Source organism: Uloborus diversus, chromosome 4 (genome assembly GCF_026930045.1).
Source record: "Uloborus diversus isolate 005 chromosome 4, Udiv.v.3.1, whole genome shotgun sequence".
NCBI lineage: Eukaryota > Metazoa > Arthropoda > Arachnida > Araneae > Uloboridae > Uloborus > Uloborus diversus.
Window position 1 is genome coordinate 19,670,801 of NC_072734.1, and position 53,485 is coordinate 19,724,285.

At 34.1% G+C, this 53,485-nt stretch overlaps 1 protein-coding gene across 1 annotated transcript; it reads left to right on the forward strand.

The window, feature by feature from the left end:
• Positions 1-25,277: 25,277 nt before the first annotated feature.
• On the forward strand, positions 25,278-52,348 carry LOC129219921 (uncharacterized). The gene is made up of 5 exons (XM_054854238.1): positions 25,278-25,703; positions 38,471-38,551; positions 45,322-45,393; positions 51,648-52,225; positions 52,339-52,348. Exons 1-5 carry the CDS (start codon positions 25,305-25,307, stop codon positions 52,346-52,348), a joined length of 1,140 nt encoding a protein of 379 aa, XP_054710213.1. The 5' UTR covers positions 25,278-25,304.
• The last annotated feature ends 1,137 nt before the right edge of the window (positions 52,349-53,485 follow it).

Genomic DNA, 53,485 nt, shown 5'->3' on the forward strand with positions numbered 1-53,485 from the left:
CTTGATTCATTACCATAAGCTAGGCTTGCCAGATTTCTGAAATGTTCAACCGGGACACCGGATTGACCCCCCCCCCTCCCCAGCGTCGCTAATATTCAAACGAGTACATACTCCAGGCTGATTTTTGGAACGTTTTATAGAGCAGTTTATTCTCAATGCTATGAATAAATGGTTATTGATTATAAACCTAAAACAGGGGTAATAAAAAATGACATGAAATCAAATGAGATAAAATTTGAACTTTTCACTTCCGAGATGAAAATATTTATAATTTATTTCAGTTAGAAAAAACACTTTGGGTGAGGAATACGAAATTATTTCCAATATATTTACGACGATATATTTCCGCTCGATTTATTTTAACGATAATTTTAGATATACTTTTCATTTTATAGGACTTTTTTTAGTCCTTTTTGGTTTTAATCTTATTGTAAAAGTCCTCGCAAGCAAATCCGGTATTCATTTTACAAGTCAATGAAACAAATGATAAAGTAATTATCCTAAATTATGCTACACAGTTAACTATTTTTAGACCTTTTTGGTCATTTGTAATCAAATTTATCTTTTCCGGGACATAAAGTAAACCGGCCGGGACTCCCTGGATTTCGCTTAAAAACCGGGACGTCTGGTAAGCCTACCATAAGCAAGTCCTAAAATTCGATCAATTAGAATGTTAAGATTATAAAAATGAATGGCTATCAGATGGTGAACTGCATAGGTTGTGCACATGAAAGAAATTATTTTTGTAGATTTTAGAATCAAAGATAATTAAGAAAAAAAAGAAATGATTTGAATTTTGACGTCTTGAATTCAAACTATGTTTTTCGCAATCCCGAATTGCGATAGGACCCTACTCGTTGGGTTTCTTGTTTCTACAAATGGAAGGGAATGGAAATGGCCAAGAAATTGCACCGTCATATTATGACTGGTGATCTTGTAGAATAGGTAATACGAAGCATATCCATAAAAAAGAAATGATGATTAGGATGCAGTAAATAAAGATAAATATCTTATGGCCGATATCCACCACTTATCATAACGACTATTTATAGCGTGTAACATTATGCATTTTTATTTCTTATCAATCTTAAATGATGGGAATTAGTAATCTGGAAATTTTGTATTTAGATGAAGTTTTGCTGATTAAATTCATCTATGTTGATGTTTTTTCTGGAACAACGTAATTTTACATCCTCTCCCTCTTTTTTAACTCTAAAAATGAACGCTACCGATTTGTAACCCTTTCAACGAAAATTTGTCCTCCAAATGAATACTAAAACAACGAGTTAGCTTATTCTCGTCGTCATGGCAATTTGAATAGTCAGAGCAACATCAACTTCGGTCGAGTTTGGTGAATATGCAATTCGTAATTTCTCAATTAAAACATAGTTCACTGACGATGTACCCGAAGCTAGAACCCGATAGTACAAAAATAAGTTAATACAATCATAGCAAAACTATTAGGGCTACTTCTGGGAAAGCATTTACCGAAAAACGTGTATGTTTTTCAGAATGTTTTTAATTTCAGCAATTAATGAATTAATTACTAAGCTCCAAAAAGTGTATTTTGCCGAAAAAAGGGTTAGTTTACTTTCTTGGAAATTCAAATACGTACTACGATATTAATGAATTTAGTTCACGAACATAGAGATGATAAGTAATGAAGGTAATTGATTGTGTTTCTAGTAAATAACGAATACTCTTACGCGAACTGATTTTTTTTTCTTTTCTTTTTTTTTTTTTTCGATTTTATGATGATTGCTTTTTTTTTCTTTTTTTTTTTTTTTTTTTTGAACAATTACATTGCTTATTGCTTTCATTTGACTGTTTTGATGTTCCTATGATTCTATTCCCCCCCCCCCCCGCCTCCCGCTGCAGCACCACCGTCGACCGGCCTCACGATGCTGCTCCTCTAGCGAAAACAGTCTCCAGGTTGCGCCCATATCCTACACACACGCGCATACATACACACACCTACACACACACACACTCCTACATACACACATACACACACACGCATACCTACACACACATATACACACACGCATACCTACACACACATACAAACTCCTACATACACACATACACGCATACCTACACACACATATACACTAGGGTGGAACGAAAAAAACAAAGTTTTTATTTTCAAATTGTAATAGTGCAGAAAAGTTGCAAATGGTGAAGACTTACAAAACAAAACAAAAATTTTTAAAATCGGATAATATCTTCCGATCCCGCAACGAGCCTAAAAATTTGAAAAAATGGAAAATTTCATGTGTTTTTAGCGATTTTTTAAAAACTTTGCTCCAACGTTTCTTTTTAATACTCTAAGACGGAAAAGTTACGATTGCTGAAGCCTTCAGAAATTTAAAAAAACATATTGAAATCAAATAATACCTTCTGATCCAGGAACAAGCATGAAAAGTAAAAAAAAAAGGAGAATTTCATCTTTTCTTATAGTGATTAAAAATTAAATTGTTCTTCTTGTTTGTTCCCCCGGTGTTACATGGAAAAGCCTTTTAAAAAACCCTATATTACACATAAACATTAATTTATCTCATGACTTTTAAGGTATCTTCTAAACATGCAAAACTACCATTCTTTACAACAATGAAACATTTTCAAATAATAGAAAGTCATAAAATATTTACCAAATTTACAATCCAGTATACAAGTCTTATTGTTTCAAGTGTTACTTGTTAAAGTTAATTTATAATTAGATTTTTTGGAAAATTCGGGCATAATTGACCTAGATTTCAATGTTGCTCTTATGTAACCATCTCTTGATTTAAATCCACACACTTGGAGTGAAACCTCCGTCACTAGCTTCACACATCTTTCGCCAGCTTGCGTATGGCAGGGGAATAGTTTTATATCCCAGTCGGGTATAGTGCTTGCTGCAATAAGATTTTCAATGTCTTTGTTAGGAACTTTTCGAAGAAAAGGTCTAGAAGATAACTTTGTCGTGTTCCAATTAATAATCTCTGTGTAATCTTCTGCTTCGAAATTTAGAGATGGAATGACAAAGTTTCTAATGCTTTTGCCTTTAGAAACAGACTCCCTGGCTTTTAAGACGTTTTTAAACGCTAGTTCTCTTATGTGCCTCCTTTCATCAAACACCATTGCCATTAATAAGTTTTCGGGATGCGAAAAGAAAGAGTTTCTTTCAATGACAGGGTGAACAACTTGTATGAGATTGTCAGGAAAGTATCGACAGGTTTGAATTGTTCTGTAAACATGAATGGCACCGTCTGTGAAATTTTTGCGGTTCTTTATTTCAAACCAGACCGGCATGTAACATCTCAAAATAAAAGTCACTTTGTATTTTAAGTCACCTGATGGGATCGATACACTTACGTACAGTCTAAGGACTCTATTTGCACAAGTGAGACGTCTGGAATGTGAGAGTGGGCCGGGGGTCACGATTTGACAAATCATTTGGGCAATTGCCACCCTTTATTGCCTGAGATACATATAAAAGATATCTTTGATCCTTGCTCAAGCACTTTCTGTTTACATCTGGAATTGTACAGTCAATTGCTTGAAAATCTATTACTGGCAGTTTTTCGCAACCTCTGAGTTGTTCTCCTATTGGTCCAGAAAACGAATTTGAGCCAATTGTTCCACCATCCAAATACCGAAAAAGATGGCGGAAAGGCAATTCAATGAAATGTAATAAACAAATAGCCCATTGCAATGGTCGTCCAATATAAATTTCAAATTGACGAATCGCGCCACTTTCCCACCCAGTATTGGTTTTAGTACCATCGCAACCTACGATGGCTAAATTATTCCGTGAAATTCTTTGTTCATTTAGATATGAAACAATGCTATTCACTATGTCTTTGGCTGATCCAGAGTTTGGAGACACATGGCCAATATAAACGGAATCAGATTCTTTGATAATAGAATAATGCTCTTCTTTCACTGTTCGCCGAAATTGCTTTGATTCAGTCTTATCTATATATAAATTATCATCTTTTCTTCCGTCAAAATAAATACCACAAACGGAGTCTTGTTTAATGCCACTTTGCAGATCTTTTCAATTTTGGCTCTTTTCTCTCCTATTTTTTTGTAATTAATCGTTAAACTAAAATTAAAAAAAAAAGCTGAAAAAGGGCTTAAAGTTTACATTTTTTCAAACATGTAGGTTCGTTGCGCGATCGGAAGATATGGTTTTATTTCAAAAAGATATTTTTTTTTGTTTTGAAGTCTTCACTAAACGTAACTTCTCCGTTCTGTAGCCTGAAAAAGTACATTTAACCAAAAATGTTAAAAATTCGGAAAAAAATCTGAAATTCTCAACTTTTTCGATTTTTTAGGCTTGTTTCTGGATCAGAAGGTATTATTCGATTTCAATTTTTTTTTTTTTTTTTTTTTTCTGAAGGCTTTACCAATCGTTACTTTTCCGTCTTAGAGCCTTAAAAAGAAACATTAAAACAAAATTTTTGAAAAATCATTAAGAAAACACGAAATTTTCCATTTTTTCAAATATTCAGGCTCGTTGCGGGATCGGAATATATTATCCGATTTTTAAAATTTTTGTTTTGTTTTGTAAGTCTTCACCAATCGCAACTTTTCCGCACTATTACGATTCGAAAATAAAAACTTTGTTTTTTTCGTTCCACCCTAATATACACTCCTACATACACACACCTACGCACACTCATGCCTGCACACAAACACACACATAATCGTGACTGCGAAAAACATAATTTGAATTCCAGATGTCAAAATTCAAATTAATTTTTTTCTTTCTTTCTTTCTTTTTTTTTTTTTTTTGTTATTGTTTTATGGTTGTCTTTTTGCTTGATATGTTTTTTCTGAAGTTTTTTCTTTTAAATAAATTTCGTATGACTTTTTAAAAACGAAATATTTTAATTATAGTTCGATCGGTAATATGCAGTTAGCAATTTTTATTTTATATCGCGTCAAATGTATATTAATTTTTTATGTACTGCAGAAATTTACAGATGCACGATCATAAAACTCAAAATGAAAGAGTGGTAACAATAAGAACTGCATGATATGCAAACACACTCAAGCAACATAGAATATGAACTTACTCAGAGTTAAAAGAGATAAATCCATAGATTGAAACCGTCAAAATGAAATGGGGTCGTTTCCAAAATTGTAAAAGTATTTTTTTTTTCTAAAAGAACATGCTTAAAAACACAGAATCTGACTATTTTTTAAATAATTTATTTAAGTTTCATATTTTTAAAAAATTACTTTAATTGGTGCGCTTTCATTGTTTACAAATCTTGCCAATGACATCACAAATGATGAAATGCCATTTCGTGTTGCCATTCACAGAGCAAAATATTTAATTCGCATCTTTACTCAAGTGTATTGGCAACGATATGGTTGATAGCAAGCGTATAGCGCAATATTTGATTCTCTTGTTGATTATCATAACGTGGAACGTGATAGAAAGATGCGCCAAAATGCATATCATTTGTGACGTCATCAAGACCACGCCTTGTTTGAAAAATCGGACATTTTAAAAAAATAATTTAAAAATAACTGTTGTGAAAATGAAAATATTTTCTGGGTCTATGTTATTTTTTTGTTCATTCTATCAATTTCAGTGACCAAAAGTAGTACTTTTGACTGAAGGAAACAACCCTATTGAAACCTTTAAATTGTTTTCCCTTTTTTTTAAGCAATAACGAACTGCTTATTATTCTCACTTAACCTAAGTTGATGTTGTTCTGATTTTTGATTATTACCACGACCGTTGTTTTTAATATTTATTTAGAGAGCAAAATTTTCGTTGTCCTAGTTATAAATCGTCTGCAGTTTGACTCAATTCCTATTCGCAACTCCAACGAACTATAGGGGGCACTGCAGTCACTGTCTAATGGCCGACTTAAACACTAAAACAAACGCACATGGTAACGAAGAAAATGCTAAAAGTGTTGTGATTTTTGTTCGTATGTATGATTTTTTCGCTTTATTCATTTGAAAAGATTTTTCAAAGTCTTTTGGTTATTCTGACCCATATAGAAAGAGATTAGAAACCAAAAAGTATTACGAAAATAAACAATTAATGCAGAACACACAGTAAATTGTTCTGAAGCAGCCACTTTCACGATGTTGAATTCGGAATTCATAAATTTTTGGTTCGCTTCGAACGGCATTTTCATTTTGTACCGTTTTTTCTATACATTAGTACATATTAAATTCAGTTTCGTGACATTTCCGGTATTTGTTGACATTTTTGTCACATAGTGCACATACGTGGCAGACTGTCAAGAGTAACGTTTAACACTAGATAATTTATTTCTATGACTATATGATTGGATATCCAAAGAAATCATGCATTTAATTCATTCGTCATGGAAATGATTTACCTGATATGCGAAATCTTGTCAAGATACATTATTCTTTCACACAATTTTAAAACCATGACCCTATAAACAGATTTTTGGCGAACTTTTATTTTTTATTGTTCAAATTCTTAACATTCTTTCTGGATTTTTCAATCTGTTCTGCGATAAATATTTTCAAGAAAATTTATTTGCATACTGTCTATTTCAGTAGGATACTGTAGTAACAAAGGTTATTTAAATCATTTAAGTGGAATTAGGTTAAGGAAAAGTGTCCAGTCAATGTTGTTAAGTTCGTTTTTTTTTTCTATCGAATTGAAAAACTGATATTTATTCAAATTCACTCAGAACAAAATAAATAAAATGTGTACTCACAGTTTATATATGGTGGTAGTTTTCTTTTCAGTTGATTGACCATTATTTCTTTTTACTTATCGAATTCTGTAATCTTACTACCATTTTATTCCACTCATGATAAAAATTAAAAATGGTTTAACTATAAAAACGCGAAATCTCGCCAAGGCTACTTTGCTCGCACAATACTAACACTATAACCCTAAACAAATTTGGCGAAACCTTTCAGCTGAGAATAGAAGGAATAAAGTAAATTCTTTCTCGGTTAAACATTTTTCATTTTGTTCTACGATAATAAATTCAAGAAAATATTTTCCATACTGTCCATTCCAACTAAATGCTGCTGTAAAATATGAGTAGTTAAATTAATTTAAGATTAAAAAAAACTCATATTCTTACAAATTCATACAAAACAGTTAAAAATTTTACCTGGTATAACGTTATCCAATTTTGTTAATCCAGAGTTTTCTTGTTTATGCTTCCACTATTTAATACTTTTTTTAAAGAAATAAGGAAAACTAACATTATTTTGAGAAGCTCGAGAATACTACTAAGGGACGAATTAATTTCTGTAGCTGAATGCAAACTAAGACACATCGATTGCGTTAATAAATACTCAGAACAAACTGCCTGTGTTTACGTCAACAGACACCGTGGAGCGCAACGTGGCAATGTTTTAGTTGCATTCGCAGTTTTATAAATCACCGCAAGGTAGCGTATTCGAGCGCTGGAGTTCCGAATTTTTTCGGTGCTTAACTTAGACTTTAGATTAAAGGGGGAAAAAAAGGTTTTTTTGTGTAAAAAAACCGTTTTTTCAGAGGAAAAAAAAACCTCCCATATATAGTAGATGAACTTAAATGGCAAAACTTTATCCAAATACAAAATTTCCAGATTACTAATTTCCATCATTTAAGATTGATAAAAAATAAAAATGCTATAACGGTACACAATGCTCGTGGATATCGGCCGAAAAATATTTATCTTTATTACCACATCCTAATGACCATTTCTTTTTTTATGGATATACCTAGCATTACATATTCTAGGAAATCACGCGTCATTTTCTTACGCTTTTGACGGGTGCAAATTTCTTGGCCATTTCCAATCTATTCCATTTGTAGAAATAAGAAACCCAACGAGTAGGGTCCTACCGCAATTCGTGATTGCGAAAAACATAATTTGAATTCAAGACATCAAAATTCAAACTATTTATTTATTTTTACATTTTCTCCCATTCTCTATTTGGGAGGGAAAACGATGTATTTCGCTTTTGTGAAGGGAAGTTGAAAAAAAGCGACAGCGCACGAAATACGGTAATCCTTCAAATTCACTTGAACCAAAATGGCGGGCCTTTCGGCCTGATTGCTGACGCTCTAGCCAAGAAGAACGGAGAGATCGAACGCCGCAGGAGCACGGCAGATCAAATGAATTTGGAAAGAGTTAAAAAAGAACACGCCAAAATAAAGAACGCCGGTGTGCCGTGGAGCGTTCATAATGAATCTCCTCCCAATTAGAATTACTCCACCGCGCGTAAATTGGGGATCTTGGGACGCTATTGTGTGTGGAAGCCAGAATGGGCAAACCGGAATGGAATAATGAATATGATAAAAATAGTGTGATACAATGAATGGAACGATGAAAGCGATCCTGTCTGGCCCTCGGGCGTGAAAGGAATGAATTGTATACACCATATCGGCAATGGTTGATTGATTGCTTTGTATACATAATAATAGCTTATCGATATTGAATATCTAAACTTTTTTTTTTCTTTTAGGCGAATAGCATTTATGAAGTTTGATACACCAGACTTCATTACAACAGATAGCCATTCTACAGTTGTAACGCAGTATTTAACCAACTATCAACCGAGACAAGCATCTGGTGTAGTGCTATTGTTCTGGGGTAACGATTTATTCTATCATTCCAACATTACGTTAAATAGTTTCTTGTATGGAAGTGGATCTATATGGATAGTTAAGAAGCCCATTTAAACCGTGAACAGAATCACTATTTACATTTGAAAGGTATTGTTGAAATGTAGTTACTGCCTTCGGTTTGTTTATTATTACCATTTGTAAGTTGAAGTAATAGTCAATTTATTCCGTGTAGGTTAACTTAGCACCATTTTATCTGAATTTAGTACATACGTAGTCTGTCCAATAAATACGCGAATTGAGGACATAAAAAATTTATTTTGCAAAGTTTAGTACTCATCGATTTTGTCCCCTTCAAATTACTCTCCATTCGCTGCTATGCACTTAGCACATCTTTTTTCCACTCTTTAAAGCACCTTTGGAAGTCCTCAGCAGTTAGGCTGTTTAGTTGCTTCGTCGTTTCTCGCTTTATTGAGTCCAAATCTACCCAGTGCTGTCTCTTCATCACGTTTTTTGCATTTTGGGAAAAGGAAAAAGTCGCAGGGTGCGAGATCTGGCGAATAAGGAGGATGAAAAAGGATGGAGATTATTTTTTCCCAGAAACTGGAGAACAATCAATTCTGAATGTGCTGGTGCATTGTCATGGTAAAGGATCCATCCATCGCCTTGAGTCAAATTTGGTCACACATGACACACACAATCTCCCAAACGTTTGAGAACTGTGATTTCATCGATTTCCATTTTCGATGAACAGCAAAAACAAGGACAACAGAAAATAACATTACTTGCACCATACGCGCAGCTTGGAGATCCGCCCAGTACTGAAAGCTCATTGGGTGTCAAGCAACTATCACCGACAGTTGGACGCTAGATTTCATTAGTTCGCTTACTAATTAGCAGTAGCGTAAGTATGAGGTCTAGCGCTCCTGGCGAACTAAAGAAATTGCGCCTCCCCCCAGGGTCGCCACATAGGAAGTAACCGGAGGTCATTATGACCTCCAAAAAGAATTTTTTTTTTGGAACATTTTGATTGATTGATATTCGTCAAATAAAAGGCAGCAATGCATTTTTTTTTCTTATTTTCTTCTTTAGAATTTTTTTCAATGATGCTCAATGTCCCTTATCAGTAGATATTATGTATATGTATATATATATACCCCCTCTAGCTCTTTTTTCTTGCGAGGTTTTTTTTTTTCTTTTTTTAAGAATTTTACAAATTTTATGATTTATGAAAAAAAAAAAAAAAAAAAAAAACAGAACAAAACTCTTTATTTATTTATTTTTTTTAATCAGTCGAATTGCCGCCTCCGTGGCTGCTGTGCCCCTGGCGAGAGCCACTCCTGCCAACCCCTAGTTATACGCTACTGTTAATTGGACAGACTATGTATTTGATTTCAAGAGAAACTGCAGAATGTCTAAAGCTGCACTCTGCTGACAAGGCTATAACACCAGTTTTAAACCTTTTATTCCACAAAAAAAAGTTGGCAACACTGTACACAGCTCATTATGCAATCCAATCGTCGTTCTGCAGTTACAGTTTGGATCTTCGTGGCTCCTTGGTAGAAGCTTCGGCTTGTAAGTCGGAGGTCGTGGGTTTGATTCCAGCCGATGTCATGTGTGTTATTTCCTTCTCTTGTATTCTAAATCTTTCCTATGTGTCTGTCCGGGTGCAACGCGCTTTGTACTCACTCCTCTATGCATGTGAAACTGTTTAACTTCTGTATAAATAAAGTTACATTTTGGAAGCTACTCTTGAATGCTATGATTTGAAGTTGTCGAAATATGTCGTCATCCATAATAATAATCTATGCGGTAGTCGCTGCTATGAGATAAAAATGGACAATTTTTCTATAAGTACAATAATTTACTTTTTGGTTTAAGGTTGCACTGCTTTCATTAAGATTATTTATTTTACTTTAAATTTCTTAGTTCAAAGTTAGTCAGGGGCACGACAAGTTTGAACCCCTTAATAATTCATTTTAAACGGTTTATGTAATGATTAGGTCTTAATTTTTGCTAACTATACAACACTTTAGTGGGGGTTTTCTGTCTTTTCTTTCTTTTTTTTGTCAAATTTATGCCGGTAGATCCAATAACACTATTGATATGTGAGAGTAGTAGTTAAAAATTGAAAAATCGAGGATCAAAGTTACCCCACAATTCAAAAATAATCTGCAAAGCCTCCTCAAGAACCTGAGACGGGCGAAGGATATCGCAGAGTCGAGCTGTTAGTGCTACTAGGGAAATTATTTGAATATTCAAATAAAAATTGGTTAAAAGATCGGTAGTTTTACATTTTAACTCTTAATTTGTAACATACAAGGTGCCGTTTTACAGCTTAGACCTTCGGAATAATGAGTCAATCCCTAAAATATTTTCGAAAAATTTATTTCTGCGCAAATTTCAGTGTTAATCAGTACTCCATTTTGTTCATACATAACATTTATTGATTTTTAACAAATAAATTAATTTTGAAGGAATAACATACATACTTTTAAATGTGTGCTCTTACGTTGTTAAGGGCCAGTGATAAAAGAAAAAAAAGTCAAGAGCTATTCTGCAAACTTTTTATGCTTCCATGCCTGCTGCCATTATCTTTACTAATAATAAAGCTGAAAGTCTCTCTGTCTGTCACGATCTCTCTCTGTCTGAATCTGTCTGTCAGGATCTTTGTGACGCGCATAGCGCTTAGACCGTTCGGTCGATTTTCATGAAATTTGGCACAAAGTTAGTTTGTAGCATGGGGGTGTACACCTCGAAGCGATTTTTTTGAAAATTCGATGTGATTCTTTTTCTATTCCAATTTTAAGAACAAAATTATCATAAGATGGACGAGTAAATTACGAAATTACCATAACGCTGAACCGTAACATGGGTACAAGCCAATTGGCGAGAAAATTCACCATACATTATTTGTAAATATACAGGCGAACCAAAAGACCTTTTAATTTTTCTATTACAGGCAAAGCCGTGCGGGTACCACTAGTTATCGTTATGAATCTTTTGTTATAGTTATTATTATTATGTTGATTATATTTATTATTATTACATTAATTATTGTTGCTGTTATATACATAACCCTTCTTTACTTTAGTATGACAGGGATTTCTTGTGATAAAAATGTCTTAATTTATAATCTTTTTACTCAAAAACGTTTTCGTTTCATATTTTCAGCAGGCGAAACACGAGAAAGGAAAACATAAACAGTAAATACACAATTTTTAATGCCGAAAAACGTGTCTCTCACTGTTAAGTTGAAAAGTAATGCAATTTATTGTTGAGTCACTACAAATCTTTGTGTGTTTCCGAAAAGAGGCAGGGGAAAAAAAAAAAACTTCTGTGTTACAGCACAACCACATCAGAACGGGAAGTTTAAAGTCCTGAAGAGTTGGCTTGTAATTATTTCCAAAATTTCTTCATTCTTAATCTTGTAATCCGTTTTCAGATAATTTACCAGCTTACGATCATTTATACATCAGAAACAAGAACACGCCAAAAGCCATCATTGCTTCTAGTATTTAGGACATTACTAAAAAAAATCTTTATTTATCGTCAGAATTCGTTTCTGACAGTTGTTCCATTTTTTGCGTTTTCTACAATAATAATTCGCGACTAAATATAATCTTCAAAAATCCTTAATTTATTTTAGGTTTTCTAACGTTTCTGCAGACTTTTTTTTAACAGCAAAATATCTGTAAATTGTCTTCAATTTGTATTTACATTTACTTTGTATAAAAATTACATAATACGTTCAACATTTATGCAGTTCATCTGAAGGTTTTTGAAGTTGACTAAATATCTGCATTTGGGCCCTTCAACCGTCACGTACGGAACAATTCATCATTTCATTAACATTTTGTTAGATCTACTAATATTTTAATGAAACACCAGTAAGCAAATTTTTAAATCTTTACATTTGATACGGAGATACTCCTGACACAGATATATTTTATTAAACAACTAGAAAGCCGCCCGTCATGGTATGACGGGTGAAAATTATTTCTACATTTGAACGAAGCAATTGCCTGTTTGGGGATATTTTGATAGTTAAAATTTTAATCCTAACACCAGTGGATTAACCCTAAACTCCAGTAGATAGGACAGGAAATTTTATCATACTGGAAGCCTGAAATTTCAGTCGCTTAAAGTATGTTAGGCCGTTAATTCAAGTATTTTTGTGAATTTGAGCTCGTTAGATGTGTAGCGTGCGCGTGAACTTGTGAAAAAGTGCGATGGGAAAATTTTTCCCTGGATTTTTGGTTGTCATAAATTCAGAACAAACATAATTCAAAAGCTCGTACTGCTTGATTCCATTGTAAAAATGCTTGTTGTTAATGGGTTACAGTTACAGAGCTTAATATGTATTTTCTAAAAGATATTGTGATTCAAAGTGCCTATCAAAACCGTTCAAGTGAAAAATAGCATATTTTCAAAGCACTATAGCTCAAATTTGTCACTTCGCATCTTCTTTTCGTTTGTACCATTAGAAAGAACAGATTTTTTCCTTTTAAAATAAGTTTTTTCTTCGATGGTGTTCTTTCGAATAAGGATAAAAAAAACCGAGCTTGAAATTATATCTGTCGTAACGAATTGCCATGTTCAATCTCAGATTACGGGACATTTTATAACACTGGAAGCCTGAAATTTTAGGAGCTTAAAGTACTTTTGGTTGTTAACACGTTTTAGTATTTTTGTGAATTTGAGCTCATTAACTTGTGTGTAGCACGTATGCAAAGTCTTGACAAAACGCCGCAGAGAAACTTTTTCCTGGATTTTACAATGTCATAAATTCTGAACCAAGATGATTCAAATGCTCGAACTTTGCAATTCTATTGTCGATATGCATGTATTTAATGAGTTATAGTTGCAGAGCGTAAATATTGATTTTCTAAAAGATATTTGCATTCAAAGTGGCTATCAAAATAGTTCACACGAAGAATTGTCTGTTTTTAATGCCCTGTAGCTCAAGTTTGTCGCACTGCATCTTCTTTTCGTAGGTACCATGAGAAAGAGCATATTTTTTCCTATAAAAATAATTTTTCCTTTCGATGGTGTTCTTTCAGGTAAGCGGGAAAAAATTAGCCTGAAATACTATTTTGTCGTTAGCGGGAAAATCTCGTTCTACAATAAATAAAGAATGGTGAATGCCGTGACAACCGACTTATAGTTATTTTGCAACTGTTATAAGTCAGAAATGTTTTTTTTTATTAATCATTTAAAAAGTTCTTTGGAAAATTAAATAGTATGTTAGAATCAGAAAAGTATTTTGTTCAGGAAGCAGAATGATACATCAGACAGAACAAGATAATTTTCTTTTTTTTATCATGTTTCATTTGCAAAGTATCTTTTTAAATGATTAATAAAAAAAACTATTTCTGACTTATGATTGTTTCGCTTTATTCTTTTTAAATTAATTTTCAAAGTCTTGTTGATATTCTGACCCACGTAGAAAGAAATGAGAATTCAAGAAGCATTACTAAACGTCAAACATTAATGCAAAGTACGTAGTTCGTAGTTCTAAGCAGCCATTTTCACGATGTTGAATTCGATATTTATCAATTCTTGATAAAACTAAATAATAATTGTGGCCTGACAAGAATAACAATTAATGCTAGAAAATTTAATATGACATTACAAATTATTACAAAAAGAAGATGATACTTCTTTGCTTTGCTTTGGCTAGCGCTTGTTTTCCATTTGTAGCTGAGTTATTTCTCTTGAATTCCCGAATCGGTTAATTTAAAAATTTTCTGTTTCGATTTTTCTAATTTCTGAGTTACGATTTAATTGTGTCATGTTATGCAAATCATCAACAAAATTCTCACGGATATATGGTGGTAGTTTTCTTTTCAGTTGATTGACAATTATTTCTTTTTACTTATCGAATTCTGTAATCTTACTACCATTTTATTCCACTTATGATAAAAATTGAAAATGGTTTAACTAAAAACGCGAAATCTCGCCAAGGCTACTTTGCTCGCACAATGCCAAAATTATAACCCTAAACAAATTTGGCGATACCTTTCAGCTGAGAATAAAAGGAATAAAGTAAATTCTTTCTCGGTTATTCATTTTGTTCTACGATAATATATTCAAGAAAATATTTTGCATACTGTCCATTCCAACTAAATGCTGCTGTAAAATATGGTAAGTTTAATTAACTTAAGATTAAAAAAACTCCCATATTCTTACAAATTCATACAAAACAATAAAATTTTTTACCTTGTAGAACGTTATCCAAGTTTGTTAATCCAGAATTTTCGCTTTCACCAATTATTAAGGAAATAATGAAAACTAACATTATTTTGAGGAGTTCGAGAATACTACTAAGGGACGAATTAATTTCTGTAGCTGAAAGCAAACTAAGACACATCGATTGCGTTAATAAATACTCAGAACAAACTGCCTGTGTTTACGTCAACAGACACACATGGAACGCAACATGGCAAAGTTTTAGTTGCATTCGCAGTTTTATAAATCACCGCAAGGTAGCGTATTCGAGCGCTGGAGTTCCGAATGGTAACCCTAGCAGTGCAACAATGTAAAATCCGATCCAAAATGGCTTAACTTAAGCTGATGCGTCGGCCTGTCTATATAGCGGCTCTAGCTATTATATATGAGGATAACAATCTTACCAGTGAAACAGTTAAGTTCCTGCATCGAGTTCAGCCTTGTCACGATAAAGCATTTCCCTGCATGTTAAATATTACAAAACATATTCTCAAATTATTATACTGTGGTGCGAGTTTCATTGTTGAAACACGCGGGTTACTTCCTCATCGGCTATTATTTATATGAGGGTTTTGTTTTTTAAAATTTAACTTAGTTGCAAGCACCACATCTAAAGTAAATATCCAATGTCAACCTCTTGCAACTTGCATATGAATTCGTTAATGTTTTTGCTCTTATAATATTTTATTATTAAAATACGTTGTAGATTTTGAGAGCAAAAGTTCCAATGTAAAGCAAACATATCTTATTTGTTGAGAAACAATAGTTTAAACCATTAAAAAAAATAATGCATTTGGCCATTCCACAAAAAAGTAGCCACTTTGTCCCGCACGTAACGGTTCGTATATTTCATTAAAAAGTAATTATTTAAAGAAGTAAAATGACGAAATCTTTTGCTTAAGGAATCACACATTCCTATATATTTTGTTAAGCAATAAATTTTTTTATCATTTCCTTTTTAAATTAATATTTTTAATAAAATACATGAGGCATCACGTGCGGGACAAAATGATCGTTATCCGTGGAATGGCTCATTTCGTCTTAGCCTAAATCTGCAATTATGTATATAATACATACATACAGTATTACATATAATGTAGTGCAATTAGTGATGGGAACGGACGGAAAAGAAACTGGATTTTTTGAAGAAACGAAAAACTTCTCTCCCCCCCCCCCAATAAAAGGGGGTTAATTTCCACTCATCAGGTAGAATTGAAAATTTTAATACTTCTGGCACAAAATAATGCATTCAGAAATTTACAACACTTGCATTCCATTGCTTTTTTGGCTTAAAAAGTTTTATATGTTCAGTATCCTACGTGAAAACACAATTTGACAATGCAAGTTGCAAAATAATTTAATTTCCCTGTACACCAAAACACATCGTTTGCTGCTTTTCTCACTAAAACAGTTATGCAGCATACACAGGACATTTTAAATATCAAATAATATTGATCAGAATTTTCGTGTTAAGTTTGTTTTAGACTCCCAGGCAAGGAGAATGACATGGAAAACTTAGGACGAAGGTTAAAATGATGCACCTAGATTATTTAAATAAGAAATAGATTGAAATAATATTGTTTTACACCTTCACGAATGCAAAATCTAATACCTCAATTTTAATTTGAGGAATGTTGATATTGAAATTTGGGATGCGCCGATAAGCAAATTGGCCTATTACCGCTTAATCAGCTGTTGATAATCGACCGAGCCGATTAGTAATCATAATGGTTATTTTTAATACTACCAAGTTCTCCATCATACTTTTTCTCTTATAATTGCGACTTTAGAAATAGTTAATAGTTTATTTCTAAGAGACCATTTATTTTTCTCCACATTCCTAATTTTCCAAAAATAATTTCAAAATTTCATCCAATCTCTTTAAGCCAACTTTCATATTATCTATACTAATATTATAAAGAGAGAGGGCGAATTTTTGTGTGTTTATATGTTCGAGGTAATCTCTAAAACCACTGTACCTATTTGAAAAATTCCTTCACTATATGAAAGGTTTTTTAACATAGGCTATAATTCGAAAAAAATCCGATAAATAGTTCTTTTTTTATTCCAATTTAGATCCATAAATTCCCGAATATGGGAATTGAATTTAAATTTTTTTGAATATGTAAAGATGTAAGTTTAAAGATATACTGTCGGCCCCACTTAATCGAATATCGTACGTTCCAAGAAATATTATTCGATGAAGCGGGGTATTTGATTAAAGGGGGAAATTTTAATTACCTTTATAAATTGACGACATTTATCTTAAAACGTAATATCAATAGCTATAAAAAGGAAATAATTAATGTTATTGCTAAAATGTTTTTGAAATAAGCTAAATAAAAAATAAAATAGTTTAATAATTAGTATACAATTATAAGTGTGTATGAAAATTATAAAAAGTAACCTACAACTTTAGTTATGAAATCTTTGTTTTGGCACTTTTTTTCAGTATACATTATTTTTTGAAAAGTTCCTTTATGGGGAATTGCTTGCTAAGATCTTTTGGGTCTCAAATCGTATCTAGATTTTTAACTTACAACTCTTCCTAGAGTTTTTACTGGAGATATGTCTTCTCTTAAACCTTTAGATTACAACAGCCGCTGATTTAGAGCAAAATGTTTGCAAATTGAGGCTTCAAACAACCTATAAACCTTTTATACTTGTCACCGATTTTCTAGAATTCTTAATGTTGTAACCCTTACGCCAATTCCAAGAATCTCCAGTTCAACATTCATAGAGTTAGACAGTTGATAATTTAGTTAAAATAAATATGAATATTTTTTTTTGAAAGCAAATATATTGCAAATTTTTAATTATCATACTTTATTATATCATTACTTAATTAAGCTAAATATCATACTTATTAATTGTAGTTTTAATTGGAATAGTTTGAAGTTCGTGCAACTTTGGACCCCCCCCCCCCCTTAATAAAATCCTAGGTACGTGCCTGGAAGTAGGCAAACAAAACTTTCTTAAAGTTGTACACTCTTTCGCAAATTAAGATAATACACATTAAAAAAATGTTTTTAATTCGAAAAATCAATGACAGCAGTTGACAGAGATAAAGAGCACGGGAAGATAAAAGACAATGCATTGTAACTTGCTCACATTGGCTTTCGGTACAATTAGTTTTTAATCACCTCACCAACAAAACAATGAGTTAAATATAAATACAGATTTAGAAAATAGGTAACAAGAGAGAAACGTACTGCCCATTTAAACAATTTATAATTTATACACTTGATAAAAAATAAAATTGGAGCCCACTTTGATGAGGAATTGCAAAGATTTAATTTTTAAGGACCCTAGATCAATTAGTATAATTTAACGCACTTTACTTGTACTTTCCAGTCTCTGATATTTTAGTACTTGATTGTAAACTTGTACAGTCTTGTTCTAAGTTTGTAAGAAATAGCTATTTGAAATTTAAAAGGAAAAAGAAACTTTCGATTTCTTATGACAACAACTTTTCTTTAGTTGCAAGTAGGGCAGAAAACGAAAAGGATTAGAGGTAGTGTTTTTTCCAGGGCTGTGGAGTCGGAGTCGGAGTCGGAGTCGAAGAGTCGGAGTCGGACTGATTTTGGGGTAAAAGAGTCGGAGTCGGAGTCGTTATAAAACATGCCGACTCCGGCTCCCGACTCCGGGCTTCTTTTTTTCTTTCATTTTCACTGACTCTCCTTGCATTTTTTAAAAACTGACTACCAATTGAAATGCTAGGCAATAAAATATGTATAAAAAGCTACTAATGAGAAAATAACTGCCATTATGGCAATCATCTAGCTTGAACTTTCTGTAGCCGTCCCTCAGTTTGCTTCTTTAACTCTGAAATTAACTTTGTCACCTACCAGATGAGTATCACACGGACCAAACCACTCCCTCTCAAGAACTTGAACTTTGAAAAAAAGCTTTTTCTCTCTCAAGTTACAGCTTTCAAAAATTGAAAGCACAAGATCTGATCAATATATTTTTGTTAAACATTAAAGGGGGGAGGGGGCAAATTATAGCTAATCCTTTTCAATTTTTTTAAAGGGATTTTTAAGTCATCTCACATTTAAACTCGTAACTATTGGAAAATTTGATTTTTGAATTGAATTTATAACGTTGTATGCGTCTTGGGTTTACAATGAAAAAACAAAATGCGAAATTTTCTTAAAAAAGAAATGATATTTCAATCTCTGTTTAAAGGTTTTCCCCCTTCCCCTGAAGGGAGAGAGGGAAATGAAAAAATACAATTAAAAAAATATTTTTTAATCTGGAGTCGGAGTCGGAGTCGGAGTCGGGCGTTTCAAAAATCCAGGAGTCGGAGTCGGGGTCGGAGTCGGTCATTTTCCTTCCGACTCCGCAGCCCTGGTTTTTTCCCCCGTGCTAAACAGATAGGCTATATGCAAAAGTTAGAAAAAGGAAAGTATAGCTTGACCACGAAAAGAAGGCGGACGACCTTGAAGCAAAAACATCATTTGTATCATTTGTAATGGGTTGTTAGTTGTTATTTTCGGACAGATAGGATTGGCGAGACCATGTCCCTTGCTATTCGGTGCTTTCTGGCAGATTCTACCTATTACAAATGATGTTTCGCTTCAAGGTCATCCGCCTTCTTCTCGCGGTCAAGCTATAATAACAAAAGAATTTCCAAAATATTGCATTCGGGATTATATAAATAGCAAGATATCAAACATGTGAGTCGCAAAAAATTGTTTTATATCAGAAACGCAAGAACCATGGTTTTTACATTTTTGGTGCAGGATGTAGCAAGGAGCTGAATTTGACACATACTGGCATTTCTTATGCCTACCCCCTCCCATTTGTGGTTTGCAGCCACACTTTTCCAAATTTTACGGTTTTCAAGCACTAGAAAATTGTTTTTTCAAGTACTTTTTTTCTTTTTTTGGAACAAATCATACTAATTTCTGGGAGTTTGGGGCCCTTAACAAAGTGGGGACCCTAAGCTATAGCTTGCTTAGCTTGTACGTAAATTCAGGTCTGTGCACACTCATATGCTGCCAACTAATTTTGTGCCAAATTTCATGAAAATCAGCCGAACGGTCTATGTGCTATGCGCGTCATACAGATCTAGACATCTAGACAGAGACTTTCAGCTTTATTATTAGTTAAGATTATTAGTAGCCATTTAATCCCAGATCGTCATTCTGTATTAAAATTATAAGGTATTCTAAAAGCACTATGTTAAAGGATAAAAGTATCGGCACATGAAAAAATTTGCTATGTTGCATACAAGTGTATATTTATTCAAAACCGAAAAATGAACAAAAAAGTAACATTACTTCAACCATCAGTTTGCAAAATAATAATATAATAATAATACTTAATAATACTTACGTACGCGTACACTTTCTTTTCCAATCAAATAATATTTATTAATAACAAGTGGTACCCAAACGGCTTTGCCCGTAATAGAAAAATTAAAAGGTCTTTTGGTTCACCTGTATATTTACAAATAATGTGTGGTGAATTTTCTCGCCAATTCGCTTGTACCCATGTTACGGTTCCATGTTATGATAATTTCGTATCTCGCCAATTGGCTTGTTCCCATGTTATGGTTCCACTTGATGGTAATTTCGTAATTTACTCGTCCATCTTGCGCGTCACAGAGATCCTGACAGACAGAGATCCGGACAGAGAGACTTTCAGCTTTATTATTAATAAAGATTAAGGTTTTGTTGAATCACAAGTTAATAATTTAAAGAGCAAGTTGTAAAATGTTTGATGTAGTAACCATATATGTAGCTAGAAGGAACAAAATAACTGTAAAAACATATTGTCGTCACAAGCTGGAGTGAAGGTATCAGAACATAAACCTAGGAAAAGATCCTTTAACATTTCAATCAGTTTTACGAACTTTCAAAACTTATTGCTTTATTTCTTCTACTCCGTACGCTTTCATGCTACGTGTTATAGTAATGTTTGCGGAAAATTACATTTATTAATTGTTCACAAATGTATTCATCATGTAGTTTCTTCTTGAAGGTATGCTTCAAAAAGTTTTTTTCCCTCCGATTAATCGGCAAAACTTGTCTGATTACAAATAATCGGCAAAGTAACAGATTAATCGGCGCATCTCCAGCTAAATAATTCAAATATTTTTGAGAAAAAGATTCAGACAGGCCAGGAAAGTGATCTCCTGTTTATTCAAAAATGTTTGTAAGAAAAAATGAGTTACACTCAAACCCGTTTCATATTGCAGTTTTTTTTTCAATCAAATCGGGATTCAATTGCGAAGTTATTTGCGAAAGGGGTGGATAGTATCTTTAAGCGACGAAAGTGATTTTTAACCAGTTTACCACTAGAAAGTTCACGACTACGAAGAAAGATGGTTATACGTTTCGAAAAGTTTTGTATGTGTAAAATAAGAATACAATATGCGAATAAATTTTTTATAAATGTTCGAGCGTGTATTTTATATTAGTCAAATTATAAAAAGTTTATTCAGATTCCAAGTAGTGGCGGTATCTTGAATTCGTTTAAAGAAGAAATTCCTATCGTTATTTCAGTGGCACAGCGGGGGCGGGGGTAAAACAGACCCTAAGGCATTGGTTTTAACATAAGTGCGTATGCTAATACAGTAGTTTAAACATATCAAAGGTCTGTTTTGGTCAAGAAATCCCATCCAAGAGGTATTTTTGATCAAAAAAACCCCTCCAGAAGGTTTTTCTGGTTGCGCTAGTGAGTTATTTCGTAAGTTTTGATATTATTTTCTACGTGAGACTTTTTTTACGTGGTCCCTATCCAGTCCACCGCATTAAAAAAAAAAAAATAATAATAATAACTGTGTTGCAAAAACTATTTTTTGTAGCAACTCATTAAATTTTGAGCAATTTCTTTTATGTGACACCTATTCACCGCACAAAAACAGGCTTGAGTATTGTTTTTTTAATAAACGGAAATACATTGTGAAAATTATTTCTAAATAAAGGGGAAAAAAAACACTTTGTGGGTGAAGTAATTCTGGTGTTATTCTTCCCGGACCCCAAACTGTTAAGATTTTGGAGAATTATTCAGATATCTTTACTCAAAAAATAAATAAATAAAAAAATTAATAATAATAATAAATAAATAAATAAATAAGCAACAGCTAGCCCCTGGCATTCATTTGAACTTTGACATCCTCATATCAAACTATGTTTTCCGCAATGTAAACTGCGAAAGAACCCTACTCGTTGGGTTTCTTGTTTCTACGAATGGCTCCATTATCCTATATCGCAAGCATACTTGTCAAAAACATAATTTGAACTCAAGATTCAACACGTCAAAACTCAAATAAATGCCAGTAGTTGTATGTTGTTTCAGTTAGAAGAGGATTTTGTAAAGTCGGTAGGGTCAGGTATAAATAAATTTGATTCTGGTGGACATGGATGCCATTGCCATGGAGGAGGCACATTCTCGCAAAAGCTCGTTGACTAAAGTAACTAAAATTTGCTAAAAAAAACGTTATTGTAGTTCAGTTCCAAACACATTCTTTCAGACGCAGAAAAAATTACTCTTTATTTTGGTACTAAATTTTTAAATATGTATTCACTGCAAAAATCCCAAAAAACCTTTTAGAGGTTGTTAATTAATATCTTCGTCAGTTAATGTCATCCGAAGACGCAACCTAGCTAAGAACACTCCAACTCTCCTTTCGAACATTTTTGTTTTCTTCAAAATCGGCCCATCCGTTTAGGCGCTCAGCTAAAGCTGCCTCAGACAGAGACCGATACATAGACACACAGGGTGCATTCGGAAACGTGGATCGGTCGCCTCGGTGCAACCGCAAGCGTTCGGAAACGCTTGCGGTGGAACCGCTGACGTCACTTAACCGCGTTCGGAAACACTGCGGTTGTTTTCTGGCGGTCGACTTGGTAGCAACCTGTGGCACCGCTGTCTGGAAGCGGTTAGCGAGATCACAAACGTCACAAAGTCTGTGTTGGCCAATCCGGTCGTGTTTCATGTTTTGATCGTAACACACGTGACTTGCCTATTATGAAAGTTACGCGTTGATTGGAGTGTCGTTTGCTGCTGAACTAGAACTACCGCGGTTTAACCACGAGCGTTCGGAAACACAGCTGTTCTACCGGAATTCCTAGAGAAATTCCAAATACGTCATAACCACACCGGACTAACCACGCGGTGTAACCGGTGGATCGTTTCCGAACGCAGCCACAGATGCATAAATACACTGACACGTCAAAGTTACAACCCACTTTCTCTGTGTGCAGTGTTGCCAGATTGGGGGAAATTTCCCCATTTTGGGGAAATCTGGTGCTCTCTGGGGAAATTTTGGGGAAATGGGTTTTGAGGGGAATTTCTTGGGGAAAAATGTTTTTCTTGGGAAAAACCTGGGGGAAAAAAATTGTAATTAAATTTGCCTCTTGACATTTGGTAGTTACATTATTTGTATCAAACAGCGTTGGTTTAGCTTTGCTCAACTTTATGGAATTCGCATTTCGTATTATGTGGAATATTATGCTACGGAATTTGCATTAATAGTTCTGCGTGAGTTGTTGTTGATACGTGAAATAGGCAAAAAGAAGTGTGATGAAGAATGTTCTTGGATAAAATATATACAAAAATCATGGTTTAAATATACATACAGAAGCAGAGTAGTAAATGCGAGTAGAAAAAAACTTTTTTTGGCTATTTCTTATCTCTAGGTCAGGCACTTGTACTTATGACTAGTGGCACCCGCACGGCTTTGCCCGTAGTAGAAAATTAAGAGGTATTTTGGTTCCCCTGTATATTTACAAATAATGCATGATGAATTTCTCGCCAATTGGCTTGCCCATGTTACGGTCCCACATTATGATAACTTGGTAATTTAGTCGTCTATCTTATGATAATTTTGCTCGGGAAAATGTTCTTAAAATTGGAATAGAAAAAGAACAAAATTAAATATTCGAAAAATCGCTTAAAGGTGCACACCCCCATGCTACAAACTGATTCTTTGCTAAATTTCATGAAAATCAGTTGAACGGTCTTGGTGCTATGCGCGTCACAGAGATCCTGACAGAGAGAGAGATCCGGAACGAGAGACTTTCAGCTTTATTATTAGTTAGTGAAGGTAAAAATAGATAAAGACAAAAAAAAAAAAAAAAAAAAGCGAAAACGGGAAGAAAAAAAAAAGTTGGGGAATTTTATAAGAAAATTAGGCTATTTGGAGGAAAAAAATTTATTCAAGAGACAAAAATATCAGAGGAAGTCGATTCATTTTATGAAAATATTAGTGGAAAAATAATTTTTGAATTTGGGGAATTTTGATAGAAAACATCGCTTTTTGGGGAAAAGTTGGAAGGGAATTGGGGAAATCTGGATTTGACCATTTGGCAACACTGTCTGTGTGACAGGGGTTAAAAATCAAAAGACCATCAACTACGGTAAAGTGAAAACACAAAACAATAAGTAATCGTGATCGCTCAAATAAATATTTATGAGAAAAAGGGTAAAATTTTCCGAAGACAGTGAGAGATTTTCGGAAACTATTGGGAAGCTCGATCCCCCAACCCCCCCTCTCCCCCACTCCTGTAAAAACTCTTCAAATATGCAAACAAAAACCGTTGAAAAAAACCCACCTAAAAATTTCAATGACGCAGCCATGACTCTCTCCCCCTAGGTGGGCACCCCTGATAATGTGACTTCTTGGGAATTTAGGATCCCTAACACCCCTGGGCGAAAAAACACTTCCGGAGTTCGCCTGGAAAATACCTGGAATTTTGAAGGAAAAAAACCGTTACAATATTTTAAGCTCGCTTACTAACTTTTTATCAACGAAAAAAACGGACTTTCAAGTTAGAAAAATGAACTTTGAATTTTTGTTAAGTCAAATTTTGCATGAAAATAGTAAGAAGTCTTTATCAAAAATTTTATGATAACCTGTGCAGTCGTTTGCATGTTTGAATAAATGAAAATATTTAAATTTTATTTAATGAAGATAATAATCCATATCAAAATCAGAAGATACTTTCAAACTACCAAAGCTTAAAAAGTCAAAACATTAAATAAATTTGAAAAAAAAAATGAATAAGGAAAATATTTTCATACCAATCCAATACGGTATTTGGTAAATACTCAAAGCACATTTTTTAAATAAGATACAGAAAGAAAAAAACATAATGCCCTAAATATTTCGAAAATTCTCGATTTAAATTTAAATCTCCAGCGAAATAACGGATGTTTTCCCGAAAAAGAAAACACCGGGGAAGTTTTGTAACTCTTATCTGCGCTCACGCACTCCTAAGTATGTGACGTCACTTATTTGACGGTTCCCCCGTTCCCCTCCACTGTCGTGTCTCCCCCCCCCCATTCAATGGTTCCCCCTCCCTCACGCTTCCTTCTCCCCACAACCAATCAAATCAAGAGAGGGAGACCTGCTGTCAAGACTGTGACGTCATAGCCAGCTGGGAAACCGGTTTCCGCCGCTCGCTACTGTACCTCGCCAGAAAAGAGTTGTCAGGCGTCGTTCCAGCCGGGGAAGAAAATCAGACGCCATTTTCATTTTCCAGCGTGCTAGCTTACGACAATGGTTGGAGGCGGATGGACAAGGGAAGAAATCACACTTTTGATTAATCTATATAAAAATGAAAATTTGTTGTACAACAACAAAAATGGATATTATTTCAACCGCAACATGAGGGATGAAGCAATTGATAGAATTGCTGCGGTGGTTAACAAGGGCAAGGAACGTCCTAGGACTGTGCAGGAAGTTAGACGCAAAATCAAAACTTTGCGCTCACAATTTTCTTTTGAGAAACAAATAATGGAGAGAAGGAACAAGCCAGGAATTGACCCAGAAGACGAATACAAGCCGAGATTATGGTGCTTTGATTCATTGTTATTTTTAAACGACCATACAATACCAAGAAAAAATAAGCGTAATTATGACTATATAACACTTGATGATAGTAGACTACATGCACAGGTAGGTGCTTTTTTTCTTGTTTTTAAAATTTCTATGGGGGGGGGGAGGCAAGCGATGCTACTTTTTTGGAAAAACAGCAAAAAACACTCTCACTTATATATGCAAAAACAAAGCCGGGGGGGGGGGGGCAATTGACGGGCCTTCGCACAAATCTGGTCATGCAGACTCGATTGGTGACGATAAACACTGTACACTTCATAAAATGCAAATATTTTTTTTTCTTTCCAAGGGGGCGCTGCTTAAGGACCATAGCATTTTTCAACCGCTCCCGCCCCTGAACTTGCATCCAATCTTTCATGTGCCACAATTGAGGCGGACGCCAATGGCACAAAGAACTTGGATGCTCAGTTTCCCACCAGATGGAGGCACCCTGACTCGTCCGATGCGAAACTGCACTAGGAACTAAAATAGATAGATATGCATGAAATACACCGCCAGCTCAGTTAATTCCAGCCGAGGACTGCAGTTTCGTGCTTATTAGCACTCATCAGCCCGGCATAGGTAACTTACTGAAGATAGATATGCTTGATCCAATTAGGCGCTCAAGGGATCTTAACTGGGCCGCATAACCATGTGGCAAGGGCCCTAATTTTCTGGATCTCAGAAATCCGCTGAGAGATCACTTGGACTTGGAACGTGGGTTCAGAACCCGCAACCAAAGGTCGTACGAGACCAACGCCTAACCACTATGCTACCCAGTTGACTTAATAAATGCCATTTCTAAGAGTGCAAAAGGTTATTAGTGGGAATACATGGACGTCCATATGCAAATTTTAAGGAGGGGGGGGCTCAGATACTTTCCCCATGGTTTAGCAGGATATTTTCCCCACAGAAACCGATTTCAGTACAGATTAGAGATATTAAAATTTTACATTTTTAATAAGTTACTCATTGATAGCTGGAAAAGAAATGTTTTTACATTTTTCCAAAGAGGGGAAGTTCGCCTTTCTAAGGGGGGGGGGGGGGCTTAAACTCTTAACTTAATGGCAGTGGGCTTGAGCCCCCCCCCCCCCACTTGCCCCTTACATGGGCGCCCATGCGGAAATATTCAATTCGACGTCAGCTGCATGTGGCACTCTGGTGACTTTATCGCCGGCACAACTGTTCCCAAGCTTTTGAGCCCATCGCCTCCTTCTAGAAATTGAGTGACACCTGTTGCCCCCCTTTCTTCCTCTTCCCCCTTTCTCCCTCTCCTCTTGGTGCTAGTGAACATCGATATTATGAAATTTAAATGACTAACTTGAAGTAAAATGTATATTATAAAGCCATTTCATCCACTTTTAAGCTAAAAAATAAATTTAAAAAAAAGTAAAACGAGTTTTTTTTTAGGTTTTTCCTTCTCTCTTTCTTTTTTTCAATACGATCTAATAGGAAATTGAAAGGAAATACTTAACTAAGATCAAATTATTAACTTTTAAATTGGAATCTGGGTTAATAAAACACTGACACTCAAAATTATATATATATATATATATATATATATATATATATATAAAAGATATTTGAATATTCATGATTTTTGCGATGAATGATGAAATACAGACGACTCCCGCTATAACGCGATTCAACTTACGCGAAATTGCTATAACCAGCGGCGTAGCGTAGGTTTCTGCCGCCCGGGGGCAGACACCGAAATTCCGCCCCTCTTGCATTGTCCTGCTATATCCCCCCCCCCCCCACACAAAAAAAAAACGACATGCTTAATATTTTACAGAGCGAAAACAAGATTTTATTATCTAAAACATGTTTTACATTTTAATATAATCTTACTGTAACAGAAAATACTGTTGATCGAAAAATTTTAATAAATATTTAAAAAAAATATTGCATTATGAGAGATAATATTTTTAATCCCCGACACACAATGAAAGGGGGTTATAAGTTTGACGTATCTGTGTGTCTGTTTGTGGCAATCTAGCTTCTAATGGATGAACCGATTTTGAAGAAAAAAATGTTCGAAAGGAGAGTTGATCGAGAGTGTTCTTAGCTAGAGGTTGCATCTTTCGATGACATTATTTAACGAAGATATTAATTAAAAACCTCTAAAAGATTTTTCGCGATTTTTTTCAGTGAAAACATAGCTAAAAATTTTAAAATTTAATACCAAAATAAAGAAAAAAAAATTCCGCGTCTGATAGAATGTGTTTGGAACTTCCATGTTTCATAGAATTCGAATTATAACGTTTTTTCAAAGCAGATTTCAATAACGACTAAGCCTTTATTCACGCGATTAGTAACGAATTCATCGTTGGCCGACAAGGAAACAAAAGCAAATGATTTTCAATTTTTACCTGTTGCCAGTTTCTATTTGATCTTCCTTATCTTTTATTATTTTATTTTATTTTACTAATAATAAAGCTGAATGTCCCTCTGTCTGTCAGAATCTTTGTAATGCGCATAGCGCCTAGACCGTTTGGTCGATTTTCGTGAAATTTGGCACAAAGTTAGTTTGTACAATAGAGGTGTGCACCTCGAAGCGATTTTTCGAAAATTCGATGTGGTTCTTTTTCCAATCCAATTTTAAGAACAAAAATATCATAAGACGGACGAGTAAATTACGAAATTATCATAACGTGGAACCGTAACATGGGTACAAGCCAATTGGCGAGAAAATGCATCATACATTATTTGTAAATATACAGGCGAACCAAAAGACCTTTTAGTTTTCTATTACGGGCAAAGCCGTGCTGGTACCACTAGTAGCAAATAAAATACTGGACATTGATTTTTGATAATCTAAGGCTTTTAAAAGGAGTTTAATTTTTTCTTCTTAATTCTACTGTAGCGACTCAGTCGGGGTTTTTTAAAATTTTTAATTATCCCTTGATAAAAACATTGAAAACATGATCTAAAACTGTGTATACTGATAGTGTCTTTTAAACCTTTCATTGAAAAGAAGCAAAAGGAAAAAAAAAAATTATAAAGTACCTGAACGATACATTTTTTTATACTTAAAAATTTTTTTTCTTCTTAAACTAAAATTTTAATTTTCTACTTTTCATCAACTGAAATTCTTTATCAACGCTATCATTATCGATTGTATCAGTCGTTTCTGTAAAATGATGTATAAAATGTCGTTTTTTAAAATGACCCCCTGAATCCAAATATGCAGGCCCGGATCTGCGTACCCGCAAACCCCGCAGTGGGAGGGGGCACGGCCTTAAAGGGCCCGACGGCCCAAGAAATTGAAAAAAAAAAAAAAAAATTGAAAAAACTAGCACTAAGACTTATTAACGTTGCAGCAAATATACACTGCTGGCCTCTGGGGAAAGGCCCTGCAGATTTAGTTGCAGGGGGTCCAAAATTTATAGATCCGGACCTGCAAATATGACCACTATTTTCCCCTATTACCCACCCCGTTTTGGAATTCTGGAGATCAACCTCCTCCCCCTCCCAATTTTTTCTAAGCCAATATTATTATTTGGAGTGGGAGGGAGCATTATATTAATTAACATTTTTCTGGGGGACTAGAGAAAAGAAAAGTTTAAAAAGATGAGCATTTGTAGCAACGAAGGACCTTCAGGGTGGTACACCCCCGAAAATATTTAAAAGATCATCAAAACGAACTGTTTTTTCTTTTTTTCCAGTTTGTCTTCAGTTGTACTTTTCGATGTAAAATCCTAGTATCGGCTTCACTTCTATGAGCCCCATGTCCGAAAAAAGATTCAGATTGAAAAATAAATAAATAAAAATAAATGTAAATAAATAAATAACTAAAATGAAAAAAAAAATTTAAAAAAAAAAAAAAATCTTGAAGCACCGTATGTTGCATATAAGTCGCATCACAGATCTTCAGTCACAAACCGTCCCGGATTATGTATATTTATTGAAGTTACGATCCGATCGAAGATTATACGAATGAAATTAAGTGTGCCTATAATTTAGCATTAATATCTTCTTTATATAAATAAAACCCAAAATCCAAATTTATATGTACGGGGTAAATTCAGAAACAATTTTCGAAAAAATTTCGATAAACAGTTCTCTTTTTATTCAAAATTTATGTTTTGGACCTAAGAATAGATCTCAGAAAAAAAAACCGAGGGCGCATAAGGTTTTTTAGTCCCGTCAAGGGAAACACGTGGAGGCGCAATCACGTTAGTTAAGGCAGTGACTGCTTGCAGGGGCGGACTGGCCCACGGGTCGATGCGCCCTCGAACGTCCTCTGTTGGCCTTCGTTTTTTTTTTTTTTTTTTGGCTCCCTAAAACCTGTGCGAATTCATTTACTTTATTTATTTATTTTTGGCGCACTTAAACCTGTGCGCCTTCGTTTTTTCACGCCCTCAAACGTGTGCGCTTTCGTTTATTTTCACCTTTATAAAACCTTTGCGCTCTTGAACCTCAGTTCTTTCGTGGTTCTTTGGTAGTTAAGGTTGGCGCCCTCTTGGGGGACCCAGTCCGCCCCTGCCTGCTTGTCAATCTTTTTGATTTATAATCCCCTCCAACGAGATTGTCCTCTCTCTCTTCTCGTCTTTTTGTGTCTTCGTCAGTGATAATGGTCCGCATGCATGTCAGTATCCATTATTTCGTGCTCAACGAGAAAAATTTCCCGAGAAAGTTAGAACTGAAGAGTAAAAAAAACAAAAACATTTTGTAGATTTAGTGATACATCCCTCGCAAAGCGCCGTCTTAAAAGTAAAAAAAAAAGCCTTTTCGATGTTAATGTAATGTTACAGAATTTGCCGCCCCTAGAAAGTGCCGCCCGGGGCGAGTGCCCCCTTTGCCCCCCCCCCTCTCACGCTACGCCACTGGCTATAACGCGAATTTTTCACGCTTAACGAATTTCAGAGCTGACGCGAATTCCACGTCCACAACACGAATTTTTTTAAAAAGAAGTATCGGCTTCGTTACTGACAACTAAATATTGATTTCGCGAATGTTTATTACATCCCTTTAGCACCACTGACCAGAGAAAGTACTCACATCAAACTAGTCTACGCATCACGTTGTTAGTGCATCAAATAACCGCTCAGAATTTTTTTTCTTCATTCCAAACATTTAAGTTGATGAAATATAATGGCACCTTAGTGCGCTGTTTCAACTAAAGTTTGTAAAGTTGGGGGGGGGGGGGGGGGGGAGTTTCTGACTAGGAAAAAAAAGGTTAAGATTCTCGATATACTTGAACAACTACAAAATGTCGACGGTAGCAACGCAATAAATATGAGTGAAATTTCCTTATGTACAATTAAAAATCACAACAAAAAGATATCCGTAAAAGTTCAGAATTTAGTTTCAATATTGAAGCTTGCAGAGTGAGTAAATATTATAAAAATGGAAGCTGCTCTTCAGGGTGGTTCAAAAAGACTTTTTTCAGTTAGAGTCCTGGGCACCCCCTATTTTTTTAGACTTACTGATAGCATTATGCTGTAAAAGTTTTAGCTTCTTACTCAAATTTTAAGACGGTGCTCAATGACCCCTCAATTTAACATTAGGCGTACCCAGAAAATGTCACAAATTTAGAAACATTTAATTTCCCCAGCTGGTTTTTTTGTAAATTATTTTATTGCAATGTATATGCATAATACTAGTGTATATTATAATATGTAGCATTGTTTTTTCAGTTCCATGTATTTTTTTTAACCCTTCTCCCCATACTATTAAAGTTTGGGGGAGGGGTTGAGCGCTCTCTTTCAGTTGAAATTAGTAAGCTAAAATTCTTCCAGTATGTTGCTACTCCACAAGTCTCAAAATATTGAGGGGTGTCCTGGTATCTAGGAGAAACTTTTTTTTGCATGTATTTTTGAACCACTGTACTCTAGTATTGTGGATTAAAGATATCGGGAAGAGGGGATATTGCCATAAATGGAAACGTTACAGAAGACAAGGCGAAGCAACCGTATTTTAAAATAGTAGATAAGAATAACTATCTGATTATGAAGCATAAATCATCATCTTCATTTTTTAACTCATAAATATTAGTACTCTATCTGGGGCATTCCAAGGTATTTTTGACATTTATTGTAGAGTCCGTAACGTGACCTTTTTTGCCATAACTTTTTAATTTACCTGTTTGATTAGCATATTATTTTAAGAATTGATCTTTTCCCACCAACACACCCAGCTAATATTAAAATAATTTGCAAATCAAATGGTAAATTAAAAAGTTATGGCAAAAAAAAGGTCACGTTACGGACTCTACATAATGTCAAAAATACCGTGGAATGCCCCATCTACTGTACTGCACTATTTTATAGTGCAGCATTTTATCATTACTACACACTCTCCCCTTTTTTCAGAAATGGAAGCCGCCAATGCCAATTTTATTTCAGTGATTTAAAAAAAGAGGGGGGGGGGGAAGCTCTGCATTCTTTAAAAAGATAAACATGAATAATAAATTTTTAAAATAGAATAAAATTGACTAAAAAGTACTTTTTCTGTAAAAATTTTTAAAAGGAGATGCAATCTTTGAATATTATTTAGGAACTTTCAATGTTCTGCAATGCAATTTGCTTAAGAGAGGGGGAGCGGAAATGCACATTTCAAACATTTTATCAACAAAAGAAATTTATTCAGTACGAACCTATAGCAAGCTTCAGTTTAGTCAAAAATGGATAGATGTTTCCTGAAGATAGCTTCTAAGGGGCCGCCGAAACATATTACATTTCTTTCTCTTTTTTTTTTTTTTTCTGTAGAAATATCATGAAAATCACAGTTGAGTAGAGAAAAATACATGCGCTGTCAAAATATGTTTTACATAAAAAAAAAAAGGTTAAAATAAAAAGGTTTATAATGCAGTAAGTAGACCCTCATTTTGCGCGGGTTTGATTATTCGCGGTTTAAGATTTGACTCCTTTATTTTATTTTACGCAGACGAGTTTTGGTTTTACGCGGATGCGGCGCTGCAAATAGATATAATTTATTGCCGTTTCAAAATCCAAACTCCAAAATTGGGAGATAACAAGTAATAAACTGCTTTTTGGCGTGTTAATAAATCGAGCTTGGGCCACTAGAGACATTTTTTGCGTTGTTCCGGAGCTCTTTCCAGAAGTAAAGTTATTAAACTAGCTCAATGCAGATCTCACTGAAAGAAGAGCTTTTAGAAGTGACAAAGGAGAACGAAACCAACGAGGATACAGACATCGATGATTCACAATCAAAAGCCTTCACGCTGAAAATTTTAAGTCATTTCTTGACTATGGCAAATAATCTTTCTACTTTGTTAGGGAAGGATGGTGTAATTCCGTCATGGGAAAATGACGCGACTGATCATGGATGTGTTAATGCAACACAAAGAACCACAGACAAAATAATTAATGACTGCCAAAACGAAATGGTGCATAATGACCAATCATAAATTAATTTAGTAGTCATATATTCATCATCTTCTGCAGCATCAAGTATTTGTTTAACAAAAACATCTGCTTTTTCTACAAAAGCCTTAGGTGTTTTTGGAAATTCATCTTTTTCCTCTAGATTCATAACCAGCTCTTTTTGTAAACACTAAGTTAATTCATGTTTTCTTAATACACGTTGTGCATATGCATCGGTCTAGTGTTTCAATGTATAAAGCGAATATAAAACAAAAGTTTATTAAAAGATTTGCGATTCAGAATCCATAATATTTACAATAAAAAATGCGAAAAAATTTCATCATGAAAAAAATAAAAGCACTCAAATGGTTTTGGAAATGAAAAATTGGGTGAGGCTTTTACAAATATTTTTATCAATAATTTAATTGAATAAAAGGAGATTGTTGGGATATTTTTGGATAATTGATTTTCTTTTGCACATCATTGCTAGGAAAGTGACATACGTTGATGCATTGATTTGTCATCACAAATTACAAAATGCATAATAGATTCCTTCTTCTAAAATTTAAAAAAAAACTCCGGGGGGGGGGGATGCAATGCATTATGAACATGAGAAATTCTTGACTTAAACATAGAATTCAAATTCTTTTAGAACATAAAAAAAAAAAAAAAAAACGAAGAAGTCAATAAAACACAGGATGCGTAAATCAATTTAAACGTCGTCAATTTTACTTCCGCAAGATATTGCCCCCCCCCCCCTACCAGCTCAATCGGCGGAGATGTCCCGTGCCCGTCTTCCTTGTCATTTTCTCCGTATAAACAACGAAATAGAACCCATTTCAGTTCGAGACATGAACATTATTTCGAATTTTTCTAGGGGTGGGGGGGAGAGATAAGGCGCATGCACTCAATGAAATTTATCGAAAAACCACAAAACCACACCAATTTACATGTAAAAACCTTAGTTTTTGAAAGTAAACGGGGGGCTATTGACCCCCTAAAACCCCTAACACCTTAAATGACGGACCTGGTTATAGGGGTGGTCTGATGTCGTTGACGTGATTAAAAATTCGAATTATTGTAGCGTATTAGGCATGTAGCCACTTTGTAATGTATCACTTGTATTTAAGGAATTTTGTATAAACTTCTCCAAATTCAGGCCTCTGGCCAGAACAGAAAATATTAACTAACAGGCTTGAAATTTTACGTAGTAGTTTGTGTTAGGAAGTTACAAAACTACCGCACCATAGCTTAAAGTTCAGTGGAATCAAAAACATTTTGTAAATTTTCTCTTTCTTTAATATTTTTCTAAAAATCTGAAAAATTCAATTCTCTTGCCAGAGCAGAAGACAAGACCCCCAAAATTAAGCAAAAACAAAGCTCCATAAAAGCAATCTTAAACAATTTTCGATACTTTCAGGAGGCAAAGCGTTTGGTATTGTCCCCTGAAAAAATTTTGACACTGAAGCCCTGAAAACGAGATTTGAGAAGCTCTTTAATGGTTTTAGTGGGAGGAGGGGGCTTACAAAGTGTAGCATTTTGAAGACTTTCCTATTTTTAGACCGACTAGGAAAAAGAAAAAATGAATAAAAATGGGGCGAGGGAGGGGGGTGAAAGAAATATGAAGTGCTGGACGAAATAACCTGATAAATAGTCAGTAACTTTTAATTCTTTTTTCATTTCAAGGTTCTTTTCAAAAGCAATTCAAACGTTTCCCCCAACATTAGACATCTTTGGAAAGGAAAAATTCGAGAATCCTCCTCTGAAAGATAAAACGCAATTTCAGGTCATCTTTGGAGACGTTTAGAGGAAAGGAGAGGTTTCTGGGATCTTCCTCCGAAACTTTTCAAAATTGAAATCTTAAAGCCACAATTTCAGACTATTTTTGGTAGTAACTTTAGTGAAGGGGTGTTGGTTCGGGGACCCTCCTCCGGAAATGTTTTGAAATTGATTCTGAAAAAACGCCTAAATAAGTGCGTCATTAAGACATCAATTTCCATCATTACTCCAACCGAACAACTAAAAATTATTATAAATTTCTTGCAGGGGACGCGAGTTAAGGAGAGAAACTTCTTTTCCGACAGACTAGGAAGAAAAAAAAGAGTGGGGGGGGGGGGAGAGGGGAACTTAATTTGCTAAGCAAGAAGCAGCATCAGTTTTAAAAAAAATAATAATAATAAATCTAAAGATTTCTTTTTGGAAGAATTGAGATTTTTTTCCCAACCTAATTTGCTGTTCTTTTTGTTGAAATAACCTCGCTTTCCCAAGACACGTTCTTTTCTTGAGTAAGATGTACGGATCCCTTGACCCCTTCTGAATACCATTGCCTAGTACCAGCCCAGCTAACGTAGGGTTCCCAAACTTTAATGATTCGCGGCACCCTTTGAAGAATTAAAATTTTCTCACAGCATCCTAGTCTGGTTTTATATATATTATTGTTACCATGGTCCCTTCGCGGCATCCCTCACCTCTTCCTGCGGCAACCAGTTCGGAAATCTCTGATTTATTTTTTTATAATTTTTATCATCACTGTCACAATTTTTTATTTATTTATTTTTTTGTAGCTAAAAGTTTGGAAATTATTTGTGAGCAACTAAAACCAAAAATATCTACCTTTAGCAAAATAAATTTGAGGTTTTGGAGGAGGCCCGGGCCCCCTCAGCCCCTTCCCTATATACGCATTTGCTTTCTTAATTGCTTTTACGGAAAGTAGAAAAAAAAAAAGGCTTGCATCATCGACTTTGACTTGTACTTGCTTCTTTTGAAAACTAAAACAAGAAGTTCTGTCTAGAACTAGACGAGCCTACTTTCCCGTATACCAATACTACTTTCTAGAACCTGATCAATATTCTCAAAATAGCTTAAATCGCAAATTTTTCCAAACATATTTTTAAAATACTTTAAGCTGATTTCTAGGAATAAGATATTCCTCACTCATCTAAAAAATTAAATGCTTAAAAAAATAGCAACTTTTAGACAAAGCAGCTAATACACTTTTTTCCATTAAAAAATCTTTAACAGCTCTCAAAACGAAAAAATAATAATTAAAATTGATAAGCTCATTAAAATAAATACATCATATCAAAAAAAAAAAAACGTTTCTTTTTCCCCCTGTTGCCATAAACATTTTTTTAAATGAATTAATGCACTTACCAAAATAAATAAAAACAATAAAATGTCAACTTAAAGAAATAATTTTCATTGTCAAAAAAAAAAAAAAAAATCGTCTGCGCATATTTTTATGTAGAAACATAAATGACTTCGAGTTTATTCGCCGAGAAAACTGAAAACCTAAATTAAAACTTTAGCATAAAAATAAAAACAAGTCAAATCAACAATAATTATTTCACAGTCAAAATCATAGCTGCGGAGTCGGAGTCAATTTCCTTTGGGGGTAAAGGAGTCGGAGCCGAATATCTAAGAATCGGAGTCCTCCGTGTATAAATTTTTGCCAAAGCTACGAAGTCAGAGTCGAAGTCGGGGAGGCGGAGTCGATTAATTGTTGGGCATAGGAGTCGGAGTCAAGTGCCCCTAAATTCTCGGAGTCGAAGTCTGGAGATTGGCGTCGAGCTATTTCCAACAAAATTTGTTTGAAATAAATCCGCCTTCAAGTACGGAATCTACATTGACTTTCAGTTTCCCCGTAGGCGCTAATGTTAAGAATTTGAACTGTTCAAAATTGCACGGAAAATCGTTCAAATCAAAAGGATATTGTAACGGATCCGGTGCAACTTCCAACTTTCTTGAAAAGACGACACAGTTCTTGATTAAAAACACAGAGAATTTATTTACACTATGTACAGGAAAGATCGTCAACAACTGCTAAATTAATCATCAGCAATTAAGCAAATATCACACCACACCGTAAACTCAACGGTTACATGTACGTATTTACTTCCAAATACGAAAAACAACACAGCGAAATGCCTCGCAATAAACAGAGCTAATACACTCTCAGTTCGAATTCTCAATCGAAACTAACTTTTTATCACGCGGGACGCTTTTATAAACATCGAAAAGAGATCTCTCAACTATTCCAGAAAATGCTACACCGTTCCACACTTTCTTATTTCTTTTCATCTTATCAATAAAAAAATAGGGGACCATATACTTCAGCCGAATGTAAGGGGCTGTATATTCATTACAGGAAACTATTTACAGGTTACGTTACTACAATAATTACTATTTACAGAATTTGTAACAATATTTTATGTACAAGTTTTTCATCAAAAGCTTTTTCCTACAAAGTTTGTTTGAAGCAAATTCGCCTCACAGTTCGGAATTGCCTTGAATTTCCCCGTAGGCGCTAATGTTAAGTTTCTTGTGAACTGTTAAAAATTGAACAAAAAATAGTTCAAATCAAAAAGTGAAATATGGGAATGAGGTGTCCTCGCCGAGATCTTTCGAACAAAAAAAAGTTTGTTCGAATCTGGCTATTCATTCAAAAGTTATTAGGGGGGGGGAGGACAGACAGACAGACCGACAGACAATTTCCCCCATCTCAATACCCTACCTTAAAATTTTTAATTTTTCAATATTTATTTATTTTATTTATTTTTGACTTTTTTTCTTGTTTTTTGCGATATTTTTAAGATGCATTAAGCCTTCTTTCATGCTTTTTTCTTCTTTTTCTGACTTTTACTGGGAAAGTAGGCTAAAAACATAGATTTCCTTAACATATTGACTGCTAGGGACGAGATAACTCGTCCTCCAGAATTATACTGTATGTGCTAGGGACAAGATAACTCGTCCTCCACTACGTTTGCTGTGAAAAAAATTTCTGATGCAAACAGGGGTGAGCGCGGTCAAACGAGACAGCGCGCGAGTTTTTTGTGCTGTAGTCTGTGAGTAAATAAAAACGTAAAATGAGCAAATGAAAGTATATGTCGCTCGAAGATGCAGTGAAATATGTTACTTTATCCGATGATGAACTACTTGACGATGATGACAGGGGACAGTTGCAACTTGAGCGACGGGGAGATCGATAACGATGAGACTAATTTCACCAACCCTGAGCCTGCTCTTGTAGACCTTCATTGTATGCTGTACTATTCATGAAAAATACCAATAAAACTGTTTTCCTTCAAATTGTTTCAAATAATAAGCTTAGCACTGGGAGTCCATATATAGGCTGTCGACGATTCAGTCAATGTGTTAAATTACAAGTTCCAGAAAAAGAACAATGCTTACTTGCCTTGCCACCTGGAACTGCAACCCACACAAAGGGGTGTTTTGCTGCGTTGTTAGATAAGGGGGTTTACCACCTTTCCACTCTTCTTTAGGGGTTTAGGGTAATCATAAAACCACTCCTTGGAGTGACAGACCGCAATCACTACACCTTCACAAAAACCTGAGTTTGTCAGAAACAAATTTAAGTTTGTATTTGATTTAGTTCCCTTTTATATTGAAACCATTTTATTCTTCTTACAATTTGTGACGAAGTCTACTTTCAATTAAATCATCTACGATTATGTGTCTATTTTGCTGCAAAACTAATTTCTTTTTCATATTCGGTAGCAATCAAACCCTAAATTTGAGAGCACTACGTATTATATGGGGCCGCTAAGCACCGAACAGCTAAAAAGTATTTACTCAGAGGTGAGTTTTATTGCATTCATTTCACAAATTATATTTTTGTTTTTTGTCGTATTATTTTAATTATTAAATTTTTATAAATTATTAAATAATTAATTTAAATTATATATTCATAGCTTTAAAGATTTGTTTCAATTTTACGACAAAATATGGAAATATCATTTGCATTTTTGATTTAAAAGATGTTTTTCGAAGTTTTGCTTAAAAATGTTATTTTACCTTGCAGTGCAGAAATGTTGCGGATCATTAATTAAAGCTATGAAATGTTTAAAAAAAAATGATTTTTTGACTATATTCAAATAAAATATATGTAATTCAAAAATGTATTTGTACAAAACATATTAAAATTTAATTTTTCACTTGATCATATGTACTGCTGGGAATGTTAATTGATTGTTCATACACAAAATTAAACATTTTTTTTTTCAAGGTGTATTGAAGGAAATTTCAAGGATAAAATGAGATTTTTTAAGGTCTAGTCAGGACCTATTTGGAAGCTTGTACCTGTGTCTCTATCTATCTACCTATGTCATCGTTACTGCCCATGAAAAACAGCGAACCAGGGCCGTAACCAGACTTTTGTTTCGGAGGGGGTTTTACCAAACACATTATTTGAAACATTTGTATGGTCTATCAAATTTGGTTTCATTTGTATTCTATTGATTTTTGTTACAATAGATTATCGAAATGTAGGGAGGGGATGTTCTTACAAAACGCCATATTGAAACATAATTAATGAATTCCTCAAAAACTACCATAAACACACAATGAGTTTGTACAATTTTTCAGTCATACTAATTTCATTTCACAAATAAACTTGAAATAATAATAATAACAATATTATTTTTGTCACCAAAATCTTAATAAATAAATGAATAAAATAAATAATGGAAAGCATTTCTTTGGATGAAAAATTTCGGAGGGGATTTAAACCCTATAATCCACCCCCTTGCATGCAGCCCTGAGCGAACTGACCGTCGAACCATATACCAATAGATTCGTATTCTTTCAGGCCATGTGTTTTGGCTAAGTTGCATGATTGTGCGACTTTAATTAGCGGAGATATAAATTTAATAACTTTTTTTTCTCCCTCCGAAACCTCGGATTCCCAAGGACGTCTTTACCATTGGTTATTGGCAACGAGCTGTTTTCCTCTTTAGATCTTTCTCAAGGATTGCCTCTTGCCGCTGCAAAATTACGGCCTAATTTTTCTTATGGTTTACAATTTCTTTTTATTTTCTGCTCAAAGCGGAAGTATTTCGATCTTTTAATGGTTTGAGTAATTGGTAAAGAAGCGAGTAGCGAATTGGCAATGTAATGGTTCTAGAGATGTCCTGCGCTGAAAGTTACCTGTTGCATTCATTAATTAGTGTACCGCCGCAGGCGGCAAGAACGATGTACCAGCGAGATCGAGGCGGTCAATCTAGCCGCTCTGGCGGCCTGTAATAAAATAACAAGCTTTGATTTAGTTACAATAAGCATAAAAGTTCCAGCACTAACCTAATCATCACACTATAAATCCACAAAATCACGTCTTTAATAATGGGCAGTTGAGCTAGACGATATTAAAATTTTAATACCGCGCTGGCGCTATATTGCTCTCTAGGTATCAATATTTAGGCTGATCAATTCAACATTTTACGGGGGCAGGGGGGGATGGTTGGTTTATTTGATTTTTAAGGCGCAAGAGCCCTTGAGGGCTATACTGCGCCAAGGGGGGGGGGGATGGTGCTAAGAATATAAGTATAAGCTGCAGTGAATAAAATTCCTTCCCCATCTTTATGAATAAATATTTCAGCAATTTATTCTGATAACAATAGCTACAGGGGAGGGGGCCATTATACCATTGAATTTTATTTGAGAAATTGTTTTAAAAGAATATCAGTTCTTTAATTAAGAGTCACATGTTTTTTTTTGGGGGGGGGGGCGTCACCACTTTTGATGGGCATCCCTAGTTGTATCATCTGCATTTTGAGGCGTGAAATGGAGAAAAGCCATCGGACATTTGGATAAATAAATAGGCCTATTCCGCAATAATTTATTTGAATAATAGTTGCTAAAAAAAGGTGTCCATGAAAAGGGGGGGGGGGCGAGGGTTATGAGACACTATAACATCGAAAGTTTTAGAAAAGTTCTTTTTAAAGGCTTTAGTCTTTTTAGTGAGGTGGGTTTCGGTAATACTGAGTGGGCCATCGGGGGAAGTGGGAGAGACATAGCTACACAGTGAAACATGTGTATAACAATACTGTTTATAACAATAAACCTATCTATAACGATATTTTCCATGGTCCCAGCAAAATGTTAGCATAAATAATCAAATTGTCTATAGCGATAACCCGTCTATAACAATATTTTTTAGATCTCAACAGTATCGTTATAGACAGGTTTTACTGTATTAATGGCATATTAGGATCTACAATAGAGAAAAGCCATTAAATATCTTGATAAGTAAATAAAACAATTTATTTAAATAATGATAGCTAAAGCAGGGGTGCCCTTGGGGGGGGGGGGTCAATAATATCTTTGAAATTTTCAGAGAAGGTATTTCAAAAGGATTTTATTTTATTCGATAAGGAATCGCTTTTGGGACGGTGGGTGCCAGGGGCGGATCTAAAGGGGGGCCATGGCCCCTCCCAAAGCCTTGTGATTGTAGGAATTTTTTTAAGGAAAAAAAAGAAAAAAGTATTATGAGTAGATAACAAAATTTAACACATGTACTTTTACTGAAAAAGAAGTATAGACCTAAATTGTGAGATAACTTATATCCCTATCCTCAAAACAAAACTTATATTTCCAAAATTTTTCTCCATCTTTTACATCATTTCTTGATTCCAACTACAGACACTTGAACGATCTGTAAATGCTGCCGTTCTCAGAGTATACCTATTGTTCACAAGACCAAAGAGCGCCTAAATTTTCGTTTTTACGACTTTAATTTCGAAATAGGAGGAGAACCCACTTTTCCCATGCCCTTTCACAAATGCCTTGATATGTAGCAAAAAATTGCATTTTAAGTTTTTATGTGGAGAAAAATGTCAGCGGAAACTAGCTTATCCAGCCCTTATCATTTAACTTGCTTAAAAGCAACTTAAATGAATTTTTTTTGGGACTTCAATTACAAACGAGTTTTGATAGGACCCCCTCCCTCCCTAGTTTATATCGTGATGATAGCTTTAAAATGAGGTTTATTGGAGGAGCTCACGAATCTTCGATCCCTTTCTAAAATATATATAAATATAGTTGAAAATCGAATTTTTAGGCGCCTCAAAGGCAAAATATTTCCAGAAAGGAAGGATTCTAAGCACCTTCACATTTCCTTTAATGTAAGCAAACATTACCTAAAGGTGCATTTTTAGGCTGGACAGCTGAGGAGTTAGAAGAGCACCCCTCCTCTTCTAACTTCTCAATGTATAATGATAGAATATTTTGGTTTTCTAAGCTTTATTTTCAAAAAGTATTTTGGGGCCAGCACCCAAAACCTGTCCTTTCTCCGTTACATCATCAAAAATAGACAAAATGCGTTTTTAGTTTCCTAATTTTCAAAAATTACACGGAAATTTAAATTTTGAAACATTTTCGAGGGAGATTCCTAAATCCACCCCCTCACCGAATGTCTCGATACCCCGAAAATTGAGTTTTTAAAACTTCATTTTAATAAAATTTCCGGGGAGTTATCAGGGCCTAATCTCCCAACAGGCAGAGTAGGCAGCTGCCTAGGGCGGCGAACTTTTTAGCGGCGGCAAATTTGCTATTATAATGCACATTTTTTTAATTAAATTGTAGTTCTTGAAAGTAAAATATTAGCTTTCTTTCATTTTCCACAGAAGAGACGAGTTTTTCTAGTAATTTAATAATGATTACTTTTACATATCTTCTGAAAGTCAAATGTTTTTCAATCATGGTGTTTGCTGAATCGTCAGCAAAATTTGCCGAATAAAAAAATTTTTCTGGAGATCACCGTGATCATTTCATCGGGGCGCCTCAGAATGTGAAACGCCATCATTTCTTCATAACTGTGACAATTTGAACCTGGGGAACACTTTTTTACGTTTTTTTGAGTCAAGGATATTTTGCTTCTTTTAGGGGGGGGGGGGAGGGGACGACAGATTTCAAATTTGCTTAGGGGCGGCATGGAGCTAAATTCGGTCCTGGGGAATTTGTTCAAAAATTTCGGATAGCCCCTCCCAAAACAATCGGCTGGATCCGCCACTGCGGGGGTGCTCAGTAAAATTGAGGGGTGGGGGGGACTCTAGCTATATTATCAGCATATTAAGATCTTCGATGGAGAAAAGCCATCAGACATCTTGAAAGATAAATATTTCAGCAATTTATTCTAAATAGCTAAAGCAGGGAAGCCAATTTAAGGGTCATGAGGCAAACTATGCCATTAAAATTTTTAGAGCAGTTATTTAAAAAAGATTTTATTCTTTAATAGGGGTTTGCGTTTTTTCCAGGGGAGGTGGGGTAAGTAAGTATTCCAGTAATTTATTCTAATAATAGTAGCTAAAATGACCTCCCCCCACCTATTAACGTAGGAGATGGGGGGGGGGGGGGAGAAGATCGCGGCACAGACCAAATCATTGAAGTTTTTACATAGGGTGCTTAAAAAGGACTTTTCTCTCATTACTGGGGGATCCCTTTTTTGAGGGGGATTTTATACCCTATAAAATTTTGGGGGAGGGTCATCCATAGCAAAACCAACACATCTGTACATTAAACTATTTTTTTTACTTAAATAATTTTTAAAAAACCATATAAGTTGAGAAATGCAAGTTTTTTTAAGTTTTCTATGAACATCGATATTTTCCAGAACCGGAATTCCTAATGCATATACTGCCATAATTCCGAAATATACATTTGAAAAGTCATATCAAATAAAAGATCAGATTTTAGACGAAAAAAAAACTTATATCTCCTCTACTTCCGACATCATTTAAAAATATAATAAATAACGCGAAAAGTTTTCTTTAAGCAAACACAAATGGCCAGCCAAGCTAACAAATCTTCGTTTCAATATCATTTCAGGGCCGCCGAGATCCAAGGCCAGGGCCCACCCTCTCCACATAAAAGATTTTAAATTTAAAAAAAACAAAAGAAAAAATTTCTATACTTTTTACGTGCAAGTGGATTATCCTACGGTAACCTTGACTTTAAATACGGTGCTGCATTCAACAAAACTCACATTAGCTCCTAAATTAGCCAGATACTTTTTCTTTCTTTTCTACAAAACATGAGAAACCCGAAGATTTGGCTCGTACTGCAGGGGCGGATACAGAAATAATTTTTGGAGGGGGTCCAAGAAATTGAAAAGTGCTCCCCTCCTACCCTGCCATTTTCAATGTTTCATAACAAAGTTTTCATGACCTTATTTTTAAATGTCTTTCCCCCCAAGATCCTTCACGGCATCTACATTTAATTACAGAAATATTATGCACTTTTCTATTTTGAATATGGATGTAAATAATATCTTTAACATTTCAAGCCAATAAAATAATAAACCCTATAAAATTTCACCGAGATGCTGTAAAATGAGCTGTTTTAGTTAGGAAAATTTTCATGATGATTACAACATGAGGTCAAGGATATCAAATAAACCCATACCTTATTTGAGTGTTTATAAATTAATTTATATTTTAACTAGAAAATATTATGTAAATAAGAAAATCATAGCTTCATAACATACACGTTTTATTGAATAATTCAGAAACTATTTCAAAGCAGTTGCTGATTTGTTCTTTTCAATTTTAAAGTACATGCCGTTTCTATTAATTATGGTTTTGTCAATTTCTCTTAATTATTTATTTCATTTTGCTGAAAAATAAATCTATTATTTTGCAAATAGCTTCCTGGATCAAAATGACTTTTGTAGTCACAGTCTACAAACATTTTTTTTTTTAAATATTAATTACTGATTCCATCAAAGAATAATTAACAGAGGAATCCCGATACTACTTTCCTTTGAGTTTGAAATCAGTGACTTAATTGTCTTCTGCCGCTTTGGTCTCTGACTCCAGTATTACTTCTTTAGCAAACAAAAATGCTTTTTATTCAAATAAGATCTGTCTTTTGTGTTCCTTTAAGTCAATTTAAAAAAATGAAATCATTTTATTAATTTCTTCTTTTGGAAAGAACCCCCCCCCCCCCCCCCAAAAAAAAAAAAAAAAAACTCCACTGTCGTACAGATAAAAACATGAACAGGTAGCAGTAGCATGAAAATTCAGAAAAGTTAGCACGCATTACGATACAGAACCATGAATGAATGTGGAGTTTTAAGTAAGTATATCATCGCCTCAGAGCAACAGTAAGACATGGAAATCCAGGAGTAACAGTAAGATATCCTACTATTACTCTGGGGCGACGATATTTCAATTAGTTCTTAATTTTAAGTCTGGTCAAACAATACATCAGACAGATTGAAGTCTGAATATAGTTACCACGGTAGTAAAAGTATGCATACATCGATATATTACGTATATCGAAAATTTACCAGCCCTAGTGTGCAGAAAGGATCAGATGAACTACCATGTAGCAAAATCAGCAATTTAAAAAATCAGAAGTAATTTCAAAATTCGTTTGGAAACATATAAACACTTATCCAAATACTAGTTCACCTTATTTTTTACAAGTAAGAATTTTGAGTCTTTATCATGCATAAAAATAGGTTTAGATGCTTCAAATTTTCTGATGCTGCATTTAATACCCCTCCCCCCCCCATGTATATCTTTAACGATTATGTCTTCATTTCACTGTAGAATTTTATTTCTTAAATTTAGACACCAGAAGTTGAGAGACCTACATTTTGGACTTTAGCGAGCATTCCACAACTGGAAACCACTAACTTAGAGGTGAGTTTTATTGCACTCATTTCACTTGTTGGACTTTTTTCTCCTTTTGTTTATATTCTCGTTATATATTCAAAGTTATAGTATTCATAGTATTTCAAGGACGGACCCAGAAACTTTTTAAGGTAGGGAAGATTTGTACTTACCCTTGGTTTACATATGTTTATGTTGATTGTAAATATTTCGGTCTTTAATTCCGAAATTGATCCCCGAGTTCTTCCTCCATTATTCTTATATCATCGAGGTCCTCTAAAAATTGCGTTTTTGAGCTTCAATATCGAAAAATTGTGGGAAGAGCATTCACGGGGATGGGGGCCTCAATTCCTTATTTTCCCAGAAGCAACTGAAATTGCCCTTTTTTTTTCGTAGAAATTTCAAAATACTTTCTGGGAAAGAATTCTGAGCATGATTAAAGAGAAATTATCAGGGGATAAAATCTGTTCGGAGGGTCAAAAACACTGACTTTAGTGACCAAAACTTATTAAACACTGATTAAATACTAACAATTTTTTTTTAAATACTGACTGACAAACTTTAGAATAATAATCAGCAATAATATTGTTACGTGTTCGGTGCCAATTTCAAACTTTCTTTAAATGACGACGCAGTTCTTGAGAAAAACATTGGAGATTTATTTACAACTATGTACAAGAAATATCGTTAACTGCTAAACTCACCATAGCAATTAGGCAAATATAAATTAACACCGTATACTCGACAATGGCACACATATTTACATCCAAATACGTAAAAACACAGCGAAATGCCTCACAATAAACAGAACAACGCTCAGACGAATCTCTGACAGCTAAAAACATAACTGACTCTCCTTCAAATGCCACTCGGCTTTTTACACTGCTTTGGAAAGTTCGACAAAATTCAAAATGCTTCTCGTGTTTTCTTTTTATTCCATTCACAAATCTTATCATTCAGAAAATGGGGGACCGTATACTTCAGTCGAATGTTAGGGGTTGTATGTACATTACAAGAAGCTATTTACAGGTTACGTTACTAAGATAATTTTAGATGCAAAATAATGAGACAAATGCCTAATTTAGCCAGATTACAACAAATTAATCACAAAAATAATTACTAATTACAGAATTTGTAACAATATTTTACATTGTAAAATGAATACTTATTTTATTTGTAATGTATTTTATTGTAAACCTAAAATAAAATTTTGACTAAAAGTTGTGAGTTTAGTTTACATAATTTCCATATGATGATGAGCAGAGACCTACAAAAACTTTTAAAAGTTTGCAGTCAAAAAAATTTTTTAGATGCCAGACAAATTATTATTCGGTTTAAAGAAATATTTAGTGCAACATGGTTTATGAAGAAATAAAACTGGTTGTTAGGGTATCTTTTTAGTTGTTAGGGCAGCTTGGTCAAAGGAGTTTGTCAGATCCTAATCATAAGAATGAATTTTTACTGTAACCAGGAAATTACATTAATTTAAAAGATTGTTCAAATGTTCAAAAATTTACGAAAATATTGAGAAAAGTTTTTCATCATTAATCACATTACTTTTTCTTTTAGCATCACTGAAAAATTCCGAATTAAAAAACAAGAGACAGAAAATAAAATATCTATAAATCGTACATTTAGCTTTAGCGCTGTTCACTTGTTAATTAAAAAAAAAGGCAGTATATATTTGTTTGCGTGAAAATAACTGTACATGCTTCAAAAAGCTTTACGCATTTATGTTTGAAAAAAAAAAAAAAGATGTTGAAGAGAGAAACTAAACAGCCTAAAAAGTACGTCTGACAACTTTTTTAGTAAAACCGAGAGCATCTCATGTTCAGAAGACTTTGAATTGCAAATAAGTATTGAGTAGAAACTGAATTCCCTTGTATCACGATAAATATATTAACACAATGAAAGTTACTTAAAAGAGGCATAAAAATATATTTAGTCTTTCTAGAGAATAGCAAACAACAAATTCTGCCATCCACTTCTTTCTGTGTTACAATCGGGACAAAAATTGCCAAAAAAAAAAAATCAATTTGATGAATCAATTTTTTGAGAAATCACCCCTTATTTATCATGTACTGCATGATTAACGGCTGTGTACACACATTTAAAAACAAAATATACACACTATGATCTTATGCAGTTATAATTGATTATTATAATAGAGGCAAGTACCATATGCTGCATAACACAATATTTATTCTACTGTGAACTTTAAAGTATAGTGGGGGACAGAATGGTTTCTCAAAATTAACAAAAATAAATAAATAAGTAAAATAAAGCAACTATTCTGTTATAATGATATTTATGTTTTATTTTGTAGGTATTAGAAGCATTTTAATCAGATAAATTTAAAATAAAATTCTTTTTCCTGAAAATTTATTAAATTGTTTCCAACAGAATTCTTTGTTATCCTTTTTAATCATTGCCAAAACAAAAATGAATTTCATAGCAATTTAAACATTTATAGGGGAAATAAAGATACATATAAATAAACAAAAAGAAAAAAAACATACTCTGTAAATATTTGCAACAAAAAATTACTTTTTGCATGGTAAATTTCTTAAATAAAGGATTTAAATCAGCATAAATATTAATGTTAAAAAATTTTAAATCTCTTGAAAATACCTTAAAATAGCCAAATTTGAGAAATATTGTTCATACATCAAACTATCTTTAATTAATGTTCAGTAAGTTACCGCCCTATAGCCAGGGTTAAGGCAGAAATACATAAAATACACCGTCAGCTCAGTCAATTCCAGTTGAAGACTGCACTTTCGTACTTAAGCACAAAACTGCAGTCCTATGCTGGATTTGACTGAGCTGGCGGTGTATTTCATGTATCTTTAATTAAGTTTGTTCAAAACAAATGCCTCTGTTAGTCGGAGATTTATATCTTTCTTTTAATTTTTCGTGTACGTACTTATAGTAGGTAGTTCTGTAGGTAGGTACAACAGTTGACACCAACAAGACACAAGCTATAGTACAGCTTGAGGACTTTGTATTTTCCAGGGATGACGTTTTACTTCATTTGAAAAAAATTAAAGAGACTAAGGCTCCGGGACCTGATAATATTTATCCAAAAATTTTAGTTGAATGTGCGGAGGAATTAGCAGATGTAATCGTAAATATTTTCAATGCTTCTTATAACTCGGGGACAGTGCCAGAGGACTGGAAGCTGGCTAACATTACACCGCTCTTCAAGAAAGGGTCTAAAGGGAGTGCGGGAAATTATAGACCTGTGAGTCTAACTTCGGTGGTTTGCAAAATTTTTGAAACATTGATAAAAATTAAGATAGTAAATTTTCTAGAGACTAATAATCTATTGACTAGTTTTCAGTACGGTTTCAGGAAAGGCAAATCTTGTGCAACTAATTTATTACATTTCTATGACAAAGTTACCATGGCTTTGGACAATAAGAAACCTGTAGATGTTGTTTACATTGATTTTCAAAAAGCTTTCGATAAGGTACCGCATGTTGCTCTACTTAGCAAATTAGCTGATATAGGAATAGGAGGGAAAACTTTCATTTGGGTAAAAAACTGGCTGACCGGAAGGAAACAAAGGGTAGTTGTAAGGGGAAATTATTCTAATTGGAGTGAGGTTTTAAGCGGGGTTCCTCAAGGATCAGTGTTAGGGCCTGTTTTGTTCATTGTTTTTATGAACGATATTCACAAAAATATTTCTGGGAACATGAATTGTTTTGCTGATGATGTCAAAGTTATGGGGACTGTAGATAATGAAGAACAAGCAAAACAGCTGCAAGAGGATCTAGATCATATTACGGAGTGGGCTGATAAATGGGGTATGGCTGTTAATGTTGGGAAATGTCAAGTGCTACATTTAGGGCATGGAAATAAGTGTACAAGTTATTATTTGCAAGGTTCAGTCATTAGTCAGGCAGACAAAGTTACTGATCTGGGGGTCTTAATAAGTCAGGATTTAAAGTTTAGCCAACAGTGCAGCATTGCTAGTAACAAGGCCAATAAGATGCTTGGGTTTATCAATAGATCTATTTCAAACAAATCTAAAGAAGTTCTTCTGCCCTTATATAGAAGTTTGGTAAGACCTCATTTGGAGTATGTTGTTCAGTTTTGGTCTCCTTATCTTAAGAAAGACATTAATGTATTGGAAAGGGTTCAAAGGCGAGCTACAAGGCTAATAAATGGACTTTCTCACTTAGACTATGATTCCAGGCTTAGAAGGTTAAAAATGTACAGTCTTAAGCAAAGAAGAGACCGAGGGGACATGATTCAGTTGTTTAAATTTATTAAAATGAAAGATGTTACGGGGCTGAAGTTAAGCACTGAAAACAGGACAAGGGGTCATTGTTTTAAGCTATTTAAATCTCAGGCTAACATGGATATTAGGAAAAATTATTATTATAGCAGGGTAGTGGAACCTTGGAACAGTTTACCGGAAGAGGTGGTAATGAGCAAGGGAGTAGATAGTTTTAAGAGAGCCATTGATCTTCAATGGGGATTGTAAATTGACTAGGACCAGTCTAGCTGGGCCCAGAGCCTGTTGCTGGTCATCGCTTTTGTATTTGTATTTATGTTTTATTTTTTGACTATTGGGGGAAAAAGGGGAATGATACACCCTCACCAACATTTTCTGAACAAGAAAAGTATTTTTCAATGGGGGGGGGGAGGCGATCAGACAGACTATTAGACACATATTTCCTCATCCAAGTATATTACTTTCAAAATTTTTATTTTGCAGAAATCATTAACTTAGTTATTTATTTGACAATTATTTCTTTTTAAGATTTTTTTACACCAGACTAAGCATATATTTGTTCTTTCTTAAAAATATTTGTGGAAAGTAGACTAAAAAGAAACCAACAGCAAATTATTTTATAAAATAATGCAAACTTTACCAGGTTGGCAAAATTAAGTTGCAGTATTGGCAATGTCTCACTCTTTTAGTATTTTATAAAGTTCATAAGAAAAACAGGAAAAATACCACTGACGATATTTTTCTTAAAATGAATTCTTGGGGAAATTTGCAAAAAAATACTGATTTTACTGACTAATTTTGAAAAAACTGACTTTTACTGACCAAAATGAAAAATACTGACTTTTACTGACCAGTTTTATGTCCTGCAGTACAGATATGTTGCTGACTACCAATTATTGGAATAGTAAAATAATTAAAAATAATCTTTGAATATTCAGTAAAATAAGGTAAAATCTGCGCAATTCATAATTTTTGTTTGTACAATAACATGGTAAAATAAAATTCCTCATTTGATTTTTATGGGTGCTAATAGGTACTCGGTATACAATAGCAGCATTTTCGAAACTGAGATGAAATTGAAACAACTTCAAAGTTGTACCCAACAAAAGTACAGAATAACAGTTGTTAGGAACTTATAACTATTTTGATTTAAATTAAGAAGCTATTGTTAATTTGATACCTATGGTTGTGACAGAATTTCACTGAGCCTTAAAATTTCTTTTAAAAGTAGTATAGGTAACTAACTTTTTTTATGGGTTGGAGTTCTGCTTCATTCCACAACATAACATATACCAACGGATAAATGTGTACACTGAACATATTGGACATTATGGAGGAAAAAAAGTTTATTTTTGTGTTAAGTTTTATTATTTTAAATGATTTACATTTAAATACATAAAAAAATATACTGAAAAAAAAAAGATGTGTTATGATAGCTGGAAGGTTTTTCTTGCTGAAATTAAAAATTTTGGTACTAACTTATAATTTGTTTTTGTCAAATTTTAAAATTTGTCAAAATTTTTCTTTTAAATTGGGGAGTTGTGATGATTCACACTTTATTGATGAGTGTTTCTACGCTACTGCACACCAGTTATGTACATAAATTTTGTGCCAGTATTGTAGGAAGAAAGAACAGGAAATTCAGATTTTAAAGCAGTTATTAGTTAATTCTCCGTAGAGAGAAGGCATCTTACGTTTCTCTAACACTTTTGCCCTTGGGGTTTGAGCCTTCAAAGACCAAATAAAAAGTGTCCCAGAATTCATTTTTTTTTTGCAATTTGTATCAATTTCGAACAGTGGGGCAAGTGCACGGGAGTGCACACAGAGCACGGGAAGCTGGCTCATGCAACTCGCTATTATTTTCAATATTAGAAAACAGAAAAGCATGTCCTGGAACTGATCAAACAAACAGCTCCAGTCCAAAAACAACTAACTGATCACCTTCATTCGATACTTAGATTAAATGTCACAGATGTTTGTTTCAATGTTCCTGAAAAATTTGATGTTATTCATTTTTATTCTCATTGATTGTTTTTTGTAGGGTATTCTTGTAAAACAAGCAGATGAACAAGAAGAAACAGGTTGGCAAGAAGAAGCAGATGAGCAAGAAGAAGCAGATGAGCAAGAAGAAACAGATGAGCAGAAAGAAGCAGATGAGCAAGAAGAAACTAAGGTATTTGAAAGAAGTGAACTCACCCATCCTGAAACAATGGAGGACAAATCTTCTGAGAGATGGGAACTGAGCAGTCTTGAATCAGTGGAGGATAGAGCTTCTGGCAAATGTAAAATGAGCAGTCCTGAAACGTGGGAAGCTTCAAAGAGGCATGAACTGAGCAGTCTTGAATCAGTGGAGGATAGAGCTTCTGAGAGACGTCAAAATAGCAGTCCTGAAACGTGGGATAACAGAGCTTCAAAGAGGCGTGAACTGAGCAGTCATGAGACATTGATGAAAGCAGAAGGCTCTGCATTGGCAAAATCCATTCCATGGAAAGAAGACAGATGTGATATATTTGGAAAATATGTTGCCTCGGAAATGAAAGTAATAACTGATGAAGAACTGTATTTAGATACAAAATGTGCAATAGAAGACATTATCACAGATGCTCAAAGAAGAATGATGTACTTAAAAAAAAATGCTTCATTGGAAGAATAAAAGCTATTTTTGAATTTCTTTTCATATATTAGATTTGAAAAGGAGTTGGCATTAATAAAATTTCACATTATTAATATAGGCAGATTTAGGATCCAGTTCCTGGGGAGGCAGGATTTTTTTTTGGAGCAACATTTTCAATTGCCCCCCCCCCCTCCTCCACAGGGTTGGTAAAAAAAACCGTTTTTTTTTTCAAAAAAACCCCAAAAAAACCCGTTTTTTTTGGTTTAAACCAGGTTTTTTTGGTTTAAATACTATTTGCGAGAAAAAAAATTAATTTTCGGAAGGTAATTAAGGTTCCAAGTAATTAACAGTTATTCAATAGTCACATTATACCTAATTTCTTGATTAATTAAAGAGATTAGAACAAAATCTTGTAACTAAATTAAATAATTAAAATAGCTTTCTGCGGGGAAATATTGATTGAAATGTTTGACATGATTAACATATTAGTATGCATGTATATATAGACCCTTTGTGATACGAAATACTGGCTTCATTTTTGATTTCATCAAATGAAAGCCAGATTAGGTCTTTTTTCTACCAGAATTAGACATTCTTTTTAAAACAATATGAGTAAGTAACTTTTGTAAACTGCACAGGTTAGCTAAGATCCCAATTCCAATGAACAAAAGAGGGGAAAAAAACTAAGAATTATCTGCACTCAATAGTCATAAAGCAGCATAGGTGTATAGCCAATCAAAATCTTTTGAGCACACAGAATCCAAAAAAAAAAACCACCAATGGAGAGTGTAGTTTATATGTGAAGATTTATATATTTCTCAATCAATTTTTACACATACATTTGCATTTTGCTCTGGGAATTTAAAAATTTGTCTTTTAATCTTCCTACATTATAATATAAGGAACTATTATGTATCATAATATGAAGTATAAACTTTTTTTTTTATTTGATTCAAAAAATATTATTTGTGTTCATCTGCAGAACAAATCTTAATTTTTAGGTGCAAACAATTAAGTTAGACTGTTGATTGATTACCTTACAAGTCAAAGTTAAAATTCCAGGAAAGTGCAAATAAATGGGCAAAAATGTCACACCCCTGCGACAGGAGTGAGCAATATAATGGATTGCATCTACAATAAAAGATTCAATCCTTAGTAAATCTTAACCAATCATGCAAATTAAGCATAATGATGGAAGTTGACTGAAATCTGCTTTATGGCACATATATGAAATAAAAAATATATTAATATTTTTTTTCGATTAA

Bases quoted from the DNA above. Each gene is read 5' to 3' on its own strand.
- LOC129219921 (XM_054854238.1), top strand. From the start codon at position 25,305: ATGGTTGGAGGCGGATGGACAAGGGAAGAAATCACACTTTTGATTAAT. The intron at 25,704-38,470 runs GTAGGTGCTTTT...CATATTCGGTAG, and splicing joins ATAGTAGACTACATGCACAG to CAATCAAACCCTAAATTTGA. The intron at 45,394-51,647 runs GTGAGTTTTATT...TGTTTTTTGTAG, and splicing joins TGGAAACCACTAACTTAGAG to GGTATTCTTGTAAAACAAGC.